We start from the raw sequence: 72,089 nt of genomic DNA on the forward strand, positions 1-72,089 counted from the left end.
GACATGGCTGATAACTGCTGGGTCAATTCCAATCATGTCTTTATGCGACCAGGCAAAGACTTCTTGGCTCTTCTTCAAAAATTCCACCAACTTTTGCTTTGTTGATGTCTCTAAGTTTTTACCGACTTTCACAACCCTGGTAGGATCTACCTCATCAAGTTGGATCTCTTTGAGGTCCTCGATTGGTCCTACTTCATCTTCAAAATCCCGAAAGTGAGGATCTAAATCCCTATCCTCACTTTGGGCAACACTCTATTTGGTGACGTGCTCACCTGATCGGGCTTGTGTTTCATTGACCAACTGTAACTCTTTTCTGGCGACTTCCCTCGATCCACCTCTCTTTGCCTTAGTAATCGAGGAATTATGGCATTCCCTTGCTTCTCATTGGTATCCCAACACGCATCCTACCCCTGTGTTAGTTGGGAATTTCATGGCAAGGTGCCAAACCGAGGTTACAGCTCACAGGTCGACAAGAATAGGTCTTCCAATTACAACATTGTAGGCGGATGGACAATCAACTACTATAAAAGTAGTGAGTAATGTCCTATTCGCAGGCGCAGTTCTTGCTGTACCCGGAAGCCTAATTGACCCTGTTGGTGCGAGACCTTCGCCAGAAAAACCATAAATGGTTTGGTTGCATGGCTCTAGGTCCTTCACTGACAACTTCATTCTCTCTAACGAAGGCAAAACAATATCAAGCCATATAAAAGCAAAACAGACAGTTAGGCAATCCCTGTCCTGATTCACTCCTCGACCATGGCGATTGAACAGCTGGCTATGTACATTCAACCCCGCAGCTCTCCATCTCAGGGTTGGTCCAGCTTGCCTTTGCCTTTACCTGCACCACGTAGCACCTGTGAGCCAAGGCCCAGCAAGAAAACACAACAATAGAGCATAAGCAATCAACAGACAAATCAATATCTCATATTGCATCACATATTCTTAACCATATAAACATCCAGTATATTCAAGTATTCAGCATACTAAACACATCAATTCATATTATATATCAATTCACAAGTGATAACTAGGGCTAGCGCTCTCAGGTTGCTCCCTCCGTTATCCCACTGACTCCGGCCTGCTTAAACCGAGCTCAGTGAATTTTAAGCTGTCCTCGGCTACCAGTGGCCAAGCCGCGCCCTGTGCGCAAATATTATGTACGGCATCCTTAGGCCGCTTTCACATGTCCCATGGCGTAATACCATCATTGACACAATACAAGAATCGGGAGCACTTAGTCCCATCACAAACATATAACCGGGTGCAGTTTTCTTACCTTTTAGTTCGTTAGCTTTGATCACTCGACTCCTTGAGCACGATCCCCCCTAGAGCCCTAGCGCTTACCTAAACACAACCATAGGCTAAAGTCATCATCAAACCTCAAGTCCAAAACCTAGCCTCGGGGCCAATCCTGAGCCCCCGGGAACTCCTAGTTTCACCAAACAAGGTGGTGGAATCAAACCCCAAACCCTTGGTCAAAAACCCTTGCAAAAAACCCTAAAATCCCTTTATGGAAATAGGGTAGCGCTACAACGCTCATGGGAGGGCGCTACAGCGCTACAAACAGAAGCAAAATCCCCTTAGCAAGCTTGGCCTAGCGCTACAATGCCCAAAGGCTAGCGCTGTAGCGCTAGTCACAGACAGGCCAACCCCGAGTTTTCCCTTCCTGCGATTTCCTCGAACCAACCCCAACCAAAACTCTTCCAAATCTTTCCCAACCTCAAAAACAAGCTTATGACCATACTCCACTCACCCCAAGCACCCCAAATACCTAGAACACAAGCACATGCATCCCCAAACTCAAAATTCACCATAGCCACTTCTAAACATTAAAACTCAGCAGAAACCAGTTGAACATCAAAGTTAGAGCTTAGAATTTATACCTTTGATGGAACTTCAGCCCCAAGTTGTCTCTAGACCTCCTTGACTTGCTTCTCCTCAACCCTTGGCTCCAACTTCTAGAATTCCCCATCAACACAGCTTAGATATCTTTGCTAAATACCAAAACCATAACTGAAGGAACTTACAGAATTTTACCTCAAGTGTTGATGACCTCTTGCTAAACCTCTGCCAATTCCTCAAACCTAACTTAGGATCCTTGATGCTTAGTCTATCTCAGCTCTCCTCTGAGCATTGCTCCAAGAAAATCCCAGAAAAGTGGTGAGAGAACCACAAACCGACCCAAGAGAGTGCAACTCTGTTTTTCCCTTCCTTTTCTCATTTCTTTCTTTTTCCTTCTTTTCTCTCTTTTAGGCTTCTATAACTTTCTACAATTCCCACTAACATAAAACCTCAACATATCTATCCCCTACATGCCAAATGACCTTAATGTCCTCCCCTTTATTTCTAATCCCTTAGTCGACTTAAGGGCATTCTAGTCATTTTACCCATTTCCTGCTAACTCCTCGAGTGTCTCTAATATTTCCCGCTTAACTCCCGATACCTAATTAATCACCAATAATATTCCTCAATGTCAAGATAAACTCCAGTATATTCACTAAGTTCCTATTTATACCCCTGAGCTCACCCCGAGCCGGGTATAGATCCCCGCTATGACTTTTTCGCCACTTTTCTCACTAGGATCGTCTCGAGTCACAGATCACAGATAAATCCACATAATAATGTGGTCTCGACAATTATCACATATATCAAAGCAGTTATGCCCATAATGGCCAAAATTACGATTATGCCCTTCTAACCTAATCAGGGCCTACATGCATACTAATACACATAGTCATGCATCTCAGATATTCAAGTAGTCATATAACATGCTTTAAATCATAATCATGCATCTTAATCATTAAAATCACACATAATTCCCATTATGCCCTACAGGCACACTAATAAAGGCCCTTAAGCCTTATTAGCGAATTTGGGTCGTTACAGTCCTTGTCTAATAAGGAACTCAATCTCATCCTTCAGCTGGTTACACTCATTGGTGTCATGGCCATAGTCATTGTGGAAATGACAAAATTTCGTTGTATCTCTCTTGGAGATATCCTTCCTTATAGGCGCTGTGGAACTAGTCGCCTGGTACACCTTTGCTTTACTTTCGACAAGGGCTGTATAGTTGGTGAACCTTGCCTCGTACCTGTTGCCCTTAGGGTGCTTATTCTCGGATGTCGACGGCTCAGCGTTTGCACTTTTTCCACCATTTTTACTGTTCTCGTTGCCTTTGCCTTTGCCACTGGGTTTATCCGACCCATTGGCGGCTGTAGTGGGATCTTCCTTTGGTCCCTTGTATTTTCCAGGAAATTTCCCTTCGTTGGAAATCGCATCCTCGAGCTTAATGTACCAGTCTGCTCGATCGAGGAATTCCTGGGTACTCTTCACCCCATTCTTTCTTAAGCTATTCTAGAGGGGAGAACGACGCCTTACTCCCTTCATCGCCAACTGTTTTATCCCCAGCTACTACTCGCATGAAACACTGGATGTACTCCTTCAAGGATTCTCCCTCCTTTTGGTGTATGTCGACCAGCTGGTTGGCTTCATTTGGTTGTACACGACCAGCATAAAATTGCCCGTAGAATTCTCTCACGAACATTTCCCATGACACTATTCTAGCAAGAGGGAATTTAAAAAACCACTCCTGAACAGTGTTAGATAAGGTGGCTGGAAAGATCCTGTAGTGAGCATCATCCGACACCTTCTGGATGTCCATCTGTATCTCAAACTTGTTCACGTGAGATACTGGGTCCCCATATCCATCGAAATTGGGTAGTACTGGCATTTTGAATTTGATGGGGGTTTCCGCCACAACTATTCTCTGTATGAACGGGGTACCTCTTCTTCGATCATACTCAATGCGGGATGTCCGACTCCCAACAAGCTACTGGACATCCTAGTTTAATTCATCGATCTGGGCCTGTACGACGTCTGGGATCGCTGGGGCGACTGGTGCTAGAGGAGCATACTCATCGTGCCTTTCGCATCTGTTGTTGAGCACGTCCCTTAGGTCATCGTCTCTGCGCTTTTTCTCGCTAGCGCCCAACCGATAAAAGACATTATGTTCCCTGGGTTGCCCCCCAACATTCTGGCTCACAGGCCTATTTTCTCTTGGTGGGGGATTCCTTTTCCCACCTCTTTCTACTTGACCCCAACCAGCAGTCCCTTTGTCGGAATCAACTTCATTATAGTCATCACTGTCTATGAAATATGACTGACTATGGCGCGATCGGTTGGTCGCACTATTCCTGTGACAGTCAGAATCCCGTGATCCGTAAGGGGAAAGACTGGGTAAGCTGTGCAATCCCACACCGCCTGGGGAAGGTCAAGTGTAATGATTCTAAGACTGTGTAGGTATGGTACTACACAGTTGAAGAGGGCTTAAATGGATTGATGGGTACTACCTATATCAGGAAGGTGCATCTTCTTTTCGGTAGCCCATCACTTGAGAACTCCATGGTTAAGCGTGCTTGGCTTGGAGTAATCTAGGGATGGGTGACCTCCTGGGAAGTTTTCCCAGGAAGTGTACGAGTGAGGACAAAGCACGCTGGAAAGACAGGTCTTGGTTTGTAGGGCCAGTCGTCATTCCAGAAAGCAGCAATAGTGATGTGGGGCGTCACAATTCCCTCCTCTAGCTGTCATCTCCCGAGCGTCAAGGGGAGGCCTGCGTTGGTCAGTGGGTCCCCGGGCATTATTATGCCGTGGGGTTCCCTTAACCATAGAGCCTAATTCAGTGTGCCTTCTGTTAGCAGAAGGATGTTGCCCCCTGCTCGGTGGATTTGCTTTCTCAGCTGCTGAACGCCTAAGTCTTCGGGGAGGTTGCTCGGCCCTATTCTGCCTTTGACGCTGGGGATTATCTCAACCAGCATGAGAAGGTGGCTACTCCTTAGGGTCCTGAAATGGGATATCCTGCTGAGCAGTAGGCGGTTGCTCTGGCCTTTTAGGGCTCTCCGGTAGAAGCGGAGGACTTGGGTTTGGGGCCTGTTGGGTCATGCACTTGATGGCTGTTCTGGTTGAGAATTCGGCGCAGCTCGCCCTTAGCTCAACTAAGTGGCAGCTTCTAGGGCGGCAGTGGCATCTCTTTGCCGGCGGTCCGCCTGCCGCTCATTCAACTCTTGGCATTGGCGTTCGATTTCTCTCTGTTGCAATTGCAACGTTACAACCACGTTCTCTTGATTGGCCAACTCCTCTTGCAACATACTTAGTGTTGTCCTCAAGGTTTCAGAATCCATTTCCTCCTATTCAAAATCCAATTGTGGTTCATCTTCAGCCACATTTGGGGGAGGAGGCTGGGTGTGTAGCGCCCTACTTCCTTAGAGCCATTACTAAGTGAGTTTAAAATGTGCATTTAACTCGCTAATTGATGTTTTAAGGCTAAAGTGTGAATAAACCATAAACAGAGTCATAAACTTTGAAAATAATTCTATTTACTGAAAATCATAAAACTTTAACATTTGGTATCCCAAAATACTGTTTAGAAATATTTACAACTCAGAAACAGAATCAGAGTAGGCTAAATGACAAAATCTAGGTTCAGTGCAATCATCTCCCAAATACCCCTGGCAGTGGAAGCCAGGCAGGCCAAACATGTACGCACCGCTTCACGCTCTCCGTACTCATGGTTGGTGGACTTTCCCCTTGCCCTTACTTACACCACAGAGCATTCGTGAGCCAAAGCCCAGCAAGAAAACCCTCACAAGAAGATAACGTATGCATTTCGAACACTTAGCATATAAACTAGCCATCAATAGGCTATAAAAATATGGCCATGCCGTCCTAGGCGCTTTACCAGGCCCTTGGTTCGCGGTCTGCACCATAAGGATATCCCAGGTATCCTTTAGGGTCTCACCCTGACAACTCGCACTCCGCGTGATAAATGCTGCTCCAGGCCCCTTGCCGCACTCTGCCTTGTACTCCACGTGCTTAATGTCGTTCTCAGCCCCTTGCCGTTCCCAGCCTTGCCGACCTCGGCCTGCGCCATTCCCGGCTATTGCCGAACATTCACACACATGCATACATAGCATAATAAAGAAAATACCGAACATGAATAAAATCAATAAAGGGCTACGCCCTACAATGCAATCATATAGGGCCCTGCCCTGCGTACAAGCTCTGTGGGAACACCAGTTTTCTTACCTGTGTTTCGAGCTTCCCAAGCACCGCGATCACAAGCACAGTCCTCTAACCCGTGCCTTGAAGTAATCCTAGTCACAACACATGAACCATAATCAACCATCACGTCCTAATCCATTAAATAGTTTCGAGTCATAATTCTAATCTCCGGGACCATGGTTCCTACCAAACTGGGTAGTAGGAACCTTCTCGAGCCTTAACGTTCATGTTTCCGAGCTAAAAGCTCACATTTTGCCAAACTTCCACATTTGGGCTGCAGTTCAGCCTCCCTTAAGCGCCGCGGCGCACCCCTAGACAGAGGCAAAATTTCCTCACAGCTGCTAGCCTAGGGCCGCGGCACCCAAACCTTGCGCTTGGGAAATTCCCTCAAAGGCCACTAGCCTAAAAACGCAAGCAGGCCGCGGCGCGAGCCCGAAACCCAGAATTCCCATGCAATTTTCACAAGCTAACTCCCTTGGAAATCATCCCAAATGCCCCCCAACAATAGAATTGAGTCCCATAATCATCCTAATACACTTTAAGCAACACATAAGCCCAAAAAAATCAACCAAAATCCTACTATAACTCAAGTTCAATTATCTAAACTTTAACCCCTCAAACTTCAGCAAAACAGAGGAAAAATTAAACAGAATTCAAGCTTAAATCCTTACCTCAAGATTGGTTTCGACCCTCAGCTGGTTATAAATTGCTCCAAGCTATGATTTCCCAAACTCTCAGCTTAAATTTAGAGCTTTCACCTCCAAAATTCCCAAAAGCCTTCCAAGCCTCAAAAGAGTGAGAGAACCGAATTGAGAGAAACTAAGAGAGCTATCTAACTTTTACTTCTCCCTTTTTCCTCCAGAATGTGCCTAGAGACTAAGGATAACCCCAGCTACCTAATATAAGTCTAACCTTTAACCAAAAATGACCAAAATAACCCTTTACTTAACCTTGATCCTTAAGCCACCCCAAGGGCATTTTAGTCATTTTCCATACCCCGAATAGTCTAATAAATCTATATTAATCCTGACATATCCCAACCATTACTTAATTGCTACCCGCTATTAAATAATTCCCGAACACTTTATAATATTCTCGAAATACCCCTAAGCTCCTCCTGAGTCGGGTATTTGTCCCCGTTGTGACTTTCTAACTAAATTTCTCCCTAGGACTGTCTCGGTTCATGCATCATGAATATATCACCACTATATCACAAATATCACATATATTGCATTTATGCCCTCAACAGGCTAAAATTACAAACATTCCTCTAATAACCAGACTGGGCCTAAGAAAATTTGAATTCCTAAAAATATCTTGTCTGCCTGAGAGGTTATAAATAGATCTCTCTTTTATTACTGCTACATGCGCCACTCTCATCTTTTCCTCTACTCCATGCGCCAGTTTCAAAAGGATCTGTGTCTAATTTTTCCAGGTCCTCATCAAACTCAGATTTTTGGTAAGTATTATCTTCTAATCATCACATCATTTAATTTAAATGTGCTTAGATTCATAAGAAACCCTTTGCCTTTTGTGGAATTTTTTTCTGAATCTTTTTTGTTGTATCTTGATCCAAAATAATGGACCTTCTTGAAAGATTTCTCTATAAAATTTCTTAGCCTGGGCGATTTCCAAGGAAGCATGACCCTAGGCCGACCACTTCATCAATTTTGGCGATTTCTGGGACTCCATACCCTAGTGCCTGCGATTTCCATGGATAAGCCTAATTTGGGCCGAGCACCCCCTCGACATGGGCCGAGTATTTCCTCAGCATGGGCCAAGTACTCCTTGACATGGGCCGAGCATTCCATAGGCCGAGCACCTCCTACTTCTCCTTGTGCAATTTTAGGCATAGGAACTGGGTTGGGCGGAGCACCTCTAGAGCTTAGTGAGCTGAGTACTCCCTTCCCTTCCCTTAGACGATTTCCAAACCCAGAATTAGGGCTAGGCCAACCACTTTAGGGGCTTATGGGTCGAGTAGTCCCTTTCCTTCCCTTAGGAAATTTCCAGGGATAGAATTAGGGATAGGCCGACCACCTTAAGGGCTCATGGGCTGAGGACCTCCTTGGCATGGGTAGAGCATTTCTTTTCCTCCCCTTGCCTTAAACGATTTTTAAGGATTCATGGTGGTCGGCCTAAGCATAAGCTGGCCACCTGGAATCCCAAAAAATATTATGGAGTATTGAACGGTCCTTAGGCACCTTTCTAAAGCTTACTTCCTTTGGGTGGTCGGCCTATGCTTAAGCTCACTGGGCCGACCCCCTGTCTTGCTCTTGATTCCTTCGTTTTGACTTTTTAATTCATGAACCTGCCCCCAGCTGTTGGCTCTATTATGCTCATTGAGTAATTTTAATCTTTATTTTTCCTCTGTTGCAGATGTCTAGCTCTTATTCATCAGACAAGTCAGTAGGTGAGCGTAATCCTCAAGAGTTTTTGCAAAGGTTGAAAAGGATTCTTCCTCGTTCCACTTTATACTTATTCAGTGAGGAAGATTTCTTAAAGAGGTACTGTCCAATGGTGAGAGTGAAACAGACAACTTGGCATCCCTCTGAAGATGATCCTCAGATTGCCAGGCTTATCATTCAGGGCTCCTCGTCAGGCTCTTCTCAGATTACCTCTTAGCACAGTATGCCCTGCGGCTCCCAAGCCACTCAAAGCACACCTCAGCAGAGTCATTCTTCTCAGCGAGATAGGTCAAGTCAGCAAGAACCACTAGAACGCCCTTCACACCGAGATACTAGTCAGGTTCCCCATCGATCTTCTTCTTAGCAAGATTACACCGAGGGCTCACGTCGACACATTGGTCATCCTCAGGAGCGTCCCAATCACAGATTCCGTCTTAAAGTAGTTCGCCCTCCTTCCAAGAGAAAAATAGTCTCGCCAGCTGAGCAGCAGAAGAAGAGATGACAAAATGAGTTCTATTCATCAGATTATGGGGCTACCTTTGCCAGTGAGATCATATGGAAACCGGTTGAGAAGCCTCACCCTGCTGATTATGAGGTTGTTTGGTTCAAGGGGGCTGCCTTTGACATGACTGAGGAGAAGGTAAAGAATTTGAGGAAGACTTTTGACCTCTCCAGGGTTTCCATCATTATCCCTTGTCCAAATGACAGAGCTAAGGATCCCCATTTGGGTATGTGCACTTGGACACGCTCCACCGTTAGGTCTGGGGCTCTACTTCCTCTTCATCTGTACTTCCGAAGTGCAGCAGACTACTTTTGTATTAGTTCTTCTCAATTGGCTCCTAATCCACTATCTATTTGACCTGAAGAAAAATCCTTCTTAGCGCAACTCAGGATACTTCCACTTCCACCATTATATGAGCGAGGGTACTAACACCTTTTTGGAAGAGATCTCTAGAAATAGCAAGGCATTTAGATATGCTGATAACTATTTCTTTACCAAGGATGCAAAGGCCAACTTCTCCATGTTTAAGCACGTTGGGACCTTTTATAGATCAGTCTCGACCCAAGGCATGATTGTTAGGGCCAATGCACTGATTGCCATGACCCATGAGGAAAAGAATGTCAAGACCCTTGTTACACCGGAGAACCTTAGGAAGGTAGGGCTATTTCCTCCTACCATATCAGATGTTCCTAATGATGATGGTTCCGAGCCTGTGATAGCCATAGACTCCCCGGGACCCATTCATGTCGAGGAGGTGTCCTCTTTGCCAGTATTAGCCGTACATGAGGGTGATGAGGTGGGTGCATCTGCTGCGTATTCATCGCTTGCTTTAGACGACTTTGATGAAGCTGCATTCGAACTCGAATCACATTCAGAAGGTTCGATACTTTATCACTTTTATTCTATGGTTCATCAGTACTTAATATCCATCTAACATTTGATCTCTTTTTGTAGTCTCAGACATCTTTGGTTTTGTCCATACCCAGTAGAGGTTGACTCCCGTCGAGGCCAGTCCTTCTATTCGAGTGGCAAAAAGGGCCAGGGTCGAGGCTGAGTCGGTCATGGAAGTTCCTCTTAAGGTGTCTCCTCCGACTCCTTTGGCGTCTAGCCCTGTTGTAGAGGTTGAGCCATCTTTTACTACACAATTTCCTTTTACTATCAATGATGTGGGTGCCTTCTACTCTACGCCCTCCCCTTTATCTGAGCCACATCAGTCTGCTATACGGAACTTAAGCACCCTCATGGATTGAGCATCCCATCTGAAGCAAACAGCAACAACCTTTAATGGGATCAAGAATGAGGACCTGAACACCATTCTTATGAAGTCACTCTTAGACATTAAGAGTGTGAGTTCTATACCATTCCTGTAATGCCCTACTGCCTTAGAGCCGTTACTAATTGAGTTTAAAATGTGCAATTACTCGCTAGTCGAGGTTTAAGACAAAAGTGTAATTAAATCATAATTAGAGTCATAAACTTGAGAATAAACCTTTCATTGAAAATTTATAAAAAATTTAACATTTGGGATCCCAAAAAAACATTCTTTAGAAGTATTTACAACTCAAAATATAATTAGAGTCGACTAAACGAAAAAATTCAGGTTTTGTACAAACATCTCCCAAAAACACCCCTGGCCGTGGCAGCCAGACAGACCGGACATGAACGCGCCGCTCGTCCCACTCGCCATACTCAAGGTTGATCGACTCTTCTTTTTCTTTTACCTGCACCATAGAGCACCCGTGAGCCGAAGCCCAACAAGAAAACCCTCACAAGAAGATAATAAACGCATATCAAACACTTATTATAAAATCAAGCCAACACCAGGTCTTACATGTACGACCATGCTGTCCCAGGCGCTTTACCAGGCCCTGGGTTCGTGGTCTAAACCGTAAGGATATCGTAGGTATCCCTTAGGGTCTCACCCCGGCAGCTCGTACTCTGCGTGCTAAACGCTGCACCCGTCCCCTTGCCGTTACCGGCCTTCGCCGTTCCCAGCCTTCGTCGTTCCTGGCCTTTGCCATTCCATCATTTACATACACATATGATATACCTAAGCAGAAATCTAAACACATATAAATTCAATCAAAGGGCCATGCCCCGCAACATAGTCATATAGGGCCAAGCCCTGCAACTCAATCATATAGGGCCAAACCTTGCAACACAAGCTCTATGGGAACAATAGTTTTCTCACCTGTGACCCGAGCTTTCTAAGCACCGATGTCCCGAGCACAGTTCCCTAGTCCGAACCTCACCAAAACCCTAGTCACAATGCATTAACAATATTCATACATCAAGTTCTAATCCATTAAATAGCTTTGAGTCATAATTCTAGTCTCCGAAACCTTGAATTCTATCAATCCGGGTGATAAAATCCATCTCGAGCCTTAACTATTGAATTCCAGAGCCTTAAACTCCTCTAGAACCTAAAAATGCACTAAGTGCCACGGCCCTAGGGACTCATGCCGCGGCCCCTAGCTCAACTCGAGGCCTTGCATCAAAATAGCCCACACGCGCCGCGCCGCGCCTCCAATTCTAGACGCCCCAAGATCAAGGGGGCCGCAGCCCGACCCCTCGAGTCCAGAAAAACTCATTATTTTCACCTAAAAAACCCGTCCAATTATCCCCAAAATCAAGCCAACAATCCTAACTAATTATCATAGAGGTTATACTACATATTCAACAGCAAAACCCAACAAAAACTCAAGCCAAAAACCTTATAAAAATCAAAGTTGAATCTTCATCCCTTCAACATACAAAACTCTAATATTAAACCTAAAACCAGCTGCAAAGGAGAGGGAGTGGGTCGGTTCAGAAAAAGTCTAGGGGTTTCCTATATTTTGTTTTATTTAACTTAAATCTATGTGGTTACCTCAAGGCTTGGGGTACGAAAAACGTCCCCGAGGGCAAAATTGTAAATTTTCCCAATATTCCCTCCTAAACATTCTAACCTCAAATATATCTCCATATATTTATTTCCACCACCTGATAACCCCATAAGACATCTAATACCCGAAATAACCCTCGACCTGCCGCGAGTCAGATATTCAACCCCGTTGTGACTTCCTGGCTAACGGCTCCCTAGGACTGTCTTGGATCGTGCTACACAAATATATCACAAGCATATCTTATTTATACCCTCAATGGGCTAAAATTACAAACATGCCCCTAATATCTAAACGGGGCCCACATGCATATTTAATTCAACTAAACATGCATCTCTATCACATATTCACATATTATAATCGTAATGCACTTATTGCCCTCCAGGCACACTAATCAAGGCCCTAAGCCTTATTAGAAAATTTGGGTCGTTACAGTTCCTTACTTGTCTATTTAGCTTGTGTTTTGCCATTTATCTAACAGTTGTATGTTTTTTGCAGGCATTGATGCTGGTCTCTCATGTTCGTGATCGGTCTGTATAGTGTACTTCTACGCTCTCCAACCTTCTCTCTGAGCTTGAAGACGTCCGCCAAGAGGTACTGGCCCTTAGGTGCATTCTCAACTCTAGGGATGCTGACATTGCCTTGAAGGGATCAACACCCTTCGTAGTACTGTGGAGCTCAAACAAAAAGAAGTGATCGAGTTGACTTCCAAGATAACCCAGATGGAGAGGGAACTTGCCGATCAGCTCCAACAATCTGAAACTGAGAAAGAGAAGCTGATTTCCGACATGGACCAATTGTCGAGAAGGAGCAAGAGATTAAAGCTGCTCAGGACAAGGCTCGAGGGGAGTATTTAGAGACAACCTTCTCTTGCTTCTACTTGATCTGGAAGATCAACAATTATCTAACCATGGATTTCCTCCCTGAGAAGACGCGAGCGAAGGAGCTTAGGAAATGTCTGGCTTGTGAGGCTGCCAAGGCTCAGAGTAGTCTTTCAAATGATACACCTCGCCTTAGTTCATCTTCTTGGTCTTTTATTCTTTTTTTCCTCTCATGCCATTGGTGGGGCACCTTGCACTTGATTGTATTTTCATATGAAATTTTATGCCTTTAGGCCTTTTTGTTATGAGTACTCAATGTATTGATTGAAATTTTTTATTTCCAATGCTTACTAGGTATATCAACTCAACCCTTATGGGTTCAGGTATCAGTATACTCTGAACACATGTATTTGCATGCCATACTAACCTTGCTCTTTTACGTTTTTCATGCCAACAACCACGGTAATGTGAGTAGTATAGTACTTCACCAAGTACCATGAACAAAATGGTTAGGTCGACCACCCCATGGGTGATAGGCCGACCAACCTATAAGGGACATGGTTAGGAGTCTCTGTACCAATACCTTTTTGTTATTTTTTTTTGCACTTTCGGAACATATGTTGAACAAATGTCCTAGAAAAACTTGAGCTTGCTTAGTACTTAAGGTCACACCCTAATTGCTCATGTATAACCCGATCGGTATGTACTATATGCCCCCCAAGTGATCATGGGTTTAAAAGCCTTGGTCACTTGCTACTTGACCATTCCTTGCTTCGAGCATTTAGACACATAGTACTATCCTTTTCATCCAATGATGCAAGTAGCAATTGCTTGTCCCTCATTGGTAGATGGGTGATGGTTTCATACTTAGTAGTAATGATACCTATACACAGAAGCAGATTATGTAGCAAGTGTCGATCACGATCTACGTAATCTCTCGTGTACTCATTATAATGATTATAGATAGAAATGTCTAAGTTGGACCAATCGGGTTTAGATGGGCTAATCGAGCCTATAACAAGTCTTAGATCAAATTATTGATTGGTCCCTCAAGGACCAGATTCGATTATGATCCGATAATGGCGACTGGTCCTCGGACTAGTCTCTTTTGTTGATCGTATAGGTCGATAATTTCCTCAAGAACCAAGATCGAACGTGATCAAGTAGTTGGTGACATGGTCCTCGGACCAGTCTCTTGTTTGGATCTTATGGGTTGATAGGTCCCTCAAGGACCAAAATCGAACATGATCCAATGTTTGGGCAACAAGGTCCTAGGACCTGTCTCTCGTGTGGATCTTATGGGCCAAAAGGTCCCTCAAGGACCAGAATCAAACATGATCAAACAAGTTGGCGATGAGGTCCTAGGACTTGTCTCTCATATGGATCTGATGGGCCGATAGGTCCCTCAAGGACCAGAATCAAACTTGATCCAATAAGTTGGTGACAAGGTCCTAGGACCTGTCTCTCGTATGGATCTTATGGGCCGGTAGATCCCTCAAGGAACCGAATCAAACATGATCCAATAAGTTGGCGACAAGGTCCTAAGATCTGTCTCTCGTATGGATCTTATGGGCCGATAGGTCCCTCAAGAACCAGAATCGAACATGTTCCAATAAGTTGGCGGCAAGGTCCTAGGACCCGTCTCTCGTATGGACCTTATGGGCCGATAGGTCCCTTAAGGTCCAGAATCGAACATGATCCAATCTTTGGGCGACAAGATCCTATGACCTGTTTCTCGTATGGATCTTATGGGCCAATAGGTCCCTCAAGGATTAGAATCGAACATGATCTAATGTTTGGGCGACAAAGTCCTAGGACCTGTCTCTCGTATGGATCTTATGGTCTGATAGGTCCCTCAAGGACCAAGATCGAACATGATCCGATGGGGTTGACAGGTCTAAAGGACAAGTTCCTTATCTAAATAAATTTAAAGAACTATAGAAACATTAGAAATTAAATTCATTCATTGAAGCACAATGGCTGTTACATAGATTATTCATAAATACTACATTTTCACATTAAAACTTGTGTTGCTGCTGATCAGTCTTCACTGATAGTACCGGCGGAGGTGTTCGCCATTCCCGTAGTTTTTTAGTAGCTCTCAATTCAGTCGAGCTATCTTGTACGTCCCTGGTGGGATCACCTCTTCCACAAGGTATGGCCCTTCCCAGTTAGGTCCTTGTACTCCTGCCGTAGTGTCTTTAGTATTCAGGAACACCCTCCTAAGTACTAAGCCCCCAACTTGAAATTTTCAATCTTTCATTTTCGAGTTGAAGTATCTGGCCACTTTTTGTTGATGTGCTGCTACTCTAAGACTTGCCTTTTCTCATCTTTCTTCAATTAAATCGAGTGATTCTTCTATTAGTTGATGGTTCCTCCCCTGATCGTATGTCTCTCGTCTATGTGATGGGGGAGTGAGTTCAACTGGCAACATGGCTTCAAATCCAAACGCCAAAGAGAATGGCGTATGTCTTGTCACCATTTGCGCCATCGTTCAATGTGACCATAGGACCTCAAGAAGTAATTATTGCCAGGCTCCTTTGGCTTGTTCAAGGTGTTTCTTTAGAGTGTCTTTGATAGTCTTGTTCACTGCTTCTACTTGGCCATTAGCATGGGGGTGTGCTACCAAGGAAAAGCTCTTTGTGATTCCATGCCTTGTAGAAAATTTGGTGAACATATCACTATTGAATTGAGTCCCATTGTTGTAGACTATCTTCCTCGGTAGGCCAACTCGACATATGATATTCTTCACCACAAAGTCTAGGAATTTCTTCGAGGTTATGGTGGCGAGCGGTTCTGCTTCAATCCATTTGGTGAAGTAGACCACAGCTACAACATCAAATTGGACTCCTCCCCTTCCCATGGGTAGCTTTCCGATTAGGTCGATCCCCCATACAGCGAAAGGCCAAGGGCTCTGCATCTGTGTTAATTCGTTAGGTGCCGTTCGGGGTATCTTGGAGAACATTTGACACTTGTGGCATCTTCTAACATACTCCATCGAGTCTTCATTTATCGTTGGACAGAAGTATCCTTGCCTCAGGATTTTCTTCGATAGGCTCTGCCCCCCAGCGTGATCTCTACAAAACCCTTCGTGTCCTCGGTCATTAACAAATTTGACTGGTCGGGTGTAACGCACCTTAGCAGTGGTAGGGAGTACCCTCATTGGTACAGTACCCCTTTGATTATCATATACCGTGCAGCTTGTCTCACCAACTTCCTTGCTTTGTTCCGATCGGTGGGTACTACTCCTTGGTTAAGATAGTTAATAATAAGGGTCATCTATGTATTTCCTAACTCAATAGGAAGTTCCTTCTGCTCAGTTATGCTTCTTTCTACCAAGTATTCAACGGGAACAACATTTAAGGTGTCTGCATCTTTGGCACTTGTAAGTTTGGCTAAGGCATCAGCGTTGGCATTCTGCTCCATCGGGACTTGTGTAATCGAGTATCTCTTGAACTGTGTCCACAAGTCCTTCACCTTGTTTAGGTACTGAACCATCCTAAGTCCCTTGGCTTAATACTCCCCTAGTACCTGGTACACTACTAGCTAAGAATCACTGAATATCACCAGGGACTGTGCATGCAAATCCCAAGACAAGCGTAATTCTGTTAATAATGCCTCGTACTCAGCCTCGTTATTTGAAGCATTGAATCCAAATCTGAGAGCGCAATAGATTCGATGATTCTTCGGAGTGATCTGTATGATTCCTACGCCTGAGTTATGTTCATTGGATACTCTATTAACATATAGCTTCCACACAAGAGTATCTTCTCCCTTCTTGGTATATCCACTCTCCGACTGGTCGGAAGTGTCTTCAAGGTTGGTGCCTTCGACTATGAAGTCAGCCATTGCTTGTCCTTTTATCGCTGTCCTTGAATGATAAGTGATAACGAACTGTCCTAGTTTCATTGCCCACTTTGAGTAATCATCCCAAGGGCTCTGGTTTCTGAAGAACCTGTCTTAGCGGTTGATCTATCAGGACTCGGATCAAGTGAGCTTGGAAATATGGACGCAGCTTTCGAGAGGTGATTACTAAACAGTAGGCTAGTTTTTCAAGTGGGGGATACCTAGACTCCGTACCTACTAGCCCTTTTATGATATAGTATACAGGGTGTTGTACCTTGTTCTCTTCCTTTATCAAAGCAGCACTGATTGCATGCTCGGTGATTGCCAAATAGATGAATAATACTTCACCATATATTGGCTTTGCTAGGACAGGAGGTTGGGCGAGGTGTTCCTTTAGGGCTTGGAAAGCCTTCTCACACTCCTCGGTCCATTGGATCTTCTTGCTGCACCTCAGTAAGTTAAAGAAAGGAACACACTTGTCCGTAGACTTTGATATGAACCTACTAAGGGCAGCTATTCTCCCGGTTAAGCTTTGCACTTCTATGATTGTTGTAGGTGACTTCATGTCGATCAATGCTTTGCTCTTCTCGAGGTTAGCCTCGATTCCACGTGAATTGACTATGTATCCGAGAAACTTACCAGAACCAACTCCAAACGGAGCACTTGAGAGGGTTTAGCTTCATGCTATAATTTCTAAGTATTGCAAAGCATTCCTCCAAGTCTTGAACATTCCCTCCATCTTCTTTGGACTTGACCAACATGTCATCGACGTATACCTACATATTTTTGCTGATCAAGTCTCGGAAAATGCCACTCACTAAATGCTGGTAGGTGGCTCCTGCGTTCTTCAAGTCGAATGGCATCACCTTATAACAGTACGATCCCTTGTCTGTCCAGAAGTTGGTATGTTCCTCGTCGGGAGGGTGGATACTTATTTGATTATACACGAAATATGCATCCATGAATGAGAGTATTTCATGTCTTGTCGTTGCATCAACCAGTTGGTCTATTTTGGGTAATGGGAAGAAGTCTTTGGGGCAGGCGTTGTTCAGATCTGTGAAGTCCACGCAGGTCCTCCACTTCCCGTTTGGTTTTGGGACAAACACGGGGTTCGATACCCAATCAGGGTAGTAGGCCTCCCTTATAAAACAGTTTTCCCTGAGCCGCTCGACCTCCACCATCAGGGCTTGAGATTTGTCTTTGTCAAGCAGTCTCCTTTTTTATTGCACTGGTGGGTAGTTCTTGTCTGGATTGAGGACATGACTTATTACAGATGGAGAAATTCCAACCATGTCCTTATGTGACCTGGCAAAGACATCCTGGTTTTTCTCCAAAAACTCCACCAATAGTGCTTTGATTTCCACCTTTAACTCCTTCCCGACTTTGATTACTCTAGTCAGGTCCTCGTCATCTAGTAGGACTTCATCAAGATCTTCGACTGGTCCTACCCCAATGACGTCATCCCCAAAGCGAGGATCGATGTCATTTCCCTCGCTTTGGGAAACTTGCAAATAATAACAAATCTTTGTTAAAAGGAGCCTTCGACTCCAGTAGAATGTTTCTCTCAATGTCAACTTGCATGTTGATAGCCTCATTGGTTCTTTCACCCTCTTCGCATTACATGTTGTTTACGCATGGTCCTTTCTTTCCCTTGGCTACTAACGCATTGTAGCATTCTCGTTCCTCCCTTTGGTTACCTTGTACGCATCCTTGCCCTGCGTTGGTGGGGAACTTCATGTCTGAGGGTCCTTGCATATCTTTCACGAGTATTGTTACTGTTGCCTGCTATGTGAGGTCCTCCACATATGGTATCCATTGTGAAGTCTACAGCTTCCAGCTCAAGTGGTGGACTCCTCTGCCTTCAGAATTCGGGATTCCTACTTGGGGTCTCGGTCTTGCCTCGATACCTCGAGAGTTTTCCTGATCGGAGAAGAAAATCTATCTCATCCTTCAATTGTTTGCACTCATTTGTGTCGTGCCCATAATCATTATGGAAACAAGAAAATGTATTCTTGTCCTTCTTTTCTTCTGAGGGCAAGGGTGGTGGCTTTCGATATGGTGCCTCCTGGTATGTTGCCAAGTAAATCTCAGCCCTTGATGTTGTCAGGATGGTATAATTGGTGAACCTGGGCTGGTAGGGTTGATGTTTAGCTTGTTTGTCGGCGGGTGCCGACTTAGCTTTCTTCTCTCCACCTTGCTCGGCCCTTTAGGTATTCCTCTTCTTACCATTGCCCCCACAGCCGCCCTGAGGGTTTGCGCCATTTTTATCCATCTTGACAGTGGTCGGATGGTTTATGCCTTTTTCTTCCTTTATGATAGCATCATCTACCTTCATGTATTTTTTGGCTCAGTCTAGGAACTCTTGCAAGGTGTTGATAGGGTTTCCGTGTATACTATCCCACAAGGGACTACGATAAATTATTCCTGCCGAGATGGCAACAAACTTTTCTTCCTCCTACCATGGCCGCTTGGTTTGCCTCTCTCATGAATCTCTGAATGTAGTCTTTCATAGATTCATTTTTCCCTTGCTTGATGTCAGCTAACTCATTGGCATAAACTGGTTGAATCCGCCCGACACTAAGGACTTTGCAGAATTCCTTCCTAAACTGCTCCAAGGAAGTGATGGATCCAGGTTTGAATTTCCAATACCATTCCTGATCTGAATCAGAGAGAGTGGTAGGGAAAACAAATCACCTATAGTCATGTTCCACACCGAGTAACTCCATCTGATCCTCGAACTTCCCAATATGTCGTATTGGGTCTTCCGTCCCAGTGTATGTAGGAAGTTTTGGGGTCTTATATTTCAGTGGTGGTTGGGCAGCTTGGATCTTGGCTGATAACTCTACAAAATAGAGTTATTTTACCATTTTTTATGTGCTAATTGTTGCTTAATTCTTCAGTTTTTAATTGATTTATTAAGTTTTAAAGTAATTTTGATTTTATTCGGTTTATTTTGATTTTATATATTTTTGTGTGTTTTTATAGTTATTTTATTATAAAATGTTGTAGTTTAATTTTTTGAAGTTAGTAGTGTTAAGATTAGAATTAAAAAGTTGAACTTTTGAGCTTAAATGTTAGGTAAATTAAGTTTTAATTAATATTTTCATGAAACTTTTATTGTATAATTTATTATTGAAAATATTTAGTTTTAATTTAATTTATGTTTGTTTTATAGGGAATTTGTTGTATTTTATTTTCTCTTGAAAAGCAATGAAAATGAAGGAAAAAGTGGTATTTTCAAAGAAAAGAAAAGAAGAAAAAATGGGATTTTTCCAAATGCACAGCTGCCTCCAACCAGGCCCAGCCCGTTTCTCTCCTTCAGCATCTCCTGAAGCCCACGTCCATCATCTGTCTCTTGCTCCACCAACTAGCACCCTTCCTTCAGCAAGCACCCAATGCATAATGCCTCCATCAGCTGTCCCCAGCCTTGACGCCTAGCCAGCCAATTCCTTGCACCTAGGCCATCCGGAGCAACTTCTCCACCACACGGGCCAGCACTCAGCCCAGTCGAAGACCCAACACCCAGGCCCAACCGAAGACCCCCTACCCACAGCTGCTAATGGCCACTTTTTCCCTTTTTTTTTAGCCCAACAAAAACATATATTGTCCCCTTGTCCCCATTGTCCAAAAATACCAATTTTTTACCCAAACTTTTCTACACATTTTACCCCAAAATATCATCCTTATATCCTATAATTTACCCCTATTTGCCATATTATTATTAATTTAATTAATTTAATCAATTTAATTAATTTAAATTGATTATTTTAATATTCTCATTTTGGCTATAAATAGGGAGTTTTGAAGACCATTTGGGTGTGCTAATTTTGGGGGAGGTTACCATACCACAAATTATACACTTTCAAAACCTCTCAATTATCTTCATCTTTTTCTTCTTTTTGGTCATTTTTCCTATGAGTTTTTAGAGGGAAAATTTAGGCACGAGGCGCTGAGGGGCGCGAGGCCCTGATGGGCGCGAGATGCTGAGGGGCGCAGGGCGCTGTGGGGCGCTGATGGGCGCGAGGCGTTGAGGGGCGCAAGGCGCTGATGTGTGCGAGGCGCTGAGGGGTGCGAGGCGCTGGTGGGCGCGACGCACCTGGGTGCGCGGAGGTGTGTCATCTCACGAGGTGCAGGTGGCGCGAGGCGCTTGGTGCGTGGGGGCATGCCATCTCGCGAGGCGCAGGTGGCGCGAGGAGCCTGGTGCGTGGGGGCGTGCCATCTCGCGAGGCGCCTAGGTGTGCAGAGGCATGTCATCTCGCAAGGCGCAGGTGGTGCGAGGCACGTGGGTGCACGGAGGCATGTCATCTCGCGAGGCGCAGGTGGTGTGAGGCACCTGGGTGTGCGGAGGTGTATCATCTCGCGAGGCACTGGTGGCGTGAGGTGCCTGGTGCGTGGGGGCATGCCATCTCGCGAGGTGCGTGGTGCATGGGGGCGTGCCATCTCGCGAGGCGCAGGTGGCGCAAGGCACTGGGCATGGCCAAGGCCCTTCACAAGACCTAGGCGCAAGGAATTTGATGCCTTGTGTGAGGGTCTTGCGACGCGAGTGGGCCTTATAGGAGTTTGGACTTGATTGCTTGTCAATTTTTTACCGGTGTGGAATCCTTGTCCCTTATTTGGCATAAAGTGACTTTATGAGGCCTAGGGTCTTGCAAATATGCGGCTTCTTGGGGGCATGTGATGACCTTCTAACTCTATAGCGTACTTGGCGCCTTCAGTGCCCCTTAGCTGTTCACTTCAATAAAGGACTAAAATCCTTTTTTTTTCTTGGTGGATTTTTGGTATCCACACTTGCCCCCCAGTCTATAGGGAGGCCTTTAGGCATTCTTGTAAACTCTTCTCTTTCTTTTTATTTATTATTATTATATATATTTTTGTATTTATCATGCTCGAGGTCCTTTGGAGCCCACACAAAAGGGGGTTTTAATAGGTCTCTCTTTGGTGCACCTTGATTGTATCTATAAAGATATGTTGACCCCTTGGGTTCTAGTTATCCTTTTATATAATTTTGTGCGCGCTTATTATTTTTTTCGAGAAGCGTCCTTCTCGTCATTAGGCATAGTACTATTTTTGCAAGCGTCTTCTTTGAGACCCTTTTTGCAAGCGTCTTCTTTGAGACCCTTTTTGGAAGCATCTACTTTGAGACCCTTTTTGCAAGCGTCTACTTTGAGACTCTTTTTGCAAGTGTCTACTTTTGAGACCCTTTTTCCAGGCGTCTACTTTCGAGACCCTTTTTGCAAGCGTCTACTTTTGAGACCCTTTTTGCAGGCTTCTAATTTTGAGACCCTTTTTGCAAGCATCTACTTTTGAGACCCCTTTTTTTAAGTGTCTACTTTTGAGACCCTTTTTGCAGGCATCTACTTTTGAGACCCTTTTTGCGAGCGTCTACTTTTGAGACCCCTTTTTGCAGGCGTCTACTTTTGAGACCCTTTTTGCAAGCATCTACTTTTGAGACCCTTTTACAGGCGTCTACTTTTGAGACCCTTTTTGCAAGCGTCTACTTTTGAGACCCCTTTTCGTAAGCGTCTACTTTTGAGACCATTTTTGCAGGCGTCTACTTTTGAGACCCTTTTTTCAAGTGTCTACTTTTGAGACCCCTTTTTGTAGGCGTCTACTTTTGAGACCCTTTTTCGTAAGCGTCTACTTTTGAGACCCTTTTTGCAGGCATCTACTTTTGAGACCCTTTTTGTAAGCGTCTACTTTTGAGACCCCTTTTTGTAGGCGTCTACTTTTGAGACCCTTTTTGCAGGCATCTACTTTTGAGACCCTTTTTGCAAGCGTCTACTTTTGAGACCCTTTTTGCAATTTTTGAGGTGATCTCCCCTCGGGTCAGGACTTTCATGGGTAGATGGTCTTCGTTCAATCTCAAACTTGGTCTGCGACCCCTCTAGCATGACGCCCCCTCACTACAAGAAATCATGTTTTTAGCTACAAAAGTTTTAGCTACCAAGTATTTTTGGTAGCAAAATGATTTAGTAGTAAATTCTAATCATACAATACCAGATATTACTGCTACCAAATATTTTGGTAGCATATTTATATTTTCAGCTACCAATGTTCTTTTGTAGCTAATATTATTGGCACCAATGAATAAATTTGCTACTAAATTTTGGTAGCAAAATGATTTAGTAGCAAATTATAATTAAATGATACTAAATACGTTTGCTACCAAAATATTTGGTAGCATATTTATATTGTCAGCTACCAATATTTTTTGGTAGCTAAAATTAAATATTAGCACCAAATATAAAATTGATGCATTTTATATGATTTTATCTTTGTTTTTTTCCTATTTAGTGATCAATTCTTTGGTAGTAGAAATAAATTTATTGCTAATAAATTATATCATATTTTGGCACTAGTAAATAAAATATTTCTAGTAGTAGTATTTTTGCTACAAAAGTATTGGTAGAGAAAGTACACAATAAAAATTATAATGTAAAAAATATATAAGAATACCAAACATAAAGTAATTAAATTTAGATTGTGTTATGGACTCTCAACAAATTAATAATATTTTAATTCGTAAAATAATTTTATTTTTTAAAAAATAAGATCAAGGTAAAAAAAACTAACTAAATGTATATGGACAAAATCGAAAGATAAAATTAAAAATATCATAAGTACAATAACAAACTCGAAGGAAAATAAAAGTAAGAAACTACGTAAGCCATGTATAGGGATGCATATAACTTTCCTAAAACAAAGATATTGCATTGAACCTATGGCAAGCCTCAGTTAAAAAACGCAAAATGGAAAATCCAATGGGAAAATGCCTCTTGGGGGAAAAAAGAGCATAGTGACTATAAAACTATTCAAAATAAATAAAAAACTAGAACCACAAAAATCTTTGGATACAACTTTTGAAAATGAAAATTGGGGAAGGAACTATAATATTGCTAATTGGCATTAGTCAACCAATTCTATGAATTCTTCAGCCCACTCCACTCGAATTTGATCAATATTTTATTTTGTGTAATCTTTCATCTTCTCTTTGCACTGTAATAAATAAATGTAAGTAATAATGAATATTAGTCAATTGTATAATATAATAACAAAATATTCTATTTCAATAGTATTTATATACATCTTACATGAGAAGTTAACTAATTGATAGGTCTAGAATTCATGCAAAAGTCACGCATTTATGTCATTACATAATATCCACACTCAATATTCGATGGTTGTTGAGGACACTGCACAAATTCATAAAATGTAAATGACAAGATTAAAAGATATTGATAATTTAAATTTTCAATACAATATTATATTGTAATATTTTAATGTAACTATCAAATGTAATATATATTATGTGATATTATTTTATAACTTACCTTTATAGATTTCCATGTAATCTCTTTTGGTTGCCTATTTTTGGAGGTATTGTAGTAATCAAAAGCCCTAATAAAAAAATAAAATATTTAATAATAAATTTAAAGTAAAAATTAAATAAGACTAATCCATATCACTATTTAACTTACATTGCCATTAGACTTTTAATTTCGTTTCCTGGGGGTTGTCTAATTGGATCAAGCCAATAACATGTATCACGCAATGGATCAATTATTACTAGCATCCAATGATATCTGATGACCATAAAATACGATATTGTATATAAATTAAGATATTGATAATGTAATTAGTTAAATAAATAAATAAATCTTACCCAATATGAATAAGAAGCAACCAAAATTATCCTGTTTCTGTGTCTTCCAAGCGATTTGCCATTGATATTGCATTTTGTGTTTGACACGAATCCAAAGCCAAAGTTGGATGAAAGAAACGAAAATATTGTGCTCGATTTGCTTTTTCCAACTTTCGATGTAAGATCCTAAATATTACAATTGAATTTGTAAGAAAATAATGTTATTTTGTGCATGAGAATTATGTGCAAGGTATTTCTTTTTTACCTGATCCAAAATTTTATATAAGGAGCTCCAATCTCTGTCATGGTGCCAAGGTGAATCACATCTTCAGGTGAAATAAATAAGTATTGATCACTATCCAAAATTTCTGGGTCCATGGCAATACGAAATGTGTGTGAAGGTTCATAAAGTCGAACAACTAGTAATACAGCTTTTACACTCTTTGGAGCATCCATGGGCATCTCAAATTGAATTGGAGATTTTTGCACTTCCTTTAAACTTGTGGAGGATGTACCGAGAGTTTGTGAAGAAGAAGGTTGATCTTTTCCTTTACATGGCTCCAGTTGCAGTGAAAGACTATGTTGTTTATTCTGAAACAAAATATGAAATTAATAATTGATTAGAAAAAAACATCATAAATTATATGTAATATTGGATTTAAAATTTAAAATTTAAAATTTAATGAAACCATTGATGGAGGAGGTGTAATTTGTGACTCTAATGCTCTTTGTTCAAATAATCGACTTTGTTGTGATTCGTAGAACTCCTCCATATTCTCTTGAACAATTCTCGCAATGTTGTTATTTTGTTCGTTTTTAAAATCTTCAACGATTTTCTCTAGTTTCTTCAAACGTTCATCTTCAATCTCTTCACGTTTGGATGATAACTGGGTTGACATCTTCTTTCCGGGTATAGGACCAAAACCTCGTATCCAACCATATTTTTCTTCGCCTAAAACTTGCCTGTATATAGCAGCCTCATCCACTACTAGTAACAATCCATCTTCAAATTGAATGAGTTTCTCTTTTCGTAACTCTACCATTTCCTTCTACAATAACAACAAAATAATAGTGTAATAGTTTTACAAAATTTAGAAGGTAAAAATTCATAATTTTTAAAAGTCGAACATTCATATTTGTCCTCGGCTATTCTGTGGGTCCACTCATTCTTAATTGTACAATGAGTTTTTTGAAACATTTCAATCTCTCCAAACTTCATTGTTTCTTGTTGTACTTTGCCATCCATTATTTGTTTTGATTTCTGTAATGCATTTAAATAATAAATAACATTAAATATAATAAAATTACAATGATATTATGCCAAATATATGTTTACCTCCTCATGTAAATATTGAATAAATGACTTAGTTCCACCAGAATGCATAAAAGAAACACTTGATCTATTTTTTGACCATGCAATTGACTTTTCTACAAAATACTTTTCATGTGAGTTTTAAGAATTAAAAATTATGAAATGTGTACAAATAATTCAAGAAATGTAGGATACTTTCCATTCTTCATTAGAGAAACATTTATTACACATCCATTGCCAATCTTCATCTCTTAGCACCAATTTCACAGGCCGATTTTCTAATGGATTCTTACCTTCTTTGATGATATTCTTGTACTCTCTATGACAATTATTACGATAATCTTTATACTGCTCTGAACAATAGTGATTGCAAATAGTTTCAAGATATGGATCTTTTTTAAAATCCATCTCGAATACATCCTACAAAAATAATTTCAAAAAATAAATTGTCATGCAAAAAATATTATAAAATAAGTATGGTAACATAAACATACCATGATACGAGCATATACGACTTTCTTATCTTCTGGAGGAACTTTAGCCCATCCACTATACTGAAGTGGAGCATGATGGCGTACATTTACACCAACAATGTTCGCAAATGCAGTGGCATGCGTCCCATGAACTCGAAGTTCACCTTTTTTATAGGAAATCTTTAACTTACTTGCATCATCCTTTAATAAGCGTCTGACACCATCCCCACGAGTAGGGCCACGAGTTCTCTTCCTTGATTCTGTCAAATAATTGTTATATTACTTATAATCATAACTATTTTCATAAATTTTTAATGTATATATTATCATATTATCATAAGTTGTACATAAACCATTTATACCTTCTAAGGACTTGTGTTTCATCATTTAATGGTGTTATTGAATCATCATTGGAAGAACATGGCAAACGAGGAGGAGACTGTGTAGATGATGAAGAGTTAATATGCGTCCTCTTACGGCCAAACACCCTTCAAGTAGTTATTGGTGGATCGAGAGACTTCTCATTTGTCATGATTAAAAATCTAAAAAATATAAATTTTTTATTAGCATATAATAAATTTGCATATTCAAAACTTTACAAAAAATAAAAATAATAACACACTTTATACTTAATCAATTTCATCACTCAAAGTTATATCTTCAGAATCATCGAGTAAAGCTTCTTCATCGGTATCGTCACTGTTTATATCACTTTGAACTTGATCATTATGATTTATTTGAAGTTCATTGAACAATTGATGATTATCACATTCTATATCTTCAATATCATCCCGAATAAGATTAGTATCATTTGTCTTTGAATCAAAATTCACGCCAATGTCATTCAAAGATTCTTCTTGATATGCTTTAGAACTATTGATAGTTGGATCTTCATCATCAACTTCACCATCCATTGGCTTTGATGGTATATCCCAGATGTGACGATGATTTACTTTTTGTACCACTTTCCAATCTTTATTATCTTTACTTTTTTTAATGTCATCCAAATAAAAAACCAAACTTACTTGATTGGCAAGAACAAATGGTTCATCTTCAAACCATTCTGAGTTGATGTTGATACTAGTAAAGTTATATTAAGAGTACATTCTATCACTTCCATTGGTATTGTACCAAGAGCATTTGAACAATATAACTTTGTTCAAATAGAGGTAATGTACTTCCCAAATTTCATTGATGACACCATAAAAATCACATATATTTCCATCATATTCTGCTTCAACGTGAACACCGTAGTTTTGAGTTAAAAGTCTTTCATCTCGACTTTTTGTATGGTATCGAACTCCATTAACCATACAACCAGCATATGTACAAACCAAAAAACTTGGTTGCATTGCAATTGCATACAAATCTTCCTGTGCTTTACCAGATATTGTTTCATTCATTTTTTTTATCTGTGATGGCAGATAAAATTATAAATGTAAGATCAAGACAAATAAAAAATTTAGAATATCAAACATTGATATTTAAACTTACTTTATTTTCAAACCATGTTGAAAATTCATTTTTTTGCACTTGATTGATATCCAGAATTCCTTGAGATTGTAAGAATAATCTATGTTCTCTGTGTCCACAATAAGTACTATGAAAGATTATTTTTATGCTAAAACCTAAATGTTTTTAGAATTTAAAAAATAAAATTATAAACTTACGTTAAATATGGTTCCAACTTAGGACAATTACTCAAAATGTACCATTGAACTTGGGTTCGTTGATCTTGAGTTGGTGTGATGGATGATTGTCTTCCAAATGGTCTTGTAGGCATGTTGAATATTGACAGTGTCGATTTTTTTCTAATTCCAAGGTAATCAGGATTGCGCTCAGGACGATTAAAGCGTGTTTCCATTCCACGAATATACATTGAACAAAAGTTTAGTGCCTCAGTAATAATGTATCCTTCTGCAATAGAACCTTCAAGTCAAGCTTTGTTTTTCACATATTTTTTCAAATGACCTAATTCCCTGAAATTAATTATGTTTTCAATATATAGTAATAAAGAATTGTATTCAATGATTATTTAATTTTTTAAACTTAAGTTATAGATTTTGTTACCTTTCGATTGAATACATCCATCGCATTTGTAATGGACCACCTAACTTAGCTTCTAATGGCAAGTGAACCATAAGATGAACCATCACATCAAAGAAGGCAGGAGGAAAGATACTTTCTAATTTACACAGCGTGAGTACAACGCCCTTTTCCAATTTGTCTAAGTCTTTCACATATAATGTCCTCGCACATAGCTTTTTGAAGAATAACAACACCTCAGCAATAGCATCCATTACTTTCTTTTTCAAATATGGCCTTAAACCAATAGGTAACGACCTCTATAATAAAATATGACAATCATGACTTTTCAACCCAAATAACTTTCCATCTTTCATGTTAACATTCCGAGAAATATTTGCAGCATATCCATCAGGAAATTTTACGGACTTTATGAACGTACAAAATTCTTGTCGTTCCTTCGCTGATAATGTATAGCATGCTACTGGTTTGAACCATTTGTTGCCCTTCTTTTTCATGTGTAGCTGCTTACGAATATTTAAATCTTGTAAATCAAGTCTTTCCTTTTCAGTATCTTTAGACTTCCCATCAATACTAAATATTGTACCAACTACACTATCACATATATTTTTCTCAATATGCATCACATCTAAATCATGTCTTAGTTTTAATTTAGGCCAATATTCTAACTCCCAAAAAATACTTTTTCGCCTCCAGTTCGTGTTATTTTCATAACATGCAGCCTTCATTTGTTGCTTATCATCCTTAATGATCTTATCATTTTTACCTGCCCTACATTTCCATACACCTTTTAATTTATCTAGGATTTCATCTCCTGTTAAAATTCTTGGAGGTGAACGCCGTTCGATTGTACCATCGTACTCCATATCATTGCGCCATTGGTGGTTCGGACACAAATATCGACGATGACCCATGAAACATGTTTTTCCTCTTATTCGAAATGAAGATGTGTCATCTTCACAAACAGGACAAGCTTTATAACCTTGAGTGCTATACCCAGATACATTACCATATGCTGGAAAATCATGGATCGTCCACAATATTGCTGCACGAATTGTAAAATATTCTTTACCAATAATATCAAAAGCACGTACACCATTTTCCCATAGTTCTTTCAGCTCATCGATCAGAGGTTGTAAATAGATATCTATGTCTTTTCCTGGAGCACGACGTTCCGGAATCAATAATGCCATCATTAAGAATTCTCGTTTCATGCATCTCCATGGCGGCATGTTATATGGCATTAGTAACACTGGCCACATACTGTACGAGTTTGATAAATCACCGAATGGATTGAACCCAACTGTTGCAAATCCAAGCCTTACATTTCTAGATTCTTTTGCAAAATCTGGATATTGTCTATCAAAATCCTTCCAAACCTCTGCATCTGCTGGGTGTCTAAGTACACCTTATGTATCAACACGTTCTTCCTTATGCCACCTCATATCAGATGATGTATGGCGTGACATAAAAAGTCTCTGTAGTCGTGGAGTTATAGGAAAATATTGCATCTTTTTGTGTGGGATCTTCTTGCCTTTAGTTCCTTGGAGTTTGTATCGTTCATGACCACATATAGGACATTTTTCAGCATTTTTATTCTCTTTCCAAAATAAAGCACAATCATACTCACATACATGAATAGTTTCGTACCCTAAACCAAGATCACGCAACATTTTCTTAGCGTCATAATAAGATCGTGGAATTCTATTGTCTTTGGGAAATGCTTTCGAAAGTAAGTCGAGCAACAAATCAAATGATTTGTTACTCCAACCACACATCACTTCAATGTGCATTAGATTAAAAATAAATGTTAAGATTGAGAACGTTGTACATCCAAAGTATAACTCCTTTTCTGCTTCTGCAAATAAGTCAGGCAATGTATTCCTTTCATCATTGTGCTCATTTGAATCTCCAAGGTTCACAAAATCACTCTTCCTATGATATTGACTAGCTAAATCTTCTAATGTTGGTCTCATATCGTCATTGTCTTCATCATCATCGCTGTCATATGGTATGTCTTCTTCATTGTTTGATTCTACTTCTTCTTGATCTTCGTTTACTTCTGTGATATCTTCCCCGTGAAACTCCCACATAAGATATTTGGTATAAAATCCTTTTACGAATACATGATGCTCAATTGTCTCTAAGTCATGATAATATAAGTTCATACATGAAACACATGGACATTGAATCTTATTTTCACCATTTAAATGCAAAGTTGATAACTTAATAAAACTCTTAAGTCCATCAAAATACTCCACTGATAATCTATTCTTTTGGAAAATCCAACTTTTATCCATCATTTCTCTATTATCTTTCGAACAAGTAGACGATGGATTATACTTCATTGAGAAAAATAATATACTTAATTAGCCCTTGAATTGTAGTTATAGGGTATGATAGAGTTATGGTACAAAAAACATGTATTCGATGCACGTATAGAGTAGGATATTAGTATAAGTGTTTCTTATCCTACTCTATTACATGGATATTTTTTTTTTTTATAAATGTGTTTAATTTAAGTGTCAGATAGACACATATGTGTAAGTCTTTACTTGGTACATGCCATTATTTTTTTTATTTTTTTATTTAAAAAATTCATTCAAATATTAAAAATTTATTTAAAATCTAATAAAAAAAATTAAAAATCATTTAACAAAAATTTTAAAATTTTCTTTTTTAAGGAATAAATACTAAAATTATTATTCATGAAACAAATTTAATTATTAAAGTAAAATAAAAATAAAAAAACCAAAAAACTTTAGAAAATCCTACTATAAATTCAAATTTAAAATAATTAAATATATAGAATTATAAGGTTCAATGATACTAAAACCAAAATAATAAGCTTAAACCCATTAACAGAATTTTATTCTAATCAGACACTAATGAGCTTAATCCTCTCAACTGCCTATAAATAAGGTTAGAGTATCACTTGTTTAGTGCATGCAAAAATGCGACCTAATAAATCTATAAAGAACTTAAGTTTTGCAATTTCTTATTTCTCAATACAATTAACTCGTGCACTAGGACAAATTAATAATCTAAATCCCGTACGTGTTTGATTTTTTTTTTATGCATTATTGGTTTATTTGTAATTGACAAAAAAACCAGTCAACAAGTATTAAATCTATCTCAATTCCAGAATGAGTGACTACTATCTTAGTTTTTGGATGCGTGAGTAGTTTCAACGAAAAAAATCTTGAATACTTAAATTTTTTTACAAACACTGGAAGATTTCTTAAATTCCAACTTTAATTAAAAAAAAATTATCAAAAAGAAAGGAAAAATTAATAGAATGTCTCACAATAGTAAAGTTGATAAAGTTTGTACACAATATAAAATACTTTTTTAGAAAAATTAATAATAAAGAATCTCATTCCACAATCGAAAAAATGTACCACCACATAATTAACTTTGAAATTTTATGAATTCGCATGGGGTATTTCTATCAATGGAATATATAGTGTGTTATGATATCTAGGCAAATAAGTAATTTTATTAAATTAATATTAAATTAGTAAGTGGTCATTTCCTTTCTCTATGTATTTTATTTTTCTTTTTAATTTTATTTCTAAATTAAAATAAAGGGCTTCAGCCAATACACCTCATCCGAAAAGCCCATTTGGTTTTCTTCTTCATATCCCTAGCTCCTTCTCACTCTAATCTCTCTATCTCTCAATTGAAATCAAACCCCAGACCCCATTATTCTTCCCCTCTCTCTCTCGTATTCCTGTCTCCCTCTCACTCTAGCTCTCTTTGTCTCTAATTCTAAGTTTCTTTCTTCTCCGTAATCCCTCTCTCTCTCACCCTTTCGCACAGCTTCCATACCAAATTTCATTTTCTTCTTCATATTCCCCTACACAGTCTCAAATCCCTAGCTCTCTCTCACTCTAATCTCTCTATCTCTCAGTTGAAATCAAACCCCAGACCCCATTATTCTTCCCCTCTCTCTCGTATTCCTGTCTCCCTCTCACTCTAGCTCTCTCTGTCTCTCTCATTCAAAGTTCACATACCAACTTCTAACTGAAGGAACTCGGAATCATCTAACCGAAAGGTAGTGATTCCAAGAAAGGTGGTGGTGGAGGTTCGCAAGATGGGAAGATTGGGTCCAGCAATGTCCTCACGAACCAGTACACAGGTAAAGCTTGGTTTTTTTTTTCTTATTCTGTTCTTGGGTAGGCTTGAATTTGGTTTTAATTTTTTTTTCCTGATCTGTTCTAATCATAGAGAACTAAGAAAGTCATAAAAGTGTCTATACATAGCTATCTTAGATACTGCGCCTACTGTGAGTATTTTATCACGAACTGTCTTTGTTGCTTGAACTTTCAACTTCTTAATTTGATGGCTTGTTTTAAATAGGGTCACACGTTGCGACTTCTGTCCTTGCCAGATTTCTTAGATCGATCAATAAGCAAGCTATTGAGGTTTGAATGTCCACTTCTCTTTGCCTCTCTTGTTTATTTTTCTTCATAATATTATATATTTTCTCCTTTTCTCATTGTCTTTTGCTCTGGACCTTTTAGAAAGGTTCTTTTGTTTTACCAATGCAAAAGAACATCTTGAAATTTCACTAACTTTAATCCTTTATTTTCATATGGTCTATTACAGCTTAAACAAAAGATTGCTTTAGCCACCTCAGCCATCAAATCTGTTTTAGGCCAAGAACAGCCCAAGCAGGATGCAGTAAGCCGGTTGTCATTCTAGCTGCCGTTATGTTTTCTTTTACACGAGTTTATAGACTATCTGAGGTTATCTATGATGCAGACTGAAAAACTGGAGCGACTAAGGGAGAGGATGATCAAAGTGCGGGAGATTTTTCGAGACACTGATTCAACATAATTTGTTATTGTAACAATTCCCACGGTAAAATCTTTAGACATTTGACTTGGTAAATGGTATATTTTGCTTGCTTGCTGGTATATATCATCTATTTCTGAAGTATACACTGAAACTAATGAACATGATTCATCATCGACAAATGCATAACTTTATCTCTTAAAATCAAGGACCTGATAAAGTTTCTAAATTATTTTCCTACCCCCCTTCCGTAGGATCACCAGAAAAATCCATGCTTAAAAAGCTTGCTAAGAGCAAGTCTTGAGAGTTTTGAATTCAAATGATATTTTGTCTGCATTTTAACCACAGGTGATGGCAGTCAATGAATCATCTAGCGCTAGTGCTAGTCAATAGTTGGGTATGAATTTGGTTTTTTTTTTCTTGTATCTGTTCTTGGGTAGGCTTGAATTTGGTTTTAATTTTTTTTTTCTGATCTGTTCTAATCATAGAGAACTAAGTCAATACTTGGGTATGAATTTGGTTTTTTTTTTCTTGTTCTGTTCTTGGGTAGGCTTGGATTTGGTTCTAATTTTTTTTTTCTAATCTGTTCTAATCATAAAGAATTAAGAAAGCCATAGAAGTGTCTCTATATTGCAGTAATAATTGACATTTTATTATATATATATTTATAAACATATAAGCTCTGCACTGACAGATTTAAGACTACTTACTTGTTCTTTGTATTTTTTTTCTTTGATTATAGATTTCCATCAAAGAGTGTTTGATTTGTGTGATCAAAATGGCAGAAAACACCTAATGAATCTTCAAGAAAGTATAACAACATTCATAAGAAAAAAGAGATGTATATGTCTATGATCAATGTTTTTATTTCCAAGTTAATTTCAATGCATATTGTTTTAGTGAAATATGGTAGAGAGAATAAAAACCTGTTTGTCAGTACCTTCTCCTTACACCCAGTTGAAGCACCTACAGAAAAAAATTTAATTAAACAATCTAACCAATATAGCCAAGATATTTAATCAGTATATGGCATACATACCTCAACAAAATGTCGATGAACTAGTGAAAAAAAAAGAGATACTCACTATATATATTAATTTTCTTAGATAGTGCTATCCTCCTTGAAAAACTGAAATTTAAATTTCAAACTAGTTTTTTAATTAATACTTTTATTTCCTATATTTGTGCCTGATTAAACTTATATAGAGATATGTATATTTTATGAAATAAAAATTTGAAAATATTAAATTGTTTTTTTATAATTAATTTTTATTATATTTCCCACTTTACACGGTTATGAAAAATTTAATCTAAATTTACATTTTATAATTACTGGTTGTTGTTTCCTAAATATGTGGTTATAGATAAGTAAGATATTTTTTAATTATTAAAAAAATGAATATGCATATATATAATAGATTAGTTTTTTATATTATGTCAAATATATTTGTATTATTGACCCATACATAGGAATCAATTTTGAGACAGCCCATTCGCTTATATATTTTCAAATTTCAATTGAATATCATATAATAAATTTATTTATATATTTGTAAGTTTGTATATTGCGTTTAAGTTATTCCGATGCCTAGTCTATATCATTTGGCATTGAGGTCACATCCTTTACACGATGGTTGAGGTGAGTCTTACTGCCATTGTTTTTAAAATAATCCTTTACTTAATGAGAACTTTGGCTTTTTTTAATGATGCCTGATTGAATGTAGCTAAGGTATTTGCTAAAAAGACTAGGATAATATTTATCTATGATTTGTTGAATAAAAAATCTGAGTATTTTCCAAAAAAAATTATGGTTTTATTGGGTGATATTTGACTTGTTAATGACCATGACTTGGCTGAAAGCTCATCAACAATTCCACTGGGTTTGTTCAAAGTGAACTTGATGAAAGAATTGTTCTTAAGCTTCCTTTCAAGTAAATTTATTATGAATGTGTTTGATATCCTTTTGTAAATTATTCATTTATTTTAGTACTGATTTAATACGTATCGTAAGTTGCTATTCTGTTGCTTTTCTTTTAGCTTTTGGAGCAAGAGAGTGAGTTTAACACTCCTACTCTTCTTGTACTACTTCAGTCTATATGTTATCCAATGCTTTTATTCTCTATAGAAACTTTAATTTATATCTCATAGTTCTAGTGATTTATATCACCAATTTGTTTCATCGTTGGATTTGTACATTTTTTTGTGTGTATTTGTGAGACTGGCATTTTCGATCAAAATGTAGAAAATTTGATTTTTTTTTATCCATTTCTTGATTTGATTTAAGAAGTCTATCATTGAATCTTACAATTAAAAGTTACATGTGACGGACAGAGATCATAACTATGGAGAGAGTTTTAAATTTAACAGAGTAGCTATCCATTCTTTTATTTATAGTCTTATTGAGTGATGGCTGTCATTGTGAATATCTAAACTTCCCTTAGGTCAGTATTTGATTACCTGTATAGCGTTATATAATTTATTGGATTTTGCTAACATCTAAAGTAGTTGTTCAACAATTAGCTTAGATTTATAATGAGAAGCTATGTTTCGACTATAATTCCCTTATGTGTGCATGTGCATATTGCTTTCCTAAACACATTGACAATGTCATGCATGAGATTTTCTAGTTTAATATTAAAACACTTAAGGATTTGTGCATATTCATTCGCATTTTCTGATGCCATGTAAAATTTGATTATATATATTTATTGAATGAATATTCTTATAATAATTTTATATTTTTGAATTAATTTATACTTTAGTTTTTCTTATAACTTTGAATTAATTTAAGATACAGTATAATTTTTTTTAAAAAATGTAAAGGATAATTATATTTGACATCATATATATTGAAATGTTGTTGAGTGGTTATTGCTTATTTTTTCTCTTTTACTAAGAGATTTCAAACTGTTTTGAACATTTTCTTTGTTGAAATGGCCTTTTAAGGGTCTGATGTTACTATATATATTTGGTGATTATGGGACTGATTCTATTTCGCATACCAGTGATGTTCTTTCTTTGGGAAGTTGGCTATATAATATACATGTTCCTCCATTTTCTTTTAGAATATGGAATTGAATGCTAGTTTTTCACCCTATTATCTTTTCTTATCATTTTATAACATTTAAGGTGTATAATATTGTTAAAATTATCACTACATTAATAATTTTTAGAAACTAGATTCCTCTTAGTTTTTTGAGTATGTAAGTGTATGTAAGTCCTTTACAATTAATAGTTATCTCACTCGCTCTCCTACTAATTGTTTTTGACAGACTTTCCCACTACAATTTGACATGATGTTATTCACGTTCAAAATATTTAATTTAATTTTGTTAAATATACTTTTATTACTCCATGTTACATAGTTTTGTTCCATTAATGCCTTGTTTCTGGAAATGCTTCTGCAACTAACAAAGGCAACAAGTATGAATATCAGCTTGCCCAATTAGTATTATGCAATTTGTTGAGACATGAGTTACAACCCAATTGGAATTTTGTATTTTCTTTGTGATACACTTTTCTCGGGAGGCTTTCTCAAATATTTTAACCATTTACCAAAACGTGATATACATATGAAAGTTCCCTATGATTAATAGGTTAAGCCCATCCCAATTTCTTAAGTTCAATGTTGACACCCCCAAGAAAATGGAAAGGAGATGATAAGCACCTGTTAAAATGTAACGCCCTACTACCTTAGAGCCGTTACTAAGTGAGTTTAAAACGGAAATTCTGCATTTAACTGACTCTACGAGGTTTCTAAAACCAAAAGTCTGACTAAACCAGAGGTTAAGGCTGTAATCTTTGAAAATGTTTAGTTTCATTGAAAACATTAAGTATCAACCATCCGGGATCCCAAAAATAAGGTTTTACAAAATATTTACAACTCAAAATAGATTTACACCTGGTTAACTATCAAAAGAATAAGTTAAAACAGCCATATACAAAATGCCCCCAACCAAAGCAGTCGGGCAGGCCGAACATGTACGCGCTGCCCCCACGCTCTCCATACTCATGGGCGGTTGACTGACTCTTTGCTTTTACCTGCCACACAGAGCACCCGTGAGCCGAAGCCCAGCAAGAAAACTCATACAGTATATAACATATGCATAGAATATAGCTGACATATAATCCACTGATAAGTAGGAAAACCATCAGACTGAACAAGCACGGCCATGCCGCCCCATAAGCCTTACCAAAGCTTGGGGTCTCGGTCCTTACCGTAAGGATAACTCATGTATCCATTGGGTTCCACCTTGGCTATAAGCACTTCATGTGCTAAGTGTTACTTCCGGCCCCAAGGCCGTTCTCGGCCTTCGCCGCTCTCGGCCTTAGCCGTTCATTTCATTATAATCACACATATAGTACATTTCGAAATAATCATTCAAACATATAATAATTCATTTAAGGTTATACATTTGCACATAATACAATCTAGGGCCATGCCCTGCAATAACACTGTGGGCCCACGCCCTGTTCTGGGGTGTTACGGTTTTCTTACCTTTTAATTCGATAGCTTTGATCACCTGACTCCTCGAGCACGATCCTACTCGAGCCCTAGCGCTCACCTAAACAAAATCCATAAGTCAAAATCATTACCAAACCTCAAGTCCAAAACCTAGCCTCGGGACCAATCCCGAGCCCTCGGGAAGTCCTAGATCCACAAAACAAGGCGGTGGAATCGAGCCCCGAATCCTAGGTCAAAATCTCTCAACAAAAGCCCAAAAACCCCTTTCTGTGAACAGTGCAGCGCTACAGTGCTCTTAAGAGGGCGCTATAGCGCTACAAGCTGAACCACACCTCCCCGGAAACAGGGCCTAGCGCTACAGCGCCCAAAGACTAGCGCTGTAGCGCTAGTTGCAGATTGGCCACACCCAAAAATCGTTTCTGCGATTTCCTTCAACCATTTCAACCCCAAACTTGTCCAAATCTTTCCCAAACCCAAAAACAAACTTATCAACACCTCACACTCATCCCAATCATCCCAAGAACCCATAACCCAAGCTCAAGCAACCCAAAACTCAAGATCTACCATAATGAACCTTAAACCCAGAAATTGAGTCAATCATCAAAGTTAAGGACTTAGAAATCATATCGTGGATGGAAATTCGACCTTGAGTTGAACCCTAGACCTCCTTAGCCTGCTCCTTCTCAACCTTGGCCTGATTTCCCCAAAAATCCCCATCTATTTAGCTCAAATACACAGCTCAAACCAGTCAAGCCCTAAAACTGAAACTTCTAAAAACTTACCTCAAATTTTTGATGTGTTCTTGCTAATCCCTTGCCAATCTTCAAGTCTAGCTTAGAATCCTTGATGCTCAGCTTACCCTAGCTCACCACTGAGCTTAGCTCCAAGAAAAATGAAGGGAAATGGTGGGAGAGCCACAAACCGATCCTTTGAAGAAAACCCACACTGTTTTTCTCTCTTTTCTTTTTCCTTCCTTCTTTCTTTTCTCAGCCTTATAACTTTATTCTACCAATCCCACTAAATATAAAGCTTCCTTTAACTTATCTCTAAAAAGCCTAATGACCAAAATGCCCTCCCTATTAATTCTAAACCTTTTTGTCCATGTAGGGCCATTTTAGTCATTTTACCCAATTCCCACTAATTCCTCGAGTGTCTCTAATAATTTCCCGCTTACTACCCAATACCTAATTAATCACCAAATATACAATCCTCATCATCAAGATTAACCTCAATATATTTTCCAAATTCCCATTTAAACTCCCCAGGCTTAACCCAAGCCGGGTATAAATTCCCTCTTTGACTTTTCCGCTAACCCGCTCATTCTAGGATCGTCTTGAGTCACAGATCACAGATATCAACACAGTCATGCCCAAAATGGCCAAATTACAATTATGCTCTTTCTAAGATAATCATGTCTACATGCATACTAATACACATAGTCATGCATCTCAAATAGTCAAATAGTCATATAACATGCATTAAATCATAATCATGTATTTAACTCATTAAAGTCACACTCAAAATCCCATTATGCCCTCCAGGCACACTAACCAAGGCCCTTAAGCCTTATTAGTGATTTTGGGTCGTTACATAAAATTTGTGGTACGTTGACTGCTACTTTTACTTGTTTACACGTGAAATTCTCTTCTTGGTATTCTTTAATTTTTCATGTTCATATGTTTATCTCATGATCAAGTTAATTAGAAATTTGTTCTATTATGTGTTATTCTTGAATTTACTTTTGGGTGTTCTGTTCTGGTTTATGTGTACTTTGTTGAAACTTGGTCGTACAAGGCCCTTAAGCCTTATTAGCGATTTTGGGTCGTTACAACTATCCCCTCCTCATGAAAATTTCGTCCTCGAAATTTACCTGAACAACTCGGGATACCGCTCCCGCATATCCGACTTCACTTCCCAAGTCGCCTCTTCAACCTTGCTATTCCTCCACAATAATTTAACCAAGGCGATGGTCTTGCTCCTCAAGACTTTGCCCTTTCTATCAAGGATCTGAACAGGCTTTTCTTCGTATGATAAATCCCGATCCAACTCCAAGTTCTCATTGCTCAACACATGAGTAGTATCCGATACATACTTCCGGAGCATGGATACATGAAACACGTCATGAACCCCAGATAGAGCTGGAGGCATTGCTATCCTGTAAGCCACCTCCCCAACTCGTTCCAGAACCTCAAAGGGGCCAACAAACCTGGGACTCAGCTTGCCCCGAACGCCGAATCATTTTACTCCTCTCAGGGGTGAAACCCTGAGGAATACATGATCACCGACCTGAAATTCTACGCTCCTGCGTCTCTGATCTGAATAACTCTTCTGGCGACTCTGGGAGGCGAGCATACGAGCTCTAATTTTCTCAAGTGCCTCATTGGTCCTCTGAACCATCTCAGGACCTAAATACCTTCTCTCACCTGCCTCATCCCAGTGCATCGGTGATCTGCACTTTCTTCCATATAGCATCTCATACGGAGCCACTCCGATAGTCGCCTGATAACTATTATTGTACGAGAACTCAATCAGAGGGAGATACCTACTCCAAGATCCCCCAAAATCCAACACACAAGCTCGTAACATGTCCTCCAGTATCTGGATTGTCCTCTCAGACTGTCCATCCGTCTGAGGATGATAAGCAGTACTAAACCGAAGCTGTGTGCCCATTGCCTTCTGTAGGCTATTTCAAAACATGGAAGTGAAAGTGGGGTCTCTGTCGGATACTATCGACCTCGGAGCCCCATGAAGTCGAACAATCTCCTTCACATAAAGCTCTGCATACTGCTCCACAGTATAAGTTGTCCTCACAGGCAAGAAGTGGGCGGACTTAGTATACCTGTCCACAATCACCCACACCGAGTCATGCTGACCCACGGTCTTTGGAAACCCAACCACAAAGTCCATGGAAATATCTTCCCATTTCCACTCGGGAATCCCTAGAGGCTGTAATAATCCTGCTGGCCTCTGGTGTTCAGCCTTAATCTGCTGACAGGTTAAGCATCTAGCCACATAGTCCACCACGTCCTTCTTCATGCCTGACCACAAATACAAAACCTTCAAGTCGTGGTACATCTTCGTAGAACCTGGGTGCAAAGAGTAGGGAGTGGTATGAGACTCGTCCAGAATCTCTCGCCGAATGTCTGGATCAATCGGAACACAAATCCGTCCTTTGTACTTCAATAAACCCATCTCAGAAATAGAAAAGTCCTTAGCTGCTCCAGTTAGGACATTCTCTCTATGTTCAACAAACTGGGGATCCATTCCTTGTGCTTCCTTAATCCTCTCGAGGAGAGTTGACTGAAGAGTAATGTTGGCCAACCTACCAACCACTAACTCTATACCTGCTCTGGTCATCCCTCCAGCTAGTCTGTCAGATATCTGCCTCGAACTATACAGCTGACCTGGGCCGCTCCGGCTCAATGCATCAGCCACTATATTAGCCTTCCCAGGATGGTATAGGATATCACAATCGTAATCCTTTACCAGCTCTAGCCACCGCCTCTGGCGCATATTCAAGTCCTTCTGGGTAAAGAAATACTTTAAACTTTTGTGATCAGTGTATATCTCGCATCTCTCACCATACAGATAGTGTCTCCAAACCTTAAGTGAGAATACCACTGCAGCTAACTCTAGGTCATGCGTGGGATATCTCTGCTCGCACTCCTTTAATGGCCTTGATGCATAAGCTATCACTTTCCCAGCCTGCATCAACACGCATCCCAGACCCTGTCTAGAAGCGTCACAGTAGACCACAAACTTCTCATTATCTGTCGGCAGGCTTAGCACTGGTGCAGTAATCAACCGCCGCTTCAACTCCCTAAAGCGGTTCTCACATCGATCTGTCTAGACATACTTGGTCTTCTTCCTTGTCAATTCTGTCAATGGAGTAGCAATTCTGGAGAACCCCTCTACAAACCGCCGGTAGTATCCTGCTAGTCCAAGGAAACTTCTAACCTCAGGAACACTGCTGGGTCTAGGCCAATCTCTTACTGCTCCAGTCTTACTTGGGTCGACCAGTAACCCATCCTTACTGATAATATGACCCAGAAATGAAACTTGCGATAACCAGAACTCGCATTTGCTAAACTTAGCATATAGCTTATGCTCTCTTAGCCGCTGCAACACCAGGCGTAGATGATGCTCATGCTCAGTCTCTGACTGGGAGTACACAAGGATATCATCAATAAATACAATCACAAACTTATCCAGATAATCTTTGAAAATTCTGTTCATCAAATCCATAAATGCTGCTGGGGCATGGGTTAATCCAAAGGACATAACCAGAAATTCATAATTTCCATACCGTGTCCGAAAAGCAGTCTTTGGTACATCCTCTTCTTTGATCCTCAACTGATAATAGCCTGATCAGAGATCAATCTTTGAAAACACTGTGCTCCCTTGAAGCTGATCAAATAGATCGTCAATCCTAGGTAACGGATACTTGTTCTTGATGGTCAACTTATTCAACTCCCTATAGTCAATGCACATCCTGAGCGATCTATCCTTTTTCTTAACAAATAATACTTGAGCACCCCATGGCGAGAAACTCGGTCTGACAAACCCCAAATCCAGTAGTTCCTGCAACTGAATCTTCAATTCCTTTAATTCTGTCGGAGCCATTCTGTAGGGTGCCTTGGACACTGGCTCTGCTCCCGGAACCAATTCTATGACGAACTCAATCTCCCGCTGTGGCGGAAATCCTGGCAGATCTGCTGGAAACAAGTCTGGAAACTCACAGACCACTCTGGTTTCATTCGGTCCCACTATCGCCACCTTGGAGGAATCTACAATACTCGCTAGGAATCCTATGCAACCCTCCTGCATCAGGCCTCTAGCCTTTAGTGCTGAGATCATAGGCACCCACGGTCCATTCACCGTTCCCACAAACACAAAGGGTGCCTCGCCTTCTGGTTCAAAGGTCACCATTCGTCGCTTACAGTCAATTGTTGCTCCATACCGCGTTAACCAATCCATTCCTAGTATTATATCAAAATCGTCCATATCTAGATCAACCAGGTCAACAAACAATTCCCTACCGTCTATTACTACTGGTAATGCTCTAACCCACCTCCTAGAGACTACCAGTTCTCCTGTTGGCAATAAAGTCTGAAAACCCCTAGCATACAAAATACTAGGTCTACAAAGCTGATCAATCACCCTAGCAGATACAAATGAGTGAGTAGCACCCGAATCAATCAATGCAGTATACAAAGAACCGGCGCTAAAAATTTGACCTGTCACAACTGAGGGACTGGCCTCCGCCTCAGTCTGAGTCAAAGTGAAAACCCTAGCAAGAGCGAGGCTGTCTCCCTGATTTGGCTCCTCTTTCTTAGCTTGTGGGCAGTCTTTCTTCAAGTGATTGGTGCTCCCAAAAATAAAACATGCCCTGATCCGGCACTCGCCCTGATGCCGTCGCCTGCATCGAGGACACATCAGAAAGCTCCTCCAGTTGTCATTTCCGCCCTGACGGCCACCAACAGAACTGCGAACCCTCCTATCAGAACCATAAGGAACAAATGAATCTGGTGCTCTTCTTTTCTGCTCACTGGGGCTGCCGGCCCGACTAGGCCCAGAAGAAGGAGGCACTGTCCTCCTGGTATCGCGCCTAGTAGCGCTATCCTTCCAGATCTGATCCTCAGCCCTCTCAGCAGTTAGGGCCTTATCCACCACTTGTGCATGAGTAGTCTCTGGAGCCAATGTAATACTCACATCACGGGCGATCATCACATTCAATCCCCGTATAAACCTATCTCTCCTGGCCGCATCAGTCGGCACTAGCTCTGGCGCAAAATTCGCCAATCTATCAAATATCAGGGCGTACTCGGTGACTGATAACCTGCTCTGGGTCAGGTTGATAAATTCATCAACCTTCGCAGCTCGAACTGCTACACTGTAGTATTTCTCATTAAAAATGTTGTTGAATTCTTCCCAAGTCATAGTTGCAGTATCCCTTCGCTGCCTTACTACATCCCACCATATTTGTGCATTATCTCAAAGCATATAGATGGCACAATCAACCCTTTCCTTTCCTTCAACCCTCATGAAATCCAAGATTACAGAAATCACATTCATCCACTGCTCAGCCCGCAGTGGGTCTGTTCCACCCTCAAAGGTAGGAGGTTGCTGTTTTCTGAATCTTTCATACAAAGGTTCCACCCTGTTCTCAACCATAGGCTGAACTGGAGCTGGTGCTACACTCGGCTGTAGTGGTAGCCCGGTGACTGGCGGAGGAGCCTGTTGCCTCAACTGACTAAGTTCTTCCTCTGTTTTCTTCAATCTACCCTCCATTTCGGCTAATATCTGTTGCCAGTTCTGAGGAGCAGGTGGAGGGTCCTGACCATGATTGTCATCCTCGGCCCGAATGCCGCGGAGTCTCGATGATTGCCGAGGCATTAAAACTAAATGCCTGCAATCAGTGACACCGTTCATCAGGCATGATAATAAGATCCAATTCTACCTCTCAATGTCTACAACAACCAAGATCAACAATCCAAATAACTTACAGATATCATACAGCACACAACGGGCCTTGCCCTGGCATCATGCATATGTTATTTCACTCATCATGCTCATAATAACCTAAGCAGGCACACAAGGCATTCAAACACATATTCAGATATATTAATCAACCATACCAATCAACCCTGAGTCGAGCTTTTCAATGGCAGCGTGCGTACATGTTCGGTTAATCTCCAGAACCAATAAACCTTGGCTCGCTCTGATAGCAAGTGGTAATGCCCTACTACCTTAGAGCCGTTACTAAGTGAGTTTAAAACGGAAATTCTGCATTTGACTGACTCTACGAGGTTTCTAAAACCAAAAGTCTGACTAAACCAGAGGTTAAGGCTGTAATCTTTGAAAATGTTTAGTTTCATTGAAAACATTAAGTATCAACCATCCGGGATCCCAAAAATAAGGTTTTACAAAATATTTACAACTCAAAATAGATTTACACCTGGTTAACTATCAAAAGAATAAGTTAAAACAGCCATATACAAAATGCCCCCAACCAAAGCAGTCGGGCAGGCCGAACATGTACGCGCTGCCCCCACGCTCTCCATACTCATGGGCGGTTGACTGACTCTTTGCTTTTACCTGCCACACAGAGCACCCGTGAGCCGAAGCCCAGCAAGAAAACTCATACAGTATATAACATATGCATAGAATATAGCTGACATATAATCCACTGATAAGTAGGAAAACCATCAGACTGAACAAGCACGGCCATGCCGCCCCATAAGCCTTACCAAAGCTTGGGGTCTCGGTCCTTACCGTAAGGATAACTCATGTATCCATTGGGTTCCACCTTGGCTATAAGCACTTCATGTGCTAAGTGTTACTTCCGGCCCCAAGGCCGTTCTCGGCCTTCGCCGCTCTCGGCCTTAGCCGTTCATTTCATTATAATCACACATATAGTACATTTCGAAATAATCATTCAAACATATAATAATTCATTTAAGGTTATACATTTGCACATAATACAATCTAGGGCCATGCCCTGCAATAACACTGTGGGCCCACGCCCTGTTCTGGGGTGTTACGGTTTTCTTACCTTTTAATTCGATAGCTTTGATCACCTGACTCCTCGAGCACGATCCTACTCGAGCCCTAGCGCTCACCTAAACAAAATCCATAAGTCAAAATCATTACCAAACCTCAAGTCCAAAACCTAGCCTCGGGACCAATCCCGAGCCCTCGGGAAGTCCTAGATCCACAAAACAAGGCGGTGGAATCGAGCCCCGAATCCTAGGTCAAAATCTCTCAACAAAAGCCCAAAAACCCCTTTCTGTGAACAGTGCAGCGCTACAGTGCTCTTAAGAGGGCGCTATAGCGCTACAAGCTGAACCACACCTCCCCGGAAACAGGGCCTAGCGCTACAGCACCCAAAGACTAGCGCTGTAGCGCTAGTTGCAGATTGGCCACACCCAAAAATCGTTTCTGCGATTTCCTTCAACCATTTCAACCCCAAACTTGTCCAAATCTTTCCCAAACCCAAAAACAAACTTATCAACACCTCACACTCATCCCAATCATCCCAAGAACCCATAACCCAAGCTCAAGCAACCCAAAACTCAAGATCTACCATAATGAACCTTAAACCCAGAAATTGAGTCAATCATCAAAGTTAAGGACTTAGAAATCATATCGTGGATGGAAATTCGACCTTGAGTTGAACCCTAGACCTCCTTAGCCTGCTCCTTCTCAACCTTGGCCTGATTTCCCCAAAAATCCCCATCTATTTAGCTCAAATACACAGCTCAAACCAGTCAAGCCCTAAAACTGAAACTTCTAAAAACTTACCTCAAATTTTTGATGTGTTCTTGCTAATCCCTTGCCAATCTTCAAGTCTAGCTTAGAATCCTTGATGCTCAGCTTACCCTAGCTCACCACTGAGCTTAGCTCCAAGAAAAATGAAGGGAAATGGTGGGAGAGCCACAAACCGATCCTTTGAAGAAAACCCACACTGTTTTTCTCTCTTTTCTTTTTCCTTCCTTCTTTCTTTTCTCAGCCTTATAACTTTATTCTACCAATCCCACTAAATATAAAGCTTCCTTTAACTTATCTCTAAAAAGCCTAATGACCAAAATGCCCTCCCTATTAATTCTAAACCTTTTTGTCCATGTAGGGCCATTTTAGTCATTTTACCCAATTCCCACTAATTCCTCGAGTGTCTCTAATAATTTCCCGCTTACTACCCAATACCTAATTAATCACCAAATATACAATCCTCATCATCAAGATTAACCTCAATATATTTTCCAAATTCCCATTTAAACTCCCCAGGCTTAACCCAAGCCGGGTATAAATTCCCTCTTTGACTTTTCCGCTAACACGCTCATTCTAGGATCGTCTTGAGTCACAGATCACAGATATCAACACAGTCATGCCCAAAATGGCCAAATTACAATTATGCTCTTTCTAAGATAATCATGTCTACATGCATACTAATACACATAGTCATGCATCTCAAATAGTCAAATAGTCATATAACATGCATTAAATCATAATCATGCATTTAACTCATTAAAGTCACACTCAAAATCCCATTATGCCCTCCAGGCACACTAACCAAGGCCCGTAAGCCTTATTAGTGATTTTGGGTCGTTACATAAAATTTGTGGTACGTTGACTGCTTCTTTTACTTGTTTACACGTGAAATTCTCTTCTTGGTATTCTTTAATTTTTCATGTTCATATGTTTATCTCATGATCAAGTTAATTAGAAATTTTTTCTATTATGTGATATTCTTGAATTTACTTTGGGGTGTTCTGTTCTGGTTTATGTGTACTTTGTTGAAACTTGGTCGGACAAAGTACATGGAACTTTAAATTGAGCTACCATTCAGTTTATATTTGATTTTACTATGAAATTCTTTATAATGTGTTGTAGGAATTTATGAAATAATGAAAATTACATTCCTTGGTTGAAGATGATGCTGCATAATATGAAATGTTAATTTTTAATACGTAATGCTTGTTTGTGGTTATTTGATCCGTGTGGTGATGTTGTCTGAGTGAAGTTTGTGGATAAGACTCTAGTGTTTGATGATGTAATGAACTTTTCTTGGCTGTAGGTTAAGAAGCATATCAAGCAAGGCCAAGGTCATGAAGGTGGGATCTTTACAGTTGAAGCCCCTCTTCATGTTTCAAATGTTCAAGTTATTGATCCAGTCACAGGGTATGTGACTGCCTTCAATTCTGTTTGAAGAATCCTTCAGTTTTTGGTCTTCCATGTTTGTAAGTGGAGATTAGTGGTTTCTTTGCAGGAAGCCTTGTAAAGTTGGGATTAAGTATCTTGAAGATGGAACCAAAGTAAGAGTATCCAGAGGTCATGCATCAGGATCCATTATTCCTTGTCCTGAGATATTGAAGATAAGGACTAGGCCAAGGCCTACAGTTGGTACTTACTCAAATCTTTGACGCTCTTCCTTTTCTTTTTCCCTGTAGTAAAATATGACTCTCTTGATATTTTTCGTGTCATGAGGCATTTGAGCATGGATTCACTGCCTCAATTTTGCATGGAGGGCTTTCTCCTGATTTGAACAACGTGAACCAGATAAGAATGATACAAAGGCCTACTGATGTACCAGAACATGGCTTGTTGTGTGGTCTTCTATGGTCTAATCCTATTAAAGACATTCAAGGTCTGATCTGTAGAGCTCATCAGGTTTGGGATCTTTTTAAGCTCAAAAACTAGTGATGATGTTATGTTATGACAGCCCTTTAGAGCCTAAATATATGCTGATTTTGCAGGTTGTGGAAGATGGATATGAGTTCTTTGCTAACCGAAAACTTATGACGCTATTCTCAGCGCCTAACTACTGTGGCGAGTTTGACAACAACTTATGGAACATGATTAAAGTCCATTATATGTTTTGTATATCATACAATGTTTGGAGCATATATGTTTTTTGGTATATCTTTTGCTGAAGCGGAAATGACACTGTAAGCTTTTATGCTTTGTTTTGATTTATGTCTTCATTTTATTGAATAGGTTTTTCCATTTTTAGCAACAATCTATACAGCTACTACGTAATCTTATATATCTCATATCTCTTGCATTGTTATTATCTATATTTTGTGTAATTTTAGACTAAGCCTACCAGAGTTTGTACTGTTGATAAATAATTTGGTTTTGTTACTTTATTTGAAAACATTAATTGTTCTCTTTTCTTTTTATTTTCATTTTTTTGTTTTTGTTTAGTTTTCTGATCAATCATGCTCTTTTGATCATTGTTGATGATCTTCTATAATTTTGGGGTTAAGAGATTATTTTATTGTTATCCTAATAGGTACATATGAACTTAATACTAGTCCCATGATGAGTGTTGATGAGAGCTTAATGTGTTCTTTCCAGATTTTAAAACCAGCTGATAAGAAGCCAAAGTTTGGATTTGGAAGTGCTGCAGCTACTACTAGGCCAGGTCCTCCTAGTAAAGTGAAGGAACTAACAATTGTCTTTTTGTCTAATGATGATATTAAATGTACTTTGTTACATTGTATGTCACTCTGATAGAAATTGATCATTTACAGAGAGCTTTTTGTCTAATGATGATATTAAATGTACTTTGTTACATTGTATGTCACTCTGATAGAAATTGATCATTTACAGAGAGCTTTTTGTCTAATGATGATATTAAATGTACTTTGTTACATTGTATGTCACTCTGATAGAAATTGATCATAATGCACAGTTACATTGTATTTATTATTAGAAATGCTATAATAATAAATTATCAAAAAAAATTTAAAATAATAATACATTAGATTAAAAAGCATAATTTAATTTATATTAATTTTGCTACCAAGTTTTAGTAGCAAAATTACTATATTTTTAAAGTATTTAGGCATTATTTGCTACTAAAATTTGGTAGTTAAATCATTTTTGTTGGATTTTAAAATTTTCATGGCATTTTTTTTTTGCTACCAATTTAAAAGAAATTTGCTACTCAATTGTAGTAGCAAAAAAATTTTAGTAGTCACAAAAAGTAATTATTTTGCTACTAGATTTAACATTTTTTGCTACTAAAAATTTAGTAGCAAATTAAAACTATTAGCTACAAAAAAATTTGGTAGCAAAATACTTTTAGCGATGGGCTTTTAGCTACGAGGTCGCTACTAAAAAATTTGGTAGCTAAAATTGTATCAGCTACCAAATATAAATCATTTGCTACCAATTTTTAGTAGCTAAAAATCTTTTTTCTTGTAGTGCCTTCTACATGGAATCTTCAAATGTCTTGGTTGTAGGGCGAGTGGAGGAAGGTTCGCTTTCTTCAACATTCGAGTTCTTACGGCCCTCTTCCACCCATATGTACTTCTGTGCTCTCTCGAAGAAATCATCTAAATTTAAAACTTCTCTTTCGAGCATGTTATCCCATAGCTTGCTCCCTGGTCGAACTCCGGCTGTAATAGCCATCTTGAGCTCCGTTTTCGTTAAACTTCCCACCTTTGTTGCTTCTATATTGAACCTATGGATATAGTTCTTCAGACTTTCATTTTCACCATGCTTTACGTTAGCGAGGCTGGTAATTGGCATAATGTAATCATAGACCGCATGGTGCTACTGAAGAAATTCGCCAGAGAATTGTTGCCGTGATTTGATTGTTCCTGGCCTTAGCCTCTTGAACCACTTGTACGTAGCACCTTTAAGCGTAACAACAAAGAAATGACATTTTGCTCTGTTGTTGACCCCTCTTAACCTTATCAAGTCATTAAAGTAGTCTAAGTGATACTTTGGGTCCGTAGTACCCTCGTATGGTGTCATGTGAGGCTCTCTGAGGTTGACGGGGATTTGCTCAGACTGGATCTCACTTGTGAAGGGTGAATCGTGGTCAAATTATTCATCTTCTTTGTGCCCCCCAAGTGCGGTGATAATATTGCCTTGCGGGTGCTGCATTTTGATGTCTAGTTCCCTCCTCTTTTTGCTTAAGGAGCCTTGCGGGTTCTCAGACTGGTCCCTTGCCTTGCCTGTGCTTCTCAGGGGAGCAGCGGGGGGTACATTTCTTACTTCTGACCTCTTCCCATGGAGCTTTTCTCTTAGGCCAGGGGGCGCCTCTTTTGAGGTGATTTCTGCTTAATTCATACGTCCTTTGTCTTCCCTTCACTTTTGCTCCTGGGGGCATTTCGTCGGTCTAGACCCCTCATGGTACTTTGACTGGGGAGTTTTACTGGTTGAAAGTCGGGTTCTCCCATCGTCTACGGGGGCAATGTTTTCCCCTTTTTCACGCTCCTTCTCTTTATGCTTAGGAAGGGGTATGCTTGACTTTCCTTGCAGTAGGTCGTTTAAGACCTCTTGCATGCTCTCTATTGTGGTTTCCAGCCTTCAAGTCTTTTTATGTAACTCTTGAATTTCATCCTTGTAGAAACGAGTCCTTGAGCTGGAACTTATTGAGTGCACTCTGGGACCCTTGCCTGGCCCGTGCATCGATGGAGCTCTGAATGACCTCCGTCGGGCCGGATAGCCGGAGGCAATGCTTCCTTCTCCTCCCTTGGGGGAGGAGGATCCTCCAGCCTACCTCCATGCTTAGGTGGTGGGGGGTATTTCTTGGAAGCCCTCCTCTCTACTCCGTCCCAGTGAACCTCATCATCTTGTAGTTGTAGTAGGCGTTTTGAACGACTTAGAATTTTTCTTTGTTGGAAGTGATGAAAGAAAGTTGGCTTGATGCATGTTCTTCCCACAGACGGCGCCAAACTATTGACGGTGAAATCTCATCAACGAAATTAGATCAGAAAACTCAAAGATATGTACGGATATATTTAGATACGAACTTAGAATAAACTTTAAGGAAAAGTAAGCACAAATCAACAATGGAGTAAGCCATTTAATATTGCTTAATAGCCCGAGTGTAGAATGAGTTTTCCTACCCCTTTTCTGGAGGGGTGATCATCTATTTATATTGGAGCTCTAATGGCTCATTTGTACATAGTGGTCCCTCAGGACAAAATAGTACATGAGTACACTGTCAGGATAGCAGCACAAGTGTTAGTGGTGTTAGAAGAGTGGTGGTCTGCTCTAGTACATGTCAGGGGCCTACAAAAGTGCTCTTGTCTTGGTACCATATTATGCCTCCACTACTTGTTGGGTACGGACCCCATAAGCATGCTGAGAGGGTCCTGACCATATACCATTCTTGTATTGCCACTACTTGTCTGGCGTGGGCCTTGTATCCGTACTTTAATTCCTCTTGGTTAGTAGGTGCATTTCGTACTTGTACTAGCTCTTTGAGTCATAGGTGAGTTCTTACTCTCATAAGGCACCTTATTCCCATAAGCTTAATGTATTGAAATCGTTATGCGCTGCCTTGGATGACATGGTTCCAAGATTCCTATGAGGGAAGTCCCTCACGACACCCCTGATGGGCTCGAGGCCCTGATGGTCACGAGGCCTTGTGGTGTGCGAGGCACTGATGGGCGCGAGGTGCTGAGGGGCGTGAGGCGCTAAGGGGCGCGAGGCACTGAAGGGCACGAGGCACTGATGGGCGCGAGGCACTGAGGGGCGCGAGGTGCCGATGGGCGCGAGGCGCTGATGGGCGTGAGGGCCTGTGGGGCACGAGGCGCTGATGGGCGCGAGGCGCTGATGGGTGCCAGGAGCTTAGGGATGCCAGGCGCTGGTGTGCGCGAGGCGGTGAGGGGCGCGAGGCCCTGATGGGTACGAGACGTTGAGGGGCGCGAGGCGTTGAGGGGTGCAAAGTGTTGAGGGGCACGAGGCACTGATGGGTGTGAGGCGCGGAGGGGCGCAAGGCGTTGGTGGGTGTGAGGCACTGAGGGGCACGAGGCACTGATGGGTGTGAGGCGCGGAGGGGCGCAAGGCGTTGGTGGGTGTGAGGCACTGAGGGGCACGAGGCACCTAGGTGCGTTGGGGAGTTCCATCTCACGAGGCGCAAGTTGCACGAGGCACCTAGGTGTGCGGAGGCATGTCATCTTGCGAGGCGCAGGTGGTGCGAGGCAGCTGGGTGCACGGAGGCATGTCATCTCGCGAGGCGCAGGCGGTACAAGGCACGTGGGTGCGCGGAGGCGTGTCATCTCGCAAGGTGCAGGTGGCGCGAGGCGCCTGGTGTGTGGGGTCGTGCCATCTCGTGAGGTTCCTGGTGCATGGGGGCGTGCCATCTCACGAGGTACAGGTGGCGCGAGGCACTGGGCACGGCCAGGGCCCTTCACGAGACCTAGGTGCGAGGTATTTGATGCCTTGTGTGAGGGTCTTGCGACGCGAGTGGGCCTTATAGGTGTTTGGACTTGATTGCTTGGGAATTTTTTACCGGTGTGGAATCCATGTCCCTTATTTGGAATAAAGTGACTTTATGAGGCCTAGGGTCTTGCAAATATGCGGCTTCTTGGGGGCATGTGATGACCTTCTAACTCTATAGCGTACTTGGCGCCTTCAGTGTCCCTTAGCTGTTCACTTCAATAAGGGACTAAAAACCATTTTTTTTCTTGGTGGATTTTTAGTATCCACACCCTTGTATCAACTCTTACATTGATATGGTGTTGATAGAGCCACCCTGGGGACCTATGGACCTATAATATCAAGATCCAATAAATATTACATTATTAAGCAAAGTTCTTTGATTAAATAATCATATTTATTATTCTCATGATTACTCCACTAAAATTATGAGATTGAACTCTTGATAATTATAGTCATATGTTTACTGAGTGATTTATTAAGGATAAAGTGTCCATTGATATAATCATTACATACAACGTTAATCCTCTATTAATGGTTAATAATTAAAAGGAAATAAAATTACCATTTTACGCTTTTAGCTGTATCTTGTTCCTATAGTACCATTGTTTTTACTAGTGAAGGTTGTGTCACAACAAGTTTGCAACGTGAGCGCTCATAACCTTTTGAGTTCCAAAAGTCAACCCAATAGGGAACCATTATTCAATCAATTAGAAAGTATAGATTCCATATCTATTAAACTACGTCCCCAGCCATATACATCATTGAGTCCCCAAAACAATTGTTCTTAGCTTGATTATTCTAACAAACCCTAACGCATTAATCAAAGGATCAGATTAATCAAAGAGTTCATAGTAACCTGATGATTAAGATTATTGTGTATATGATCTTCGTTTGATGTCTTCGACTAATACTATGAAATGGTGTTTAAACAAGTATTAACAAATCACACTTGGTCCAGTTCTACATACTCTCAGTATGAAAAGTACCTCAACTAAAGTGTCCTATTACACTAGTAACCCAGATCTAGGTCACATGTATTCATAACACTAGTGGATCGTACTAGTAGTATTTAATCTAGAGATTCCATAACTTTATTTGACTGTGAACTATTTAAGTTTATTATCTTAATCTTGATTCTCCCATACTAATATGAGATTAAGACCGCATAGATAAACTTTAGAATTTTCTGATATTCACTTAATATTATCATATAACATTGGACATAATCTGTATATATATAATAATTCAATTAAATTATTTATTTCATTTAAAACATTTGTCAACTACAAATTTTTTAGTGCACTATTCCCAATAGTTGTAGTGTTCTGTAGTTTCCTAGAGCATTCGCGGGTGTTTATGGCATATGGCTTATAGCGAAGCTCTAGTCTGCCTATCCTCAAGTGGTCATGGCCATCTCCCCTCGAATGTAATTTAGATCCCTTTCATAGAAGTTTCCTAGGTCCTATATTGCTCTCTTGAGCATGCTATCTCACATTTTTCTCTTTGGATGCACTCCTGCAATGATGGCCATTTTTAGCTCGTCTTTAGGTAACTTTCCCACATTAGCTACCTCTGCATTGGAACATTGAATGCATTTTCTCAGACTTTCATTCTGACCATGCTCTACATTGGCAAGGCTCGTGGTGGGTTACGTGTAGTCATGGAAGGCACGATGTTGCCTCCATGAGGAAATTGTTCTTAGGCACAATCTCTTGGACCACTTATACGCAACTTCTTTCAAGGTGACTGCAAAACAGTGGCATCTCACTTTGCTATTGACTCCTCTCAACTCCATTAAGTCATTGAAGGTGTCTAGGTGGTACTTTGGATCGGTTGTTCCTTCATAAGGGGTCATGTATGGCTCCTTGAAATTGGTAGGTAGCTGTTTGACATGGATCTGTGATGGACCCAAAACAGGTATGTTTTAAATATTTATACTCGCAAGAGCACGAATCGTATTTATAGAATAGTGTTCGTGTAAGCACGAGATCAAACCCAAAGGAGTTGTCTAAAATCAAAAAGAAAACTAATTTAAATCAAAATTAATAAATTATAACCTAGTTCCAAAGATTGATGAGATTTTTGTATAATAAAAATACAATAAAAGATAATAATAAAGAAATTAAAGACAATATATATACATAAATTAATAGAAATCAAGATGGTAAAAGAAAGATTATTAAGATAATAGAATCTATAAAATGTAAGTTTAATAATATTTAAAAGTATATTGATTCCCAAGTTTTAGTAATAGTAGAAATTAATCAAACCATCACTTATTCAAATTAGATATTCTATTTAAGCACAAGTTTTTATAAAAATATAGGATTTATCCTCACTTTTTAAAATTATAATATCAAAGTATTTAATGTAAATCAATCTAATGAAATAACAAATAAATCAATGAACATTATTTATAAGGCAAAACATAATATTTTTGTTGTAAGCATTGGATATGTACAATTTAATGACACATCTTACACAAAGAATATTATGTTTTGTAATAATGAAGAACAAAGTGTAAATATGTGCTAACAATCCAAAATACATGATATTTAAGATGAAAGAAGATATTTGAACAACAAAAATCCATAAACTTTGTTGCACAAAATGGGAAATTAACATACAAAATAAATACTATCTAGTTACATATTGTTTCATCATCACCTTAATAATCTTAAAAAGATTAGAAACTCATAACTAAAATAGCAAATACAAACTAAAAATTACAAACATAAATAGGAAAATTTGGAGGAGAAACCCCCAAATTTTTTCTCTAATGACCAAAAAGAAGAAAAAGATGAAGAGAATTGAGAGGTTTTGAAAGTGTAGAACATGTGGTATGGTAAACTCCTTTAAAATATGCCCTCTACTCCCTTATTTATAGCCAAAAAATGTGTATTAAAATAATCAATTTAAATTGATTAAATTAATTATAATATGGAAAATAAGGGTAAATTATAGGGTGTAATGACGATGTTTTGGTGAAAAATGTGTAGAAAAGTTTGGGTAAAAAATGGTATTTTTGGACATAGGGGACAATTTTATTTGTTGGGCTCAAAAATGGGGAAAAATGTTGTGGCAAAGAGCTAGGCCAGGCGGCTGCTGGTGGCTTTGTGGGCGTTGGTGCATTGGCTGAAGGAAAGAAGTGCATGGCTGGCTGGTGATGAAGGAAAGGGAAGCACGGGCTGGGCCTGGGAGCAGCTGGAGTGGGCTGAATGGTGGAAACGGGATGGAGCGGGCCTAGGAGGCTGGCTACAGGCTTGCAGCAGCAGCAGGCGGGCGTGGGCCTAAGTAGGTGGGTCGAAGGGAGCAGCTGGTGGTTGGCCTTTGGAAAATGTCGAATTTTCTTTCTTGAAAATGCCACATTTTGCCTTTCTTTTTTCAGTTTTAAATCTTTTCTTTTCTTCTCTTTTCAAAGTACCCATATGCCACATTGTTTCCTACAAAATAATCATAAACTAAATTAAAATTAATTATTTTCTCTAATAAAATATACCATATAACTTCCATGAAAATATTAATTAAAATTTAATTTACATAACATTTAATTTCAATAAAATCATATTTTTAGCATTCAAACTAACATCACTAATTTCAAATAATTAAATTACAACATAAAACAATAAAATATCTAAAAAAACGTATAAAAATCTAGAAAATTACAATAAGACTAATAAATGCAAAATTACTTAAAAACTCAAGAATTAAGCAACAATTAGCACATAAAAAGTGGTAAAATAACTCTATTTTGTAGAGTTATCACACCCCCAAACTTAATATTTTGTTAGTCCTCAAGCAAAAGAAAAATTGAAAACACACATTTTTTTTTTTAATTGGTGATGTCAAATGTTTAACTCAAGAATTACATAATGGAAATAGTTCAAAGAAAATGACAAATAAAAGTCAAGCTTATGTAATTAATTTGAAAAGTTAAAATTATTTTCAAAATAGATACTTAACATACAAACACAAAAACATTAAATCATCATGTTAACATTTAGACAAGCTTATACAAACAAAAAAATAAATTAAATCTTCAAGAGATAATCAAGCAAATTCTAGGATTTTTCAATATTTTTTTTTTAGAGATTTCAATAATAATGTTTAAATAAACTATATCCAAATATCACAAATTTGAATATAATAGAAAAGTGACATATTATGAAAAATATATATTTAAACAAAACTAACTTAAAAATTAAAAGTAAAGCTTAATAATTATTTATATTTTTCTAAGAACTAAGAACAATTTCAATCATAATTATTATCACTAGAAAATGAAAATTACCAATATTTTTTTTCTTCAAACAAAACAAAGAAAATATTTTTTTTTAACATTATATAATAAATGAAAATCACATAAAAACAAAAAGAAAAACAAATAAAGAATTTTTAATTTTTTGAATTTTACAAAAAATGAAAAACATGCATAAACACAAAGAAAAACACACATAAACACAAAGAAAAATACATACACATTACCCCCAACCTTAAATGAAACATTGTCCTCAATGTTTAATAAAATAGAAAAAATTAAGAACTACTCCCTTTGATGAATGCTTCCTTGATTTGGCTATTTTATTGTCTTCTCTTCTTTTCTTTTTGGGCAAGAAGTTTCCTTCAAGCTTTTTTGAAATACATTAAACAAAAACACACAACAAAAGTGAAATATAAAATGAAACATTAAAGTATGGGTTGCCTCCCACAAAGCGTTTTAGTTTATAGTCTTTAGCTCGACTATAATTTATTTTTTTCTTTCAACCTACACCCAATCGATGGTGTAAAATTTCATTAGTAAGGTGTGTTATGACTTTGATGCAAATGCCATAAATAAGAATTGATAAAAAGTGTAGAGCAACAATGGAGAGAAAATCATGTATATTGCTTAATAGCCTGAGTGTACAATGAATTTTTCAACCCCTTTGTCTGAGGGAAGAGAGTTTATTTATAGTGGGGCTCTAATGGCTCCTAATACACATAGGTCATGGAGGAAAGAATAGTATATAATTACGATGTCAGGGTAGTGGCACAGGACGTAGTGGTGCAGAAGGGTATGGTGTCGACCCTGGTACATGGTCAAAGGTATGCAGGTAGTGTGACAACTCTTTATACTCTTTTGTACCACCACTGGTATTCTAATACAAATGTCAGGGCCACGCCTTTAATCTCTTTAGGCTGGTACGTTCCTTATCCGTACGTATGCATCGCACATGATGTTGGATCTTGAGTCTTCAAAATATGCCTTTGCTCTAAGGAATATTATTTTATGCTAAGTGTTCAAGAACTTATACAGTCTTTAGTGGGGTAGCATGTGTCACATTAATGCAGCCCCCGTATCCCCTGAATTTAGGCGTTTGTTGGGAACCATTTTACTAAGCTTGCGACATTGGGCTCGAGAGGCTCGAACACCCTTTCTTGCAATGGTGGTGCATCTTGGCGCCTAGGAGAGTCAAGCCTCGCTATGAGAGGCCCTTGTTCCATTGAGGCACGCGGCACATGGCCGTAGGGGTGCATGTTGGCGCTTGGGAGAGTTAAGCCTAGCTATGCGAGGTCCTCACTCTTTCAAGGCATGCTGGACGTGGCTATAGGGTAGCATCTAGGCGCCTACGTTCCATCAAGGAATGCGACACACGACTCTCACTCTTTCATGTATCTCGATGTTTGGCCAACCATCGAGCTTCCTCACAACCGCCTGGGCTAGGATAGTGAGGCCTTTGTCAATACAGACCTCGCGCTCTTTAGTGTTTGGCACACATCACAACACCAGAGCAGCTAGGCCACGCATAGCGAGGCCCTTGTCCATATGGACCTTTAACTGTTTGGGGTTCGGTAGTGCGGGCCTTGCTATGTGAGGCCCTTTTCCTCATGTCCTTGCTCCTTCGGTGAGGGACTCTGCGTTATTTTGGCAGGTTGGGCAGTGAGGCTCTTCTTTCATGTTGGCCTCAGTTGGTTGGGTCTAGGAAAGTGGTGCTCCGCATAGAAAACGCCTCCATACACAAGGACTTCGCCTCGAATGTAGACCCATCTCGCATAGTGGCATGTTCTTGCTTTGCCTCGATGAGGGTGTGCAAAACAATTTAAAATGGGTAAGCGCATGACCCATTGAAGCTGAGCTCTACTTTTGATACCTCTTAGAAAATTTTACGCATTCGCATATACGAAAATAGGAAGTATGCATCTAGAATATTTAAGATCCTACAATGGGCCTTAGAGGCAGGTTAATTGTCCATTTGTATGAATATGTTTGCTTGTGAATTGTTGACATGTTTTATTTTCAATTAAATGGAAATTATGGTAACATGAAAACATTATGCATGTTTAAGGTTTTATGTATGTTAATTTTCCAAATACTTTCTTTCATGCTTTTGTATACATTTCAGTGTTTATCTGTGTTTTATTTTTGTTAAATAAGACCTATAAATTTCAGTACAAGAATTCATTTTGAAAACAACATATTTTTTTTTTAAAAAATTGCATATGCGCTCGCACCCCGGGCACACTTGCGCATGCACAACATTGTTCACACACCATCGCACACACACAAGCACGCCTCCTGCACGAATTACTCACGCACCATCCGCACACCCACACCTAGGCGCGCCTGCTCCGCTTGGAGCGCAGTCAGCCACCACTTGCAAAAGTGGAAGTTTCCCATTTTCTTTTGGGTTAATTGCCTGATTTATTTTTGACCTTGTTGACGCGGTTTTTCACCAACAGTGTATTAAGAAATAATGAGGTAGATTAGTGCTTAATAAACCGTAATGAAAAATAAATATATTCATTGAAGGACGCAGAGTTTTTACGTGGTTCAGTGGTTAAAATCCACCTAGTCCACGAGTCTATATTATTGTTGTTTTTCTCTCTATTTTGGTAGAGTTTCAGTGTTACAGAATAATGGTATCCTTTCCTGTTCAATATTCCAGTATTTATAAGGGAATTTCATGGACAAGTTTGGGTAACTGCATGAGTCAATCATGCATTTACATAATTATTACATTTAATACAAATAATTCCCATTTATATTGGGATGTGATTTGATCACAAAGTAAATGTACTCCTAATATCTTGGGTATTAAATATGACAGCCTGGTCATAAATATACATATAAAGGGATCTCGAGTCTCTGGAGATCCGTGGGTATGCAATATACTAGAACTACCATAAGTTGGATATCTCCTCCAAGCTCGTGCTTCGAAAACTATTTTAATATTCTGAGCTCGCGTTTCACAACCTTCGTATCCCTATCTCAGGTTAAACCCAGGACGCCTAACACCATGCATGACAACATGAAACTCGAGTTGTCCTCGTGAATAGTACGTTGATATCATTCCGTTGGTTATTTCTACGTATATTAATTTGCCAGCTGTACCCGTGCTAAGTGAATGAAGTCGGGCTAAAATTATGGTACAGCATTTGCCCCCCAAGCTCCTGCTCGTGTATGACGTCGTCATTTTGGGACCTACACAGTAGGGGCATTTAGATTCTGTTACATAAAACCATGCCTGCCTACTACTTGAGTATTGGACACGTTGTGTACTGCAATTGGCGTTTGTTCGGGTTTCGAGGACGGCAATAATTGTCTTGTCACCATTTTTCCGATGTTTCATCTATTTAATCTTAGCCCTTGGATCTTGAACTAACCCAATTGGATGGCCCATATTAATTTACACAATTTACGTATAAGTAGGATGGCCAAACTTCAAACTGCACCACCTTTCATTTAAAAAATTTCCATTTCTATACTACCAAGCCTCTCTTCTCTCCCAGAAATCCCAAAAACCGTTCATCGTGCCCAGATATTCAGAAGCTTTCCAGGAGCTTCCCGTTTCCAAGTCTATTCCTTCTAGTATGCGAGTCGTACTTTCTGTAAGAATCTCATCCTTTGGTTTTAAAAGTTTTTTTTTATCCAATGGAATTTCTGTTCTTCACCATGCTCATCCACAACATTCATTGTAGTTAGTGTTAGGCTATTTGTTAATGTTCTTAGGTATTAGGTTTTGACTTAGGTTCAACAAGTGAATCCAAAAATGTTTTCGAAATAAGATGTTCGTAAAACTTGGAAAATTGCTGGGTAAATCTGGGTAACTCTAATGGTGAATTAATTTAAAGAACATCCATTCGAGGTAAAGGAAATTAAGGGTTTTAGGTTTAGAACCAGATATCTTAGAGGTTACATTTTCTTGGGCGGTTTTGCACTAAACTGCCTCCCAAGGAAAGTAGTGGTCTGACATTCTGACACACGGATCCCTAAATATCAGGGATCTATTAGGAAACTGAGGCACATAGCTTAGGATATCGTGTGGCGTCACACGATGGAACTGAGGCTAACCTTAGTTCGTGTAACAAAAGTAAACTGTTTCCTTCGTACTCTCACGTCATAGAATTAGATACTCTTAGGTCACCTGCTAACTAGGCCATTTTGTCATTAGGCGATTTGATGGCTCCTCAGAAGGAGAACGCCCCAAAGAAGAATGCCTCGAGCTCGTCCTGTCAACAGAAGAATAAAGGGAATCAGATCGCCCTAGAATCTCCCTTCCCGCACTTCAATCCGGTGGTGGAGAAGGAGATCATTATCGATCCCAACGCATACTTCGAGGCTAAGCATATCATTTCAAAGATCACGACTCGGGGGAGAGTAAACAAGATCATATTGAGCCACAATATAGAGGTCGGAACTGGAACTCTCCTCGTCTGACCTGCGTTCGAAGGAGAATAGAGCTACTCACCACTTCAAGATGACTTTACAGTTGGAGTGACGAGCATCTGAAGGATGGGGCCTTCCTCCCTTTGGACCAGTACTTCGTGGATTTTTTAAATTACGTGAAGCTGGCTCCATTTCAGCTGCCCCCAAATTTGTATAGACTTTTGGCGGGGCTGAAGTATTTGTTCTTGAGATATGAGTGGGAGGTCCCCACTCCGGCAGACATTCTTTATTTCTTCTGCCTCAAGGCAAGCCCTGACCAGAGGGGACGCGGTGATGGATTCTACTACCTCATGTGATTCCCTAACTCGGCCTCTGTCATCGAGCTTCTCAATCATCCAAATGACTACAAAGATCTGTTCTTTATGTCGAATGGATTCCGGAACTGCGAACACCGTTACTTCAACCGACCTCGTAAGTCTTCCATTCCTATGAATTCAACTCATGAATTTTTATTCCTTAAGATATATATATTTTTTACATGTCGTAACTGAATTTTTTTCTCGTGCAACCATATTTGCGAGGATGGCAAAGTCCGTGACCCTCGGGGGTCAGTATGAGAAGTTATCTGGGTTTCCCCCTAGCGAGAAGAACTACCGCTAGGTTATGAATGACATCACGATGCTGTCTTGCCACTTGATTGGCAATGGTCAAACGCTGGCCTTGAGGAGCCGGACTACCCTTCCAGCGATCCCCGAACTCCCATCCTCTCAAGAGGCCTTGCCTGCCATTGAGGACGAGGAGGATGAAGAAGACGAGGTGCCTCTAGTGCGAAAATGGTGGGCTACCGAGGCTGACCGGGAACCCGTTCTAGAAAGAGTCGCGTCAGGGGCAGCAGTCAGCCCCTCTGGCCAAGATAGGGTTGTTGCCGATTTTAGGTTAGTTCGTTTTAATCCAAATCAGCTCGTGCACCGTCATCCTTATAACCCAGATTGAAATATAACTCTGCACCAGTGCATAGACCACTTAGTGGTACGCCATGGCAGTAGTTATCCTAAGGGCACAGTCATAGTTTATAACACCTCAAACTTTAGATCTGTGATTTTTGAGGAATATGGGACCAACCGTAGGACCTGGCCTTCTCTGCTCCAGGGTGCATTTCCCCTTGGATTTAGACAGTCATAGAGGAATCCAGCCCCGAGGAAGGACGTGAACCTGAACCCCTTAGGATCCCCAAAATATTAACTGTAGACTGCCCTTCTCTTCCATTAGTTCCAAGGCCGGAGGACGTGCCTATCCCTGTCAAAACACCCGAGCTGGTGATAATAGACTCCTCCCCCAGCTCAAAGGGTAGGATCTTTATTTTCTTTATATATGTTTTGGACAACTTTATTTTGTGAACTAACTCCCTTTGTTCTTCTTAGGGGAAGATATGGAATAACCCAAAGCTCCCAACCTTCGAACTTCTTTCCAAGCTAAGAAGGCTAGCTCGAGCCCTGTTGTAAAGAGGCCTAAGTTTACGAAGAAGGCCCTCCCTGTAGCGGGAAACACCTCAAAATCCCCCGCAAAAAATAAGGCGATGAGCTCGAGTTGCGATCCAGCTCCGGTGGCTACGGTTATTACCGAGCAACTGCCTCCTACCCCGCCTCGCTTCATGGCCCCTCAAGTTATACAGACCGAGGCCACAACTCCCATCCTCCAAATACCAGTAGATCCTCAAGACCTGGAGAAGATCCCTGAAGCCTTTCGGGGTATCATTTATGAGACTGCGAGCCATATGGTGGGGCACGCCTATAAGGCCATCTCGAGCGATCTAATGACCATCGAGGAGTGTAGCCCGGAGAATGTTATGGAATCAGCTATGGGGATAAACCTCACTGTAAGTTCTCTTTCCTTACTTAGTGAAATTTTTTTTCAACTAGGTGTATATCTTTGAATTTTGTTGTTTTGCAGTCTGCCCAGGCCCAATATCGCAGCATAGCCCGTGTTAGGGCTAGAAATGATGAGCTCTAGGCTGAACTGAGCACTGTCCAAACCGCCATGACTGTGGCTTAACAAGGCGAGTAGGGCACCAAAGTCGCCTTGGCGGCTGCTCAGAAGAATGAGCTTGATGCCAAGGCTGCTCTTGCCTCGTCCAAAGAAAGCGATGTACCACTGTTGGGCCTTCAATCCGGATGAGAACTTCTCTTTCATGGGACCCGGGATTTGGGATCCGTACCTTGCAAAATTTAAGGCTCAACTCTTGCAAGAACCGTTGGAGACTGGCGATGCATCCAGAATGGCGGAGGAAGATGGCGAGAAGGTCATATCTTTAGGGTGAGCTGATGGAACCCACTGATCTCCTTTGTTTTTGTTTTTCTTCGTAATTATTTAGCAACTTTTTTTATATTAAACAATTGCCTTCGGGCTCAGTTCGAAGTTTTTTCTCCTCGTGTAACTTATTGGCTTTATTTCAATATATATCCATCTTTTGATCCACCTATCATTCCTTTATTGTCTCTTATGCTTGTGAATCCTTAGACTTGTACATTCGAGATTATTGGAATCGATTTTTAGATCGAGACAGATTTTATCGAGCTTGGTTATATCAAAGTCTTTATTTGGTTATTTGTATCCTACATGTCAAGAATTAGGCCTCAATCCTGGTCATATCCAGAATTTATAATGTTTTAAACTTAGTTCGCATTAGGTTGATTGAAACTCGAGCTTTAAGAAGCTGTTGAATAATCAATTTTTCCAAACTTCTAAGTTTCAGACCTTGTTACGTCCAGGATTTTAAATGATTTTAAATTTTGTTCACACTAGGTTTATTAAAAATTCGAACTTTAAAAATACATTGAGTAATAAATATTTCCAAGCTTCTAAATTTCGGACCTGGTTATGTCCATGATTTTAAATGATGTTAAATTTAGTTCGCGCTAGGTTTATTGAAAATTTGAACTTTAAAAAGCCATTGAATAATCAATATTTCCAAGCTTCTAAATTTCGGACCTGGTTACGTCCAGGAATTTAAATGATTTTAAATTTAGTTCACGCTAGGTTTATTGAAAATCAGAACTTTAAAAAGTCATTGAATAATCAATATTTCCAAGCTTCTAAATTTCAGACCTGGTTACGTCCAAGATTTTAAATGATTTATACTTAGTTCGCGCTAGGTGTTTACCCAAAAACAGACTACCTGATGATGTGGCATGATTGGTCTACATGTGGGAAGCATGTGTCAGTTTTAAGTGAGCATATCCTCCTCGACCCTCGACCAGGAGATCATTGGGTTATCAAGTATCATAATCGTGGGTGACCAGCCTGGTCGCATATATTTAGTTATTTCCTTCAAACATGCAATCTTGTAATTACGTATTAATTGTAATTCTCATTATTATTTAGATAAGCATATATTAAGTGTAATTAAAGCCCGTTGGCCCATGAAAACCTCCTTGAGCCTATAAATAAGAATCAAAGGGCTCAAGAGAAGGGACTTTTGGATTTTCTAACATTTGGCTTGAAAACGCTTGAGCTAAGAGATTCTAAGAGAAAAAAAAGAGTGTTGTTATCGATCACAATTGTATTTATCTGAGATTTAGTGAAACTCCTGAACCCTAGTTCATTGATCACTATTCTTGGAATACTACATCAATAAGAACACTAAGTGGATGTAGATTGTTACCATTCTATTGGGGTTGAACCACTATAAATTGTTTGTGTCGTTTATCTTTTTGTCTGGAGTTCTTCTCATTTTCATCTTACTTTATATCGTTTATCTAACTCCGTGTCGTTGACCAATTCGAGGGTCAACATTTTGGTGCTTTTATTGAGAGTTCAACTCAAGACTTTTAGAAAAATCAAATGGAAAAAACACCCAGAAAGATGGGACAAACTTCTGGTGCGGCATCCACCCATCCTCCTCCACCAAATGTGGCTGAAGATGAACCGCAGTTGGATTTCGAAGAGGAGGAGATCGATTCTGAGACCTTGAAGACAACAGTGATTGTATTGTAGGAGGAGTTAGCGAATCTGAGGGCTAATCAGGAGAATGTGGCTGAGACGATGGCGTTGTAACAGAGGGAAATTGACCCTCAGCATCAAGATTTGAATGAGTGGCAGGTTGACATGGACCGTCGACAGAGAGATCCCACTGCCGCCCTAGAAGCAGCCATTCAGTTGGGCCAGGGACAACCTGCACCAACTTCTCAATCGAATCTGCCCCCAAATGTACTACAACAACACGGCCCAAAGCCAAGTCCTCCGCTTGAGGCGGTAAGCCCTCAGAGGCCAGAACAACCTCCTGCGGCTCAACAGGATATTCCATTTCAAAATCCTGAGCAGCAACCACTTTCTTGTTCTGGTCGAGATAATCCCCAACATCAGAGGCACAATAGGGCTGGACAGCCTCCCCGAAGCCCCGCCAAACTGCTAAGGAACTAAATCCTCCGAGTAGGGGACAGCGTCCTTCTGCTAACAGAAGGCATGCCGAGTCCAGCTTTGCATTCATGGGCCCCCCATGACATAATAATTCCTGGGGACCCACCGACCAATGCAGGCCTCCCCCTGACGCTTGAGAGGTACCAGCAAGAGGAGGTGACACTGCGATAAGCAGGTCAAGACATAACCGATCGCATTTTAGAGATGGCCATGACTACAATGAAACTGATTTCGGTGGAGTAAATGCTAATCGAAGACAAGGAGAGAGGGGTGGAGAACGGAATCCCCCACCAAGGGAAAATAGGCATGCGGGCCAAAACGTTGGGGGGCAGCCTAGGCAACCTAAAGTCTTTGATCGGTTTGGCGTTAGCGATCAAAGGCGTAGAGATGAAGACTTGAGGGATATGCTCAACAATAGGCGGGAAAGGCATGAAGAGTACGCTCCTCCAGCACCAGTCGTCCCATCAATACTAGACGTAGTACAGGCCTAGATTGATGCGTTGAATCAGGCCGTACAACAACTAGTCGAGAGCCAATCATCCCACATTGAGTATGATCAGAGAAGAGGCACTCAATTCATACAAAGAATAGTGATGGCAGAAACCCCAAGCAAATTTAAGATGTCATATTGCCCAACTTTGATGGATATGGGGGCCTAGTATCTCATGTGAATAAATTTGAGATACAGATGGACATCCAGAAGGTGTCAGATAATTCTCGCTGCAAAATCTTTTCGGCCACCTTATCTGATACTGCTCAGGAATGGTTTTCCAATTTCCCTCCTGCTAGCATAGTGTCATGGGAGATGTTCGTAAAGGAGTTCTACGGGCAATTATATGCTGGTCAAGTACATCCGACTGAAGCCAACCAACGAGTCGAGATACGCCAGAAGGAGGGAGAATCCTTAAAGGAATATGCCCAAGTGGTAGCTGGAGCTAAGACGGTTGGCGATGAGATGAAAATGATGGCACTTACTACTGGAGTACAGCGCCACTCACCCCTTTGGAACATTTTAAGGAAGAATAGGGTGAAGAGTACCCAAGAATTCCTGGATCGAGCAGACCGGTACATCAAGCTCGAAGAGGCAATTGCAAATGAAGGGAAGTCGCCTGCAGGAGACAAGGGGCCAAAGGAAGATCTCGTCCAAGTTGCCATTGGGTCAGATAAACCCAACGGCAATGGCAAAAACAATAGGAAAAATGGTGGAAAAAGGGTGAACAACGAGCCGTTGACGTCTGAGAATAAGCACCCTAAGGGTACCAGATACGAGCCAAGATTCACCAATTACTCGGTCCTAGTCAAAAGCAGGGCGGAGGTGTATCAGACGACCAACAATAATGTCCCTTACAAGCGACTAGCTCCAATCAGGAAAGATATCTCCAAGAGAGATACAACCAAGTTTTTTCATTTTCACGACTATGGTCATGATACCAATGAGTACAACCAGCTGAAAGATGAAATTGAGTTCCTTATCAGACAAGGAAACCTAAGGAGATACGTACGAGCCACTGGAGGTTCTCAGCAAGAGGCTCATGGGGGCAACGAGCAGGCACCTGTACGCCAACGCTCACCCCCTTTACAGCCAGCTCCCGTGACGAGTACGTTGCTAACCATCTGTGGCGGACCACACCTAGCAGGAGATAGTGGGAAGACAAGGGAGCGATACGCCCGAACCTTATGCCACAACCAAGATATTGAAATGCTCATTGTGGAGGAACGAACTTCCAAGAAAGCTCGAGCAGAGGAAGAACTGATAACTTTCTCTAAGCTTGACGCTCAGCACGTCTAGTTCAAGCTCTTGTGTCGGCTCAATGTCCAAATCGCCAATATGATGGTTAAGCGGGTGTTAGTGGACATACGGAGCTCAGTAAATATTCTGTACAAGTCTTAGTTAGAAAGGATGAAGTTGTCTGTTAAGGATTTGGAGCCACGCAATCAAACCATTTATGGTTTTTCTGGCGAAGGGGTCGCGCCAACAGGGTCGATCAGGCTTCCGGTCACAGTAGCGAGAAGCACGGGAATGCTATAATGCCTCAATTACCAAGGCGATAAGGGGTGGATCGAGGGAAGGAGCTGAAAAAGGGTTGCAATTGGCTAATGAGATACAAGCCCAATCAGGTGGGCACGTCACCAAATAGGGCATTGCCCTAAGTGAGGATAGGGATTTAGATCCTTGCTTTGGGGATTTTGAGGAAGATGTAGGACCAGTCGAGGACCTCGAGGAGGTCCAACTCGATGAGTCAGATCTGACCAGGGTTGTGAAAGTCGGTAAAAAATTAAAGACAACAACAAAACAAAAACTGGTGGAATTTTTAAGAAGAACCAGGAGATCTTTGCCTGGTCGCACAAAGATATGGTTGAGATTGACCCAACAGTGGAGAAAATGTGTGGATTTCACAGACCTTAATAAGGACTACCCAAAGGATTGTTTCCCACTCCCAAGGATTGACCATCTGGTCGATGCCACTTCAGTGCACGAGATCCTAGCATGGATGCGTATTCTTGGTACAATCATATCAGTATGCACCCACATGATGAGGATCTCACCGGCTTTTGGACCGATACAGGGCTTTATTGTTACAAAGTAATGCCTTTCAGTTTGAAAAGCGCTTGTACGACTTACCAACGTTTGTTCAATCACATGTTCAAAGAGCTGATCAGAGTAAACATGGAGGCATATGTTGATGACATGTTGGTTAAGTCGAAGAAAGCAGAAGAACACATCAGGGACTTGAAAAAGTGCTTCAATGTCTTAAACAAGTATCAGATAAAGTTAAATCCCCTTAAGTGTTCCTTCAGAGTTGGATCAGGGAAATTCTTGCGATTTATAGTGAACTCACGAGGCATTGAAGCTAATCCCGAAAATACCAAGGTCGTGATCGAGATGAAGTCGCCAACAAAGATAAAAGATGTTCAAAGCTGAACCGGGAGGATTTCCGCCTTAAGTAGATTTATTTCCAAATCTACAGACAAGTGCGTCCCATTTTTTAATCCATAGAGGCAATAAAAAATTTGAATGGACAGAGGAGTACAAAGGTTGTCCAGGCTCTAAAGTCTCATATGTCGTAACCATCGATTTTATCTAAGCCGGTTGAAAAGGAAACTTTGTTCATCTATTTGGCAGTCACAGAATATGCTGCTAGTGCTGTCCTGGTAAGAGAGGAGGAACATGTGCAAAATGTTGTGTATTATATATGCAAAAGGCTAATAGGAGCAGAACTGCGATATCCACCCATTGAGAAATTAGCCTACTGCTTGATCTTAGCCTCCAGAAAGCCGCAGCCATACTTCCAAGCTCACCCCATCGCAGTATTCACCGACCAGCCACTACGGCAAGTCCTGCAGAAACCAGAAGTCGCTGGTTGATTATTGAAATGGGCAGCTGAACTTGGATAGTTCGATATTTCTTACTTGCCATGGGTAGCTTTAGCAGATTTTGTCGCAGAATTTACGGGGCTCTAGGACATTGAGCCGACAGAAGAGCTTGAACCACAAAGCCAAACTCCCTCTTGGAAGTTGTTCATAAATGGCTCTTCTAATGAGCACAACGCTGGAGTGGTTGTGATTGCGGTCATGCCTAAAGGACATCGTTTCCACTGCACAATCAGATTCGACTTCACAGCATCCAATAACGAAGCCGATTACGAAGCTTTTCCCGCAAGATTAAAATTAGCCAAGGCCATGAACATAAAGTCGCTTGAAATCTATAGTGACTCCTAGTTAGTGGTTAATCAAATTACCGGAGAATATCAAGCCAGGGGTCTGAAGATAGTTTCTTATTTAAATAAAGAAAAGGATTTGTTGGCACAAATTGAAAAATATACTCTCCAGCAGGTACCTCGCGACCATAACTCAAATGGTGATGCTTTGGCCAAATTATCAAGTGCAAAGGATGCTAACACCTTAAATATAGTGCATGTTGAACGTTTATTCGAACCAAGCATCCAAGCAAAAGAAACCTCGATGATAATCGAAGCAACAAACACAAGGATGGCACCTTTCATTGAGTACTGAGAACGTGGAGTATTACTGTGGGATAGAAACAAAGCAAGAGCCCTTTAGAGGTAGTCGGCTCTGTTTATCCTGGTTGAAGAAGATTTATATAGAAGGGGCTACTCAATGCCACTCCTAAGGTTTGTTTCAAAAGAAAAGGCTAAAGAATTAATGCGAGAAGTCCACGAATGTTTTTGCAGAGATCATGCTGGGGGGCAAAGTTTATCAAAAAAGATTTTAAGACAAGGAAACTTTTGGCAAACAATGAATGAAGACTCTGTGGATTTTGTTCGAAAGTGCGATAAGTGCCAAAGATTTTCCAAGACACCACGAGTAGCCCCTAATGAGCTAAAACAGATGCAGAGCCCGTGGCCATTCGTAGTTTGGGGAATAGACTTGATTGGGTCTCTACCCATGGGAAAAGGCAACGCCAAGTATGCTGTGGTTGCTGTTGACTACTTCACAAAGTGGGCTGAAGCTGAGCCACTTGCAACAATAATGACCAAGAAAGTTCTCGATTTTTTGGTCTAGAACATCATGTGTCGCTATGGGCTGCCAAGGAAGATTGTATCAGATAATGGCACATAGTTTGATAGTGATCTATCACTGATTTTTGTGAAAGGCATGAGATTATCAAGAGTTTTTCTTCAGTAGCTCATCCACAGGAAAACAGAAAAGTTGAAGCTGTCAACAAGACTCTGAAGGATACTCTAAAGAAAAGGCTTGAAGAAGCGAAGGGGGCATGGCCAGAACAGTTACCTGAAGTCCTTTGGTCCTATAGAACATCCCACCGAACATCAATAGGCCATACTCCATTTTCCTTGGCCTATGGGTATGAGGCTATGTTGCATGTTGAATTAGATCTTCCATCGCACCGAAGGTTGGCATACTATCAAGACAATAATAGTCAGTTATTGATGGATTCTCTGGATTTGGTCGATGAAAGGCGCAAGAAATCTCAACTTTGAGTAGCAGCTTACCAGCAAAAGGTCGCTCGGTATTTCAACTCTAAAGTACACGGAAGAAAGTTTGATTTGGGAGATTTGGTAATTAAAAGAGTTTTCTTCAACACCCACGATCAAGCTGCTGGAGTGGTTGGACCTAACTGGGAAGGGCCATACCAAATCAAAGAAGTCCTAAATCCAGGCGCTTATAAACTTGCTCACTTAAATGGAGATCTCGTTCCTTGCTATTGGAATGGAGAACACCTGCACAAGTATTGTCAATAAACAGTTATTTTTAAAGAATTGGCTTGTATTAATTTCACTTTTTACAAGTATATGAATAAGGGTTAGTCAATCATATGAGTGATAACTTATAAGTGTAAGATCAATTTTTTGATCACTCGTACAAACACAATTGTCCATTTATTACGATAATTAAAAGAAATTGTGCGCAGCCAGATATTCTTGCCAATTATTGTATTTATCACAAGCATTTGCTCATTACGTGTGTTGTTTTGATCTATTATCATTTCTATAAGTATTTATTCCGAATAGTAATGTTCAAACAGGTCTTGGGCAAGGCAAGTGATCGAGGACTTTAAGCTCCTCAATCACTTGGGGCCATATAAGGTATCAAGCAAGCAAAGCATATCAATAAGTATATGTAAACACACGAGCAAAATAAGGGAAAGCATGCTACGGTACTTAGAGTATTTTTCAAAATTTTGTTTAAATTTTGTTATATGAAAATAGAGTGCTATGCTAAGTTCAGTCATGCGAACATAATAAAGTGCAAATATTATAAGGCCAAAAGTAAAATCATTTTCACTGCGAGCAATTTCTGCTCGGATGAAATTGTTAATTAAAAGAAAAAGTTGCCTGTGCAGCAAAAAAGTAAATTGTCTTGAAATCACGAATCAAGGTTCTTGTGTTCCAAGTTACAAATTAAAATAAATACAGGTATAAATTTATGAGGGAGTAGGAGAATCCTGTTGAGGCTCTTGTGGTTGCTGGTCAACCGTGGTCCCAACATCTGCATTGACACCCTCGATACCTATTGCCAAAGATATCTCAGAGGATCCCTAAGCCCTCTCCTCCTCTTCCAGGTGAGCAATGCACTTCGCCAACTCAGCCTCCTTTATAGGGTCTGGTAAGTAGGTAAAGTCTGCCTTAGGATTGCTCTTCAAAGAATATGTAAAAGCACTGGAACGCCGCTCCCTCGTACTTCTCCAGGTTGCTGGCACTAGTCTCTTCGAGGTCGGCAACCTCTTTGAGGCTGATTTCCAACTTCGCTTGAAGTTTGTTGGCTTCTCGGTAGTTTATCAATGAGGCCTCCTTGTACCTCTCCTTGGAGGCAGATATTTTGACAACAGAATCCTCCTTCTTCTTCAGCTCCTCCTCAAGCTTGGTGATCTTCGTCTCAGCTGCTCGTAACTCCTGAGCATGCTTGGCCTTGACCACCTTTTGTTGCTCAGTGAGCCTTCCCTCAACCCCCTTGATTTCTTCAACATGCTTGGTGGCCGCCACCTGCGAGCAACGCCAACTTTTACTCACGGTCAGAACCCCCTACGATTAGAGAGAAAATAGAAATATGTTATTATCAATCAGGGAGACAAGTAATCAAACCATAGTAAAAGCAGGGACTTACAGTGAGTAGTTTGTTCATCGCATGATTAAGAAGCTGGCGACTAGCATGGTGGGGGCGTTGTTGAAGGATTCCAAACTACGCTGGTGTCTGGACAGTTTCTTCAGCTTGTCGCTGGCCGAAGTGCGGGCGGAGTTCAGAATAGCCTCGACCAGAGCAACAGGGCTGGGGTTGGCGGCAACTGGAGGGTTCTAGTTGATGGGTGCTAGAGGATTCTAGTCGGTAGGACCTGGAGGTGGAGGCATCTCTTTTGAAGGAGTTGGTGCAGGAGGGTCCTCCACCCGTGCCCTTTTGGCAGATGGGTCACTGCAGCCTTCTCCGGGCTGGCACCGGTTCGATTACTTCCTGCTCGTAAGAGTTGTGGTAGTAGGCTGGTGTATAAATCAAATGCCTTCTTGGGAGGAATGTCTGCAAAAAAGAAGCATACGATCAGTCAGGGCAAGTTATCATACAAAAAAGATAAGGAAATGGAGAGAAAAGAAATTATAAGTAAAATACCCGAGCT

General features: G+C 40.2%; 1 protein-coding gene and 1 long non-coding RNA gene across 6 annotated transcripts; one reads left to right on the forward strand and one right to left on the reverse strand.

Annotated features, from left to right (window-relative positions):
* Positions 1-29,395: 29,395 nt before the first annotated feature.
* Positions 29,396-30,334, reverse strand: LOC133799809 (uncharacterized). The gene has a single exon (XM_062237802.1). It carries the CDS (start codon positions 30,332-30,334, stop codon positions 29,396-29,398), a length of 939 nt encoding a protein of 312 aa, XP_062093786.1.
* Positions 30,335-31,614: 1,280 nt separating this feature from the next.
* On the forward strand, positions 31,615-48,442 carry LOC133801509 (uncharacterized). 5 transcript variants are annotated; one of them, XR_009876883.1, is made up of 9 exons: positions 31,615-32,127; positions 32,349-32,413; positions 32,598-32,852; positions 33,135-33,183; positions 46,829-46,932; positions 47,021-47,154; positions 47,239-47,421; positions 47,508-47,699; positions 48,112-48,442. It is a non-coding gene; the product is annotated as an uncharacterized LOC133801509 (long non-coding RNA). The 5 variants fall into 5 exon arrangements; XR_009876882.1 differs by lacking the exon at positions 33,135-33,183 and having other exon boundaries at positions 31,617-32,127; positions 32,598-32,680; positions 32,754-32,852; XR_009876880.1 differs by lacking the exon at positions 33,135-33,183 and having other exon boundaries at positions 31,617-32,127; positions 32,598-32,672; positions 32,754-32,852.
* The last annotated feature ends 23,647 nt before the right edge of the window (positions 48,443-72,089 follow it).

This window comes from Humulus lupulus, chromosome 9 (genome assembly GCF_963169125.1).
Source record: "Humulus lupulus chromosome 9, drHumLupu1.1, whole genome shotgun sequence".
NCBI lineage: Eukaryota > Viridiplantae > Streptophyta > Magnoliopsida > Rosales > Cannabaceae > Humulus > Humulus lupulus.

Coding starts and splice junctions, on each gene's coding strand:
- LOC133799809 (XM_062237802.1), bottom strand. CDS start 30,334: ATGAAGTATAATCCATCGTCTACTTGTTCGAAAGATAATAGAGAAATG.